This window comes from Bufo bufo, chromosome 5 (genome assembly GCF_905171765.1).
Source record: "Bufo bufo chromosome 5, aBufBuf1.1, whole genome shotgun sequence".
NCBI classification, from domain to species: Eukaryota; Metazoa; Chordata; class Amphibia; order Anura; family Bufonidae; genus Bufo; species Bufo bufo.
The window spans coordinates 500795523-500867611 of NC_053393.1; the positions used below are offsets into that span (position 1 = coordinate 500795523).

A 72089-nucleotide genomic window follows, 5' to 3' on the forward strand; every position below is an offset into this window, starting at 1 on the left:
GCTGAAGAGGATAAAGGTATGCAAATGAGCTCTTAGCAAACTCTGCCATTGATGCCACCAGACGTTATCTCTTACATCTGGTGGCATCAAAGGCAGAGTTTGCTAAGAGCTCATTTGCATAACTCCTTCCCAGAATTGCAGAGGAGCATGAATGGCCTATAAGACTCCTCACATCAATTAAGGTGCTCACCTTAAGAAGATATAGTACTCTCCGCTAATCCTGAAGAGGATACACCTCCAGTTCAGCCAGGTTGTGACATCTAATTTTACTTGCAGTGCAGAATGGATCACTATGTGTCATTCTTCTAGTCAGACAATCTGTTCATACAGAGCTTCCCCTCTATGCACCCCTTGCTGTCATTCTAGTCTGTTGTTGTTCTCCCAACCACTGGGACATGCAAAGTTGAACAGTGCTGACATTTCGGCCTGGTGTATAGGGATCCGCTGGAGTAATAAACCAAAGTCTCTCAGTTCAAGGATTCCGCCCCTTATAGTTTGAAGCAAGTCAACAAGCAGGAGCACTGCACAATCTTCCCACATTACTTGATCTGATTTTTGAGGTTTCCTGTGGCTAAAAAAAGCTTTCTTTCAATCTGGCTTTTATGTCCTTCCCACATGCCACATATTGGAGCTAGGTGCTAGAAAATGTGATCATTTCCAGAACTTAGCGACACCTGCGACTTCTTTAATTTGCATAACCTTACAGCTTGTCCTTCTTGGTATTGCAATTTCAGCGTATATATCTATCTTAAAATATCTTGTTTTCATGTTGAAAAGATATACAAAATAGTACAGGTAAGAAACAGAAAGAAAAAAAACGGAATTTATACTTTATATCTAGATATAATCTACAGTTGCAGCAAACATTAACCATGTTTTCAATGGCTCTTGCTGTGATATTGTTGAGCAAAGTGCATTTCGAATCCAAGAGCCGAAGTTGCTTCGTTCAAAACATTATTTGAATGCTGTACGCAGACCTGTCTTTGTACAGCATTGAAATGTATGGGCTGTGCCAAATCAGCAGGGATAAATCAGGAGCCAACACAAAGTCTGTGCACAGAGGATATCTAATCAAGAGTGGGGTATGAGCACAAAGCACTGTAGGGCAAAAAGGAGCCAGGACACATATGAAATCACAGGCACTGACCAAGAATAAGTGCCTGATTTAAATACCCCACCTAGCCATATGACTGTACACTGAATCAGAGGCCTAAATGGCTTTGGTCTTGTCTCCCTGACAGGCCAACCAGTCAAGGCTTGGCTGGTGGGCATGGCAATCTTCAAAGTGACTGGTGCACTCGCCGCTCCTGTTTTCCTGCAGTATGGACTAGAGCAACGGTTGCTGGATAGAGGGAGAGATGCTACCGGATCATGGCCAGGTAAGTACATTCTCCAAATGGCAAAGGTTGAGGGGAAAAGGAAACTGGCATGTGGGCTTTCAGCATACCTAACCTGATTTTTTGTTCTCAAGGGAGTGATAACATACCACTTAAAGGGTCTAGCCAAAGCTTATTCTGCTATACACATTGAAATAAACATTCATGCCTATGTTTCAACCAAACACTATCTCATGAGAACAGACTGCTTCACATAGTGGCCCACCACTCTGTCTCATAGAGTGGGGGGCAACCTCTGTGAAGTCCATTTGACCTCACATATGACCTAAAATGTTACGAGACATCATTAAAGTGGTTATTCCATGACATACAGTACAGACCAAAAGTTTGGACACACCTTCTCATTCAAAGAGTTTTCTTTATTTTCATGACTATGAAAATTGTAGATTCACACTGAAGGCATCAAAACTATGAATTACCACATGTGGAATTATATACATAACAAACAAGTGTGAAACAACTGAAAATATGTCATGTTCTAGGTTCTTCAAAGTAGCCACCTTTTGCTTTGATTACTGCTTTGCACACTCTTGGCATTCTCTTGATGAGCTTCAAGAGGTAGTCCCCTGAAATGGTTTTCACTTCACAGGTGTGTCCTGTCAGGTTTAATAAGTGGGATTTCTTGCCTTATAAATGGGGTTGGGACCATCAGTTGCGTTGAGGAGAAGTCAGGTGGATACACAGCTGATAGTCCTACTGAATAGACTGTTAGAATTTGTATTATGGCAAGAAAAAAGCAGCTAAGTAAAGAAAAACGAGTGGCCATCATTACTTTAAGAAATGAAGGTCAATCAGTCAGCCGAAAAATTGGGAAAACTTTGAAAGTAAGGGCTATTTGACCATGAAGGAGAGTGATGGGGTGCTGCGCCAGATGACCTGGCCTCCACAGTCACCGGACCTGAACCCAATCGAGATGGTTTGGGGTGAGCTGGATCGCAGAGTGAAGGCAAAAGGGCCAACAAGTGCTAAGCATCTCTGGAAACTCCTTCAAGACTGTTGGAAGACCATTTCAGGGGACTACCTCTTGAAGCTCATTAAAAGAATGCCAAGAGTGTGCAAAGCAGTAATCAAAGCAAAAGGTGGCTACTTTGAAGAACCTAGAATATGACATATTTTCAGTTGTTTCACACTTGTTTGTTATGTATATAATTCCACATGTGTTAATTCATAGTTTTCATGGTCATGAAAATAAAGAAAACTCTTTGAATGAGAAGGTGTGTCCAAACTTTTGGTCTGTACTGTATATTTATCACCTATCCATGGAGGGTATTAGGGTTGCATGATGGGTACCGCTAACTGGAGCGGTAATGCACATTGATCCAATCACTCCATTACTTTCTATAGGGGTGATGTAAATAGTTCTCAGCTCAATAAAAGGAAATGGAGGGGACATCCTCTGCGTCTGGAGGAAAGAAGGTTTGTACACAAACATAGAAAAGGATTCTTTACGGTAAGAGCAGTGAGACTATGGAACTCTCTGCCTGAGGAGGTGGTGATGGTGAGTACAATAAAGGAATTCAAGAGGGGCCTGGATGTATTTCTGGAGTGTAATAATATTACAGGCTATAGCTACTAGAGAGGGGTCGTTGATCCAGGGAGTTATTCTGATTGCCTGATTGGAGTCGGGAAGGAATTTTTTATTCCCCTAAAGTGAGGAAAATTGGCTTCTACCTCACAGGGTTTTTTTGCCTTCCTCTGGATCAACTTGCAGGATAACAGGCCGAACTGGATGGACAAATGTCTTTTTTCGGACTTATGTACTCATGTACTATGTTACTATGAGAGGTGGACCACCATGTGCACCACCACTTCATTCAGTGTCAGTGGATAACTAATGGTGAGCTTACACTTTGAATACCAGCCACAGTTAAAAATATTTCAAAACCTTAAAGGGAACCTGTCACCGGGATTTTGTGTATAGAGCTGAGGACATGGGTTGCTAGATGGCTGCTAGCACATCCGCAATATCCAGTCCCCATAGCTCTGTGTGCTTTTATTGTGTAAAAAAAAAAGATTTGATACATATGCAAATTAACCTGAGATGAGTCCAGTATGTGCGATGAGTCAGGGACAGGACTCATCTTAGGTTAATTTGCATATGTATCAAATAGTTGTTTTTTTTACACAATAAAAGCACACAGAGCTATGGGGACTGGGTATTGCGGATGTGCTAGCGGCCATCTAGCAACCCATGTTCTCAGCACTATACACAAAATCCCGGGGACAGGTTCCCTTTAAATAATTTAAGTATAGCAATTTTTCAGTTTCATTTCCTGTTTTCCATTATAGAGCCGTTTGCATACAAATAGTATTTTCCTTGACATTCTATCTGTCATATATTATAAGAAAATCCAATATATTGCCACACAAGTGTGAATAAAACAAATCACGCCAACATTACAAGTACCTTACCTTCTGAGCGCAGTGAACACATTTCCTGATCTTTATGTTATCAGATGAAAATGGAATTTTTTTGGACATTCGGTAAATTTACTTTCCTGGCGAAAACAGTCATTCAGTTGTATTGGATTAATCTCCTACCAGCAAGGTCCCCATTTGCATTAAATTGTTCTCTAAGCTACACAGGCAGTTTTTAATCTCTTTGGAGGTGATCATCTCCTTCGCTCAGTGGTGTACATTAACAGCATAGCGTGAACTTTAAGCTATTTATTGCTTCTATTAGATATAATGGTGGTGCGAATAATCACTTGAAGATAGCAGATTGTATTCTTCATGTGATATGTTTTTTCCCTATTTGGTAGAGATTATTGATTTATTACAAAAGCAACATTATTTAATTGCGATAGCATATAGCCCACTTCTCTCTTGGATGAATCTCTTGAAATGAAAGCATATTATGGGCTATTTTCTGATATATAATATAATATTGTTATAAACAGAAAGGCAACTCATGGGGAAGTCAGTTTTTCTATGCAAACCTTGTATGATGAGCCCTTTATTCCTACATGTAGACTCAGTACGGCCTTTAAGAATGGCCAAAGAATCTTGCAAAGTGGTTGTCCAAGCCTCTGACATAATAGAGGGGGTCACCTGTTCAGGAACCTCAATTGTTAACCTGAAGAAAGAAAAAAGCCACTACAAAGAAAATCTCTTGCTCTGAAGGACTCAGCATTTTGATGAATGACATGGACCACTGATTGCAATTGTAGCGGTGTAATGATTCTTTGTTCCTGTGGGGGCGCTGCAGAGGAATTTGGTGCCAGTTACTCCCACAGAATACAGCTCATTGCTGAGGATCAGTTTGGATCAACATAGACCTGCATATCATCAGGGGCACTCCTAACATAAAGGGATTTTCCAGAGCAGATATTAATCAGAGTTAGATCATAATCATTAGACCAATATCTGCCAAAAGCGCTGATTTCGGAAAGACCAGATGGCCATTTAAAGGGTTTTCCAGTTACACAAAAACTCTGAATAAATCTAGCATTCAACCTTACTGCATTATGTAAATGTTGTTCTGGTGTCCTATGTTCGCCGCTGCCCCACTCCTTCTTGCAGGCACGAGCACTGTGCTACTAACTTGGCCAGCCTCCCCGCTGTCACAACACTCTGGTCTCGCTTGTTCTCCTTCTCCAGCTGAAGTGGTTCCGGCCACCAGTATCCAGGGGCAGATTGGCCATCGACCTTGGAAAACACTGGCAGCATTATGCCAGTGTCATCTAATACAGGGAGTGCAGAATTATTAGGCAAATGAGTATTTTGACCACATCATCCTCTTTATGCATGTTGTCTTACTCCAAGCTGTATAGGCTCGAAAGCCTACTACCAATTAAGCATATTAGGTGATGTGCATCTCTGTAATGAGAAGGGGTGTGGTCTAATGACATCAACACCCTATATCAGGTGTGCATAATTATTAGGCAACTTCCTTTCCTTTGGCAAAATGGGTCAAAAGAAGGACTTGACAGGCTCAGAAAAGTCAAAAATAGTGAGATATCTTGCAGAGGGATGCAGCACTCTTAAAATTGCAAAGCTTCTGAAGCGTGATCATCGAACAATCAAGCGTTTCATTCAAAATAGTCAACAGGGTCGCAAGAAGCGTGTGGAAAAACCAAGGCGCAAAATAACTGCCCATGAACTGAGAAAAGTCAAGCGTGCAGCTGCCAAGATGCCACTTGCCACCAGTTTGGCCATATTTCAGAGCTGCAACATCACTGGAGTGCCCAAAAGCACAAGGTGTGCAATACTCAGAGACATGGCCAAGGTAAGAAAGGCTGAAAGACGACCACCACTGAACAAGACACACAAGCTGAAACATCAAGACTGGGCCAAGAAATATCTCAAGACTGATTTTTCTAAGGTTTTATGGACTGATGAAATGAGAGTGAGTCTTGATGGGCCAGATGGATGGGCCCGTGGCTGGATTGGTAAAGGGCAGAGAGCTCCAGTCCGACTCAGACGCTAGCAAGGTGGAGGTGGAGTACTGGTTTGGGCTGGTATCATCAAAGATGAGCTTGTGGGGCCTTTTCGGGTTGAGGATGGAGTCAAGCTCAACTCCCAGTCCTACTGCCAGTTTCTGGAAGACACCTTCTTCAAGCAGTGGTACAGGAAGAAGTCTGCATCCTTCAAGAAAAACATGATTTTCATGCAGGACAATGCTCCATCACACGCGTCCAAGTACTCCACAGCGTGGCTGGCAAGAAAGGGTATAAAAGAAGAAAATCTAATGACATGGCCTCCTTGTTCACCTGATCTGAACCCCATTGAGAACCTGTGGTCCATCATCAAATGTGAGATTTACAAGGAGGGAAAACAGTACACCTCTCTGAACAGTGTCTGGGAGGCTGTGGTTGCTGCTGCACGCAATGTTGATGGTGAACAGATCAAAACACTGACAGAATCCATGGATGGCAGGCTTTTGAGTGTCCTTGCAAAGAAAGGTGGCTATATTGGTCACTGATTTGTTTTTGTTTTGTTTTTGAATGTCAGAAATGTATATTTGTGAATGTTGAGATGCTATATTGGTTTCACTGGTAAAAATAAATAATTGAAATGGGTATATATTTGTTTTTTGTTAAGTTGCCTAATAATTATGCACAGTAATAGTCACCTGCACACACAGATATCCCCCTAAAATAGCTAAAACTAAAAACAATCTAAAAACTACTTCCAAAAATATTCAGCTTTGATATTAATGAGTTTTTTGGGTTCATTGAGAACATGGTTGTTGTTCAATAATAAAATTAATCCTCAAAAATACAACTTGCCTAATAATTCTGCACTCCCTGTACATTCCAGAACTGTAAGGGTTACATAGCATCATAAATCAATATAATGCTATGTGACCCCTGTCAGGGCTAGGCGGTCAGGCCGGGAGCTACGCTAACAAACAAACAAACGCTCGTCTGCAAGGGGCCTTAGGGATAGTCCAAAGCCAAACCAGTTAGTTGGTACAGTGGATCCACACCCACTGTCCATTAAAATAAGTCAGATGAAGTTCTGAGTGCATTTTGACTCCATCAGCATAAATGCGATCTGTTACCTGCACCATGCATTTACATCTCAGCGCAAGACTCACAGGGAGTGTCTGTAGTATAAGACCTCTCCTTCACCTCCCAGCTCAAACATCACAGATGGAAGCCTGCTTGAAGCCCTACTGGCAAAACCCCTCCCTAAGACACGGCATCATTGCTGACATCATGTCTACAGGTCAGGGTCCAGGAGAATGAGCAGAACACTGCCCTCAGAGGCAAGGTCATTGATGAGGTTGTGTCGACAGGACAGAGCCTTACAAGCCATGCCTCAGATGTAGACATGATGTCATCAGGATAGGGAACTAACACAGTGAGAAATGTCACATAACCACTAAGGAGTGCAGGAATATTGGGAATTACTGAAAAACAATCACTATAAATGAGTTATAACATGTGTTGTTTCCTGTGAATCGATGCAGAAAATCGCAAAACCGCTATATCCCTTTAATGTGTACAGGGACCCTTCTGTCTCTCCTCCAATGTCAGGGGAGACAAGAATCGGGAAATTGGATTTCGGGTGCCCATCCTTCTGTTATTGAAGGGATAAGCAACAGATGTCACAGATGTCTGATAGTGGCTAACTCCCCTATGCCCACAGTCGAGCAAGAATGTGCATGTGTCACGGCCTATGGTGTGCGATATGACACTGTTGCTACACTTGCGGTTGCCCGCGGCAACGTGTTGCTGTGTGAGCATGCGGTGGCAGTGTCTCCGCCTTCTGGGTGATTGCCGTGTCATGGATGCCACGCATGTTGTTGCCTGCGGCAACGTGTAGCTTTTTATGCTTGTGTGTGCACTTCCCCTTTAAGTGGCTTTCTTCCCTTGTCTGGTGTTGGAAGGGTTAACTCCCTTCCTAGTGTTTTAACACTGGGTTTATGTGTGTGTGGGTGTGGCTGCTTGGGCTTTGTAGCCTCTGCTGGATGCCTGAAGCTGAGGGGTACTCCAGCCATGGTGTATGCTGGAGCTATCCTCCTGGTCTTCATATTCCATCTGTCCAGTGAGGGCCACCCTTGTGGTCATAGTTGTTTTTATGGTGTCTCACATTTATTGCAGCTATGGATGTCCTGGGTTCCTGTGTGGTTGTGGTGTGTGCTGTGTCCTTTTAATGTTGGTGTGGACACCAGCACTTGTGCACGGGTTCCAGTCAGTGTGTCTGTGGCAGGTAAGTGTGTTACTGGTTTCGCTTACCTGCCATCTCTATAGCTGTATGTGTTCTCCTCTCCTTGCAGCCTGGCCTCAGATAGAGACTCCTGTTCCTCCATTACTGGGATGAACAGGTCGTCTCTTCCCTGCTCCTTGGTGAGGGATTACCAGGGCGACTTAGGGTCTTTAGGTATCCTAAGTATGAGTCGTCCTACCATCGGGGTCCGCTCATACGGTGAGGAGTCAGGGAGAGGATTAGGGATGTTGTAGAAGGTGACCTGCTCCCTTATTACTCCTTTTGGCCAGGCTGATCCCCTTTACCCTTTGACACTGCACGGTGGGGGGTTTCCCCCACTCCCCGCCGTGACAGCATGAGACAAATCAGGAGAGAGCTGTTGGCCAAATGAGCATTCAGCCAACAGGTCTTTAATTTGTAAGGCTAGGTTTAGATTGTTGAGGGATCTTGCCGAAATACTCCATTAATTATTTACTGCACTGCCAGCTTAAGAGTATATTCTGCAGATGAGACCATATTTATTTTCATGCAATTATCACAATACCATAGGTTGCTAATTATCTTACTGATTAGGGTTGAACTAACTGCTAATGAACACGGGTCCTCAAATATCCTGCATTATACAACCCCAAAGAATACAATCAAATTAATCATGTAAATGCACATTTTTTAGATAGAGGGTGGGAGCTTAGAATCAATGATGATATGGATAACTACTCTAGACAATTGTCAGTAAAGAAAGGTCAAAGTCCTGCTTGAGCACTACCGGTGTGAAATAGTTTAATATTCACATGATATAGAATAAATGTCAGAATACGGGTCCTCCAACTCCATCGCACGTGGATTCAGTGGAACTACAGAAACAGATGAGCACACTGTGCTACACATTTTTCCAAAATGCCCATTCTCTTGTATGAATCTTAAAGGGGTTGTCTCACTTCACACATTGGTGGTATACCACCAATGTCAGACAGGTGAGGGTCCCATCTATGTGACCTGCTCCTATCTCCAGAACGGGACCACCAAAGTGAACAGAGGAAATCGCACACGCATGTCCACCATCTATTCAATTTTATGGGAATTCCAAAAAAATAGCCAGTGCTGGCTCAGCTAGTCCCATAGAGGTCAATGGTGCAGTGGCCACAATAGCCCTGTTCACTCTTCATTCATTTCTATGGGACTTCCAAAAATAGCCATACACTCAATTTTTTACTTATAGCGACTATTTTCTGTAAGGCAACAGTTTTTTCACAAATTTTAGAGGTATCTGAAATTGCAAAACACAAACTAATTATTCTCCAGGTCCAGGTATAATTTTCATTAATATTGTTTTACATTTTTTCAATTACAATTTTTGAGATTTTTTAGCTTTATTATTGGCTCGAGTCTTATCTTTCATTAAGTCTCAGATAGGCTTTAAAACCTGTTTCTATTTCTCCAGGATAATTAATTTGTGAGTCTTGTAAAGCCTTCAGAAACTTGATACAGTGTCTTCATGCATTGCAGAACATGGCTTGGAGCTAATTAGAGTTACCCTGGAACAGCCAGTGTGACATGCTTTTCAGCATTTAGAGCATGATGTCATGCATAAGGAGAGTCCCTATATTTCCTATAGACAAACGCTCCTGTCTGTGAAAAAAAGTCTCACAGTTGGAAATGAGAAGCTTTCTCCAGCACCAAATATTTACTCCAACCGCAGCGCAGACTGATGGATTGCCAAGGGCCTTTTGTGAATTCAGTTTATGCAGCAGCATTTTAAGGATGAGATATTCATATTTCCTTTTTCCATCCATTAAGTGGAAATTTATTCAACGGACCACATAAGGAAAACCCTACCCCGCACAGTTATCCACATGTTCCATTCGGAAAAAAATTCAAGTAGTAATTAATTTGTTCTGCAAGATAACAACTCAGGGGTTACCTTCTCTATTTTTATATTTAGGGTGTTGGTTCAATTCCCAGAATTTGAGGGTGTTGGCCTGTGAAAGTATTGGCCCTAGTCCTAGAATCTTGTATATTCATGTGAAAGAAATATTTCCAAAATGTTCATTTTGTTTTATGTATGAAGTCTTAGATGTGTAGATCTCACCTACACATGATGACCTAGGTAGAATACAGGAAAATTCACTAACTAGCTGAGAAACATTACAACATATCAGTAGCTGCTTAAATTTGCACAGATTAAAAGGGGTTCTCTGGGAATGTTGTAAAAATTGCTTCCAGCAACCCGTGACAGCAAATCTCAGCATTGTAAAGTGAAGCCAGGGGCTGGTAGGTGCCAGAGTGCATTGTAACAAGGCCCTCACTAGTGATGGACGAACATCGCCCGAGACGTTTCACGAATGTGAACGCGCGTTCGCGATCAAATGCTCGCGAACCGCGCGTTCGCGGCAGACCCCACTGACTTTAATGGCAAGCGAAACTGAAAAACCTTCAGGTCATATTTGCAGCCGCCAAATACTTACTAGAAGTGCGCAAATAGTCCCACAACATGGACAGTGACATACCAAAGGGGTATCATTGGCAAAAATTCCCACAAAAGATATGCATTTTAATCAGGGGCCATTTTATGTGTCTTAAAGGTAAACTCTCAAAAATGTGCCCTGCTGGAGCCTAGAAATTTTTTATTTTAGGCCACGGGAGTACAGGCCCCAAAAATTAGGCATTCACCTGACAGAAAAGAACTTGTGATGATGTGGCTGGAGGTACATTAGGCGGTCACTGGAATTTTTTTTTGCTGTAGACCACTGGAGTACAGGCCCCAAAAATTAGGCATTCACCTGACAGAAAAGAACTTGTGATGATGTGGCTGGAGGTACATTAGGCGGTCACTGGATAGAAATTTTACTGTAGGCCAGTACAGGCCCCAAAAATTAGGCATTCACTTGACAGAAAAGAACTTGTGATGATGTGGCTGGAGGTACATTAGGCAGTCACTGGAAAAAGTTTTACAGGCGGCCAGTACAGGCCCCAAAAATTAGGCATTCACCTGAAAGAAAAGGACTTGTGATGATGTGGCTGGAGGTACATTAGGCAGTCACTGGATACAAATTTTACTGTTGGCCAGTACAGGCCCCAAAAATTAGGCATTTACCTGACAGAAAAGGTATTTTATGCTGCTGTATATACATAAGACAAGGACCATTCTTTGTTCTGGGTGGTGGCGGATTTGTGTGGGCTGGCATGAGGAAATTAAATTACACGTGATCGTCACAGGTGTTGAATTCCTCCGAGATCCATGCCTCATTCATTTTTAGAAATGTGAGGTAGTCCACACTGTCGTGAGCTAGATGAGTGCGCTTATCGGTCACGATACCCCCTGCTGCGCTGTCCGGACAGGACACTGGACGAAGGGACAAGCCAAGAGTTCCATAGGAAATTGTGCCAGCTCTGGCCACAGGTCAAGCCTGCACACCCAGTAGTCCAGGGGTTCCTCGCTTCTCAGAGCGTCCACATCAACCGTTAACCCGATGTAGTTGGACACCTGTCGGTTTAGGCGTTCCCTGAGGCTGAATCCAGAGGGAGGCTGTCGATGGGTTGGGTGAAAGAATGATCTCAAATCCGAAGTGACCAACACATCTTCAAACCGCCCTCTTCTTGCAGGCGCGGTAGGATTGGTAGACACACCTGTTTCGCTGTGGGTGGAAATTCCTCTGCCAGCGCCCGCAACAGAAGAATGCAGCATCTCTCGCAGCAAGGCCTGGAAATGCTGCATTCTGACAGCCCTCTGTGATGCTGGTAAAATGTCTGCCATTTTGTGTTTGTACTGGAGGTCTAAGTACGTTGCCACCCAGTACTGGTCCTTGCCCTTTATGCTTTTTATACGGGGGTCCCTCTTCAAACACTGGAGCATGAAGGCCCCCATTTGTACTAAATTGGAAGCTGTAGAGCGTCCTTGCTCCTGCTCATCACCCAGGAGAATGTCATCCTCGTTCTCTTCCCCCAGCCACGGACAACACCAGGGATCCCCCAAAAGTTTAAAGTCCCCCTCAACGCCTGCTCTTATTGCTCCTCATCCTCCCCCCAGCCACCATCCTACTCTGACTCCTCTTCATATTCCTGCTGACTTGTCTCAGATGGAGTAGCCCGCCGCTGGGAATTCATTCAGCATTGCAACTTCCTCATCTTCCAGCTCCTGCTCCTCGACGGCTTGATCAATGACACGATGCAATGCACGCTCCAGAAGTAAGGTGTAAGGTGCGATGTCACTGATGGTGCCCTGGCTGCGACTGACCAGTTTGGTGATCTCATCAAATGGCCGCAGAAGTCTGCATGCGTCGCGCATGAGCAGCCACAGGCGCGGTGAAAAGAAACCAAGCTCCCAAGAACCTGTCCTGCTGCAGAGTTCAAACAGGTAGTAGTTAATGGCACATTGCTGCTGGAGCAGCCTATCAAGCATATACAAGGTGGAGTTCCAGCTTGTCGGGCTGTCACAAGTCAGACGGGCAGGTGGTGTCGCCGCTGAACGTCAGCAAGGCGAGCCATGGCCATGTAAGTTCTTCTAAAATGGCCAGAGATTTTCCTGGCCTGCCACAAGATGTCCTGGACCCCGGGGTATTTGGCAACTAATCACTGCACGACTAAGTTCAGGACATGTGCCATGCAAGGCATGTTTGTCATTTTGCTTTGTTTCAGCGCGGTCAGCAGATTGGCACCATTGTCGCACACCACTTTACCAACTGTCAAATTGAGCGGGGTTAGCCACTGATCGACCTGTGACCACAGAGCTGAAAGCAGTGCTGGAGCAGCTCTTGGCTTCCAGGCACAACAGCCGCAGCACAGCATGGCAACGTCTCACCTGGAACATCGAATAGGTTCTGGGGAGCTTGGGGGGTGCAGCAGAAGAGGCAGTAGCAGTGGAAAAGGAGGAGTCAGCCGAGGAGGAGACGGAGGATGGAGTAGGAGGAGGAGAAGAAGAGGCAGGCCTGCATGCAATCCGTGGCGGTAACACCAAATCCACAAGGGTGCCACGGGTTACGTGCTTGACGGCCATTAGAAGGTTCACCCAATGGGCAGTAAAAGTTATGTACCTTCCCTTTGCCGTGTTTGCTAGACCACGTGCTTGTGGTCAGATGTATCTTGGCAACAACACTGTGCGCCAGAGAAATATTAAATTACCGCTGAACGTGGCCATATAGCTCTGGGAAGCCCTTCTGGGAGAAATATTTCCTTCCGGGGACTTTCCATTGCGGTGTGCCAATGGCCACAAATTTTCTAAAGGCCTCCGAGTCCACCAGTTTATATGGCAGTAGCTGGCGGGCTAGCAGTTCCGACAAGCCAGCGGTCAGCCATTGGGAAAGAGGGTTATCTGGCGTCATAAACTTTTTACGCTCAAACATTTGGGCCACGGAAGCCTGCCTTCTTAAAAATGAAAGTGAGGATGGCACGGTGGATGGTGGAGTGGAGGACAAATGGGAGGAGAGAGGAGAAGAGGCAGGACGTGGAGCGCCGGAAGTGTGGCTTTGTGGGTTCTGACGGCGTTGCTCCCACTGGGCTCGGTGATGGGAGGCCAGGTGCCTTCTTAAGGCGGTCGTTCCTAGGTGAGTGTTGGGCTTACCGCGACTTATGCGTTGACAGCACAGGCTGCAGATGGCAACACTATTTTCAGCAGCTGACAAGTTAAAAAAAAGCCCACACTGCGGAGCCATGTGCCGGCGTCCTGGGAGCTCAAGATGTGACCGTGCATGGTGGATGGCTCACTCCAGATGCATTTGCAGTCTGATTTTTGTCTCCTGTGCAATGCAAGTTCTGCCTGCTTCTCCTCCTTCTGCTCCCTATCTGCTGCTCCATCTCTCCCTCTGAACTCCCTTCCTCTTCCTCTCTTGTGGGCACCAATCGACACGTCATCATCGTCACCTTCACCACCACTGACATTAGAGATCTCAGAGTAGGCAGAAACAGCGGGGACCACCCTCCTTGGGCTGATCTGGGTACTGTCTTCAGAACGCTGAGTGGCGGCCGTTGCTACCTCCTCTTTCTCATCCGATGCCAAGAATGGCTGCGCATCGGTAAGGTCTGGGAATGGATGGGAAAATAATTCCTCTGACTCGAGTGGAGGGGCTATGGTGGTGGTGGTGTCTTTGGGAGTGCACACACTAGAGAGTGAGGAGGGTGCAGATACCGAGGATGAGGAGAGTGCAGAAGCAGAAGGCTGAGTGAGCCACTCAACCAACTCTGGTGCGTCCTTTGACGTAATCTCACGCACCTTCTCAAAATTCCCACTTAGACTACCGCCTGGTGCACCTGCCCGACCCCTACCACCCCTGCGGAACGGCCTGCCTCTTCCTCTGCCTGTCATTTTCAAAATGACCCTGTGCCAAAGTCCCTAGAGAAGAGCAGTATTTGTGGAAGCAGGTATATCGAACATCTTAATCAGTATTTTGTGGAAGCAGGTATCTCGCAGGCCTCAATCAATATTTTGTGGATGCAGGTATAGCAATCCCCTTAATCAGAATTTTGTGGAAGCAGGTATATCGCAGACCTCAATTAGTATTTTGTTGAAGCAGGTATATCTATCCCCTTAATCAGTATATTGTGGAAGCAAATATATCGCAGGCCTCAATCAATATTTTGTTGAAGCAGGTATATCAAACCACTTAATCAGTATTTTGTGGAAGCAGGTATATCGCAGCCCTCAATTAGTATTTTGTTGAAGCAGGTATATCTATCCCCTTAATCAGTATATTGTGGAAGCAAATATATCGCAGGCCTCAATCAATATTTTGTTGAAGCAGGTATATCAAACCACTTAATCAGTATTTTGTGGAAGCAGGTATATCGCAGCCCTCAATTAGTATTTTGTTGAAGCAGGTATATCTATCCCCTTAATCAGTATATTGTGGAAGCAAATATATCGCAGGCCTCAATCAATATTTTGTTGAAGCAGGTATATCAAACCACTTAATCAGTATTTTGTGGAAGCAGGTATATTGCAGGCCTCAATCAATATTTGGTGGGAACAGGTATATAAATCCCCTTAAATCAATATTTCGTGGAAGCAGGAATATCGCAGCCCTCAATCAGTATTTTGTGGAAGCAGGTATCTCGCAGGCCTCGATCAGTATTTGGTGGGAACAGGTATATAAATCCCCTTAATCAGTATTTTGTGGAAGCAGGTATATTGCAGCCCTTAATTAGTATTTTGTGGAAGCAGGTATCTCGCAGGCCTTAATCAATATTTGGTGGAAGCAGGTATATCAATCCCCTTAATCAGTATTTTGTGGAAGCAGGTATATCGCGGCCCTCAATCAGTATTTTGTGGAAGAAGGTATATCAATCCCCTTAATCAGTATTTTGTGGAAGCAGGTATATCGCAGGCCTCAATCAATATTTGGTGGAAGCAGGTATATCGAACTCCTTAATCAGTATTTTGTGGAAGCCGGTATATCGCAGCCCTCAATCAGTATTTTGTGGAAGCAGGTTTATCAATCCCCTTAATCAGTATTTTCTTGAAACAGGTATATCACAGGCCTCAATTAATATTTGGTGGAAGCAGGTATATCAAACCCCTTAATCAGTATTTTGTGGAAGCAGGTATATCAAACCCTGTAATCAGTATTTTGTGGAAACAGGTATATTACAACCGCAATTTTTTTTTTTGCCACAACATTTATATCACACCACCCTGTTTATTTGGGGCAACTGGTATATCACACCCATTGCAAATAGCTGTTCCAATACCGCTTGTCCCTCTATATAGCTGCAGTATCGTTGCAGAACCACACACAACTGCTGCACAATACAAATGCACTGTATACTTTTTATGTTAGAAAGTATATTATAGGTATATCACACCCCTCAATCAGTTTTTTTGGGTGCAACAGGTATATCACACCTGTTGCAATTAGTTGTTCCACTAGTGTTTGTCCCTCTGTATAGCTGCGGTATCGCAGCAGAACTGCACACAAGTGCTGCACAATACAAATGCACTATAATATACTTTCTATGTTAGAAAGTTTATTATAAGTATATCACACCCCTCAGTATTTCACACCTATCGATAGCACACCTTAAAAGGACTTTTGTGGCCCTATTAGCTAGCGTTTGGTGTCGCTAACAGCCTGTCCCTTCTCCACAAAGCAACCTCTCCCTACACTGGCAAAACACAGAATGTAAAATGGCTGCCAGATGGGGTTCTTTTATAGGGTGGGGGTGTGTCCATGTGCTGAAACGTCTCAATTGGCTGTCCTGTCCCACCTGATGGATTTGTCATGGGTAAAAGTTTGGCGCAATGCAAAATATGGCACTGGCGGACATCGCCATATGTTCGGCGAATCGCGAACGCGCAAAGTTCGCTGTTAAACGACCGCCGGGCGAACCACAAGGCCATCTCTAGCCCTCACCCTCCTAAGCATGTCTACAAGTGGGAGCAATCTATATAGCCACATTCTAGGATGGGTTGCTGGAGGCCATTTTTATATCATTTGTAAAGAACCCCTTTAAATAAAACTAGACACGGCAGGCAGAAGATGTGCCAATTTTATCATCGTAGCACACGCTTGGTGATTTGATGCATCTCGATCCTATTTTTACACCACCTCTTGGTTGGCTTACTTTACATTAATATCTTGCACCAAAATTGTATCAAAATCTGATGTATTTTAAGCCATGCCCCATTTTATAGACATTTGAGATTAGCAAATTTCATTTCGGGATCAATTCAGTTGAATTGACTCTCAAATTTTAATTAAAATAAATTCAACCCAAATTGAAAGTGCCCTAATTGCCCTAAAAAATCCCGTATAAAACCCTGAGGTCCTCTAGGACTGTTGCCAACTCCTCTAAAGTTCTTTAACACCGAGACAACAATTGTAATGTCAAAGTGGCAGGAACATATACAGTACAGACCAAAAGTTTGGACACACCTTCTCATTCAAAGAGTTTTCTTTATTTTCATGACTATGAAGGCATCAAAACTATGAATTAACACATGTGGAATTATATACATAACAAACAAGTGTGAAACAACTGAAAATATGTCATATTCTAGGTTCTTCAAAGTAGCCACCTTCTGCTTTGATTACTGCTTTGCACACTCTTGGCATTCTCTTGATGAGCTTCAAGAGGTAGTCCCTTGAAATGGTCTTCCAACAGTCTTGAAGGAGTTCCCAGAGATGCTTAGCACTTGTTGGCCCTTTTGCCTTCACTCTGCGGTCCAGCTCACCCCAAACCATCTCGATTGGGTACAGGTCCGGTGACTGTGGAGGCCAGGTCATCTGGCGCAGTACCCCATCACTCTCCTTCATGGTCAAATAGCCCTTACTTTCAAAGTTTTCCCAATTTTTCGGCTGACTGACTGACCTTCATTTCTTAAAGTAATGACGGCCACTAGTTTTTCTTTACTTAGCTGCTTTTTTCTTGCCATAATTTTCTTGCTTTCTATTGTGTCAGATTGTGTCAGAGTGTTGCTCCGCATTCCAGGACGGAAAGCAAACCGCAGCTCTCCGTTATGAGAATGGAATGCATTTTGGAGAATTCCATTCTGTTCAGTTACGTTTTGTCCCCATTGACAATGAATGGGGACAAAACGGAAGTGTTTTTTTCCGGTATTGAGACTCTATGATCTCAATACCGGAAAATATTAACGCTAGTGTGAAAGTAGCCTTATCTAGACAGTGTACTGTGTAACTGAACACTGCCACTGTCTACAAAATCTCAGATAAAAGAATGAATTTCAATAAAATATTTAACATTATATCTTGTATAATTTTATACAGCTGAATATAGCAAGAAGTAGTGAGACGTACAATCTACATTTGTGCATTAACAGATATGGAGAGCTCAAAGAAAGACTGATATACTTATTGCAGGAATGTACTAAACAATTATTTTTCTACATAACATGATTAGCTGGTTGAGCTTATAATGAGAAGCACAGACCGGCTGTGGCCCATGCTGTTGGCTGCTCTTATGCAGTAGGAGACAGCTTTCTTTTCTGCCTCTTAGGCTCCAGGACAGTCCGGAAAAATGGAATATGTCCATGATTTTTTGAAGCTGGCAGTACTTGAGCAGGCCATTGTGGTTGCAATTAGAAGAAGTTTTGGAAAATTTGATTTGGCTGCTTCGCCGAATCTTACAAAATAATTTGCATCGTGACAAATTACTTAGTCACAAAGCAAATTTTTTTGTAGGTAGCGGGTGCAATGCACACAGCACATAGCCTTCATGATGCCTGCGGCCAAAAATTTAAACAGCAGACCACCCCCCAACCCCACCATGCCAAATTCTTGACCTAGCCCCTTCCCTCCAGGCAGAGCTATAACTTGACCAGCATGCACTTTCTATAATACTGGTGTTTTTCTATAATACCGGTGTCTTCTTATGTGGCACAAGGGTCTTTGGGCCCCCTCAGGCTCCTGGGTCCGGTAGCGACTGCTACCTCTGCACCCCCTATAGCTACGCCCTTGTTGTACACCTCAGATGCATATATGATCGCAGCATCTGAGAGTAATAATACAGTTTAAAATCAACAGAAAAAAAAATTAAATCATACACTTACCGTCTCCATTGGCTTGCGACAGGCCGGCCGCCGCCATCTTGCTTTAAAGGGAACCTGTCACCAGCTTTATGGTGTCCTAACTAGGGGCAACATAAATAAGTGACTGATTCTCTTAGCAAAATGCTGGGTCACTTTCTTTAATTGACCCAGTCAATCTGCCAACATCTTGTATTGAAAAGCTCCAGCTGATAATGATGAGTCATGAATATTTATGAGCTTCTGACTCTCCCCGCCTACCTGCTGCTGATTGACAGTTTTTTTCCGTATGAATCAGCAGCAGGTGGGCAGGGGAGTGGTTATAGCTCTGAATTAAATAAACGCTGGACTCACTGACATCACGCTGGACTCAAATCAGCTCATTAGCATGCGGCATATGGCATCTTTGTGTGTATATTATGAGGTAACCATCTGTCACACCAGTAAGTGACATCTAAGGTACTTTTTAATAGTTAATGATTGTATATAATTAGTTAGATTATAATCAAATATCCACATGACAGGTTCCCTTTAAGATCTTGTGCAAAATCAATATTCAATCAAGATGGCAGTGGCTGGCCCATCGCAAGCAAATGGAGGAGGTAAGTATAATATTTTTTTTGTTTTTTACACAATTTCAGGTTAAATCGATTCGCTACCACGAAGCACGATGAAATTTGGCTTAGCGGCGATTTAAATTTCTCCTCATCTCTAGTTGTAATCACCGCTATTTTAAGGCACACAAAAAAGCAGGTAACAAGTTTTATCATTCATATTAGTATATTGAATCATAGACATGCATTACTTTTAGTATAGAAGCAGAGTTTTTAGCCTTTGACCAATCCAAACCTCTTTGGGAAAATATGCATGCTGTCGTGACTCCCTTCTCCTGGTCATCTGGGTCCACTCCTCAGGCTTTTTCAGATCCAGATAGAGCAAAGGACAGGGTTTTTTTTTATTCTCTCTCCGACCTGGCTTTCCTGGATCCAGAGGGAACATAGAACGGGAGTGTGGAGACCCTCTCCAGTAGGATGAATCTGAGAGCCTCACTATATTGTGTGGTAGACTCCATGCTATGAGGTAAACATATTGGTAGACCCCAGACTAAAGGCCTCTTTACACTGCTCGATATTCGTACGAACACTCATTAGTGATAATTGGTATAAAAGGTGTCGCCGATTACCCGATGAACAAGCTTAACGCTTGTGTAAAGAGGCCTTTAGTCTGGTGGTGTATAGAGCCAAAAATTTTAGAATTGTGTCGATGTCCCAATATTTATGGACCTGACTGTACATCTAGCAACCATCAGTGAAAAACGCTTTGCATCTGGATGCCTTCTGTTTTTCACGCAAGCCTCATTACCTTCTATGGAGCCAGAACTGCATGAAAAATGCACAGTATAGAACATACTGCGATTTTACCTGAACGCATACATGATGCATAAAAAAAGAATGGGTCAGATTATAGGGGGGTGATCAATGACAGGGGGGTGATCACCCCATATAGACTCCCTGATCACCCCCCTGTCATTGATCACCCCCCTGTAAGGCTGCATTCAGACGCTTCAGGGCCCCTAGAATGCCAGGGCAGTATAAATACCTCACATGTGACCCCATTTCTGAAAGAAGACACCCCAAGGTATTCCGTGAGGGGCATATGATCCATGAGAATGGTCGTGCCATGAGAATGGCTGGACCGCTGCCCCCTGTCCCCCTACCTTATTTATATTTGTATGGCACATGAGTGAAGGGTGTTCCTTCTTGGTGCCGTTATACATGTATGCCACGTTCACTCTGATATGCAAACCTGTATAATAGTCACCATGTTGGAGTATATATGCTCCTTTTTATGTTTTTTTGTAATTTTAGGATTGCTATGCACGCTGTTTTCTCTCCTGTCTCCTGTCATCTTGCTGCGCTTGCCCATTCATTCCGTTATGGGCGTGTCGCTGCCGGTGTTGTTTGGCTGGCAGTTGCTGGGGCAACGACGTCGATAATGCCGGCGTCGTTGCCGTGGCGACGCTCGCCTTATACCGCCTGCGTGACGCGGCCCGTCACCTCCCGCGGGTGAGCCACGTGATGGCCTGGTAGGTCATGTGTTTGCTCACGTGACCTCTGACGTCGCTGGGCTGCGTCTGTGTGGGCTGACGGTGCTAGGATTCTGGGCATGCGCAGTTCGATTATGAGGACGCGGACGGCTGGCGCCTAGGTCCTTGCACTGCCGCGTGAGTTGTTTTTAAACTTTATTGATTACGATTAGGGATGAGCGAACCCGAACTGTATAGTTCGGGTTCGTACCGAATTTTGGGGTGTCCGTGACACGGACCCGAACCCGAACATTTTCGTAAAAGTCCGGGTTCGGGTTCGGTGTTCGGCGCTTTCTTGGCGCTTTTTGAAAGGCTGCAAAGCAGCCAATCAACAAGCGTCATACTACTTGGCCCAAGAGGCCATCACAGCCATGCCTACTATTGGCATGGCTGTGATTGGCCAGTGCACCATGTGACCCAGCCTCTATTTAAGCTGGAGTCACGTAGCGCCGCACGTCACTCTGCTATGATCAGTATAGGGAGAGGTTGCAGCTGCGACGTTAGGGCGAGATTAGGCAGATTAACTCCTCCAAAAGACTTCATTCTGTGATCGATCTGCAGCTGTGGATCATTGAAGTGCTATTATTGACTTGCTCACTTTTTTGAGGCTGCCCAGAGCGTTTTTAGATCACTTTTTTTCTGGGGTGATCGGCGGCCATTTTGTGACTTGTGGTGCGCCAGCACGAGCTATCACCAAGTGTATTTAACCATCGATAGTGTGGTTATTTTGTGCTATATCCTACATCAGCTGCAGGCTGAGCCTGTGTCACCGAAGTGCATTTAACCATCAACAGTCTGGTTATTTTTTGGCCATATACTACATCAGCTGCAGGCTGAGCCTGTTTCACCCAAGTGCATTTAACCATCAACAGTCTGATTATTTTTTGGCCATATACTACATCAGCTGCAGGCTGAGCCTGTGTCACCGAAGTGCATTTAACCATCAACAGTCTGGTTATTTTTTGGCCATATATTACATCAGGGGCAAGTTGAGCCTGTCACCCAGCGCCTAAAAAATAGACCTGACATTTCTATTCAACCAAATCTGCACAGTTTTAGCTGGTCAAGTTATTTGTAGTGACCGTCAAAGCAGACTTTTTGTTCTGGGTTGAAAAAGCATTCCCAAATTTGCCATTCTGAAAATAACTAGTTTGTGGTATTTCAGGCCTACTTGAAATCTATCCCAAAAAGAAAATCTTACATTGAAGTTATTGATAGTATCATTCAGAAAAACCTAAGACACACGCTAGCGTGCTGATAGAAGAGTCATTCTGTGATTAAACCTATAACTGTCACACAGCGCAAAAAAAAACAGGTCTCACATCTCTATTCAACCAAATCTGCACAGTTTTAGCTGGTCAAGTTATTTGTAGTGACCGTCAAAGCAGACTTTTTGTTCTGGGCTGAAAAAGCATTCCCAAATTTGCCATTCTGAAAATAACTAGTTTGTGGTATTTCAGGCCTACTTGAAATCTATCCCAAAAAGAAAATCTTACATTGAAGTTATTGATAGTATCATTCAGAAAAACCTAAGACACACGCTAGCGTGCTGATAGAAGTGTCATTCTGTGATTAAACCTATAACTGTCACACAGCGCAAAAAAAAACAGGTCTCACATCTCTATTCAACCAAATCTGCACAGTTTTAGCTGGTCAAGTTATTTGTAGTGACCGTCAAAGCAGACTTTTTGTTCTGGGTTGAAAAAGCATTCCCAAATTTGCCATTCTGAAAATAACTAGTTTGTGGTATTTCAGGCCTACTTGAAATCTATCCCAAAAAGAAAATCTTACATTGAAGTTATTGATAGTATCATTCAGAAAAACCTAAGACACACGCTAGCGTGCTGATAGAAGAGTCATTCTGTGATTAAACCTATAACTGTCACACAGCGCAAAAAAAAAACAGGTCTCACATCTCTATTCAACCAAATCTGCACAGTTTTAGCTGGTCAAGTTATTTGTAGTGACCGTAAAAGCAGACTTTTTGTTCTGGGTTGAAAAAGCATTCCCAAATTTGCCATTCTCAAAATTGTGGTGAACGGGAACAATGAGGAAAACATCTAATAAGGGACGCGGACGTGGACATGGTCGTGGTGGTGTTAGTGGACCCTCTGGTGCTGGGAGAGGACGTGGCCGTTCTGCCACAGCCACACGTCCTAGTGAACCAACTACCTCAGGTCCCAGTAGCCAGTAGAATTTACAGCGATATTTGGTGGGGCCCAATGCCGTTCTAAGGATGGTAAGGCCTGAGCAGGTACAGGCATTAGTCAATTGGGTGGCCGACAGTGGATCCAGCACGTTCACATTATCTCCCACCCAGTCTTCTGCAGAAAGCGCACAGATGGCGCATGAAAACCAAGCCCATCGGTCTGTCACATCACCCCCATGCATATCAGGGAAACTGTCTGAGCCTCAAGTTATGCAGCAGTCTCTTATGCTGTTTGAAGACTCTGCTGTTAGGGTTTCCCAAGGGCATCCACCTAGCCCTTCCCCAGGGGTGGAAGAGATAGAATGCACTAACGCACAACCACTTATTTTTCCTGATGATGAGGACATGGGAATACCACCTCAGCACGTCTCTGATGATGACGAAACACAGGTGCCAACTGCTGCGTCTTTCTGCAGTGTGCAGACTGAACAGGAGGTCAGGGATCAAGACTGGGTGGAAGACGATGCAGGGGACGATGAGGTCCTAGACCCCACATGGAATGAAGGTCGTGCCACTGACTTTCACAGTTCGGAGGAAGAGGCAGTGGTGAGACCGAGCCAACAGCGTAGCAAAAGAGGGAGCAGTGGGAAAAATCAGAACACCCGCCGCCAAGAGACTCCGCCTGCTACTGACCGCCGCCATCTGGGACCGAGCACCCCAAAGGCAGCTTCAAGGAGTTCCCTGGCATGGCACTTCTTCAAACAATGTGCTGACGACAAGACCCGAGTGGTTTGCACGCTGTGCCATCAGAGCCTGAAGCGAGGCATTAACGTTCTGAACCTTAGCACAACCTGCATGACCAGGCACCTGCATGCAAAGCATGAACTGCAGTGGAGTAAACCCCTTAAAAACAAGGAAGTCACTCAGGCTCCCCCTGCTACATCTTCTGCTGCTGCCGCCTCGGCCTCTTCTGCTGCTGCTTCCGCCGCCTCGGCCTCTTCCTCCGCCTCTGGAGGAACGTTGGCACCTGCCGCCCAGCAAACATGGGATGTACCACCAACACCACCACCTGCGTCACCAAGCATCTCAACCATGTCACACGGCAGCGTTCAGCTCTCAATCTCACAAACATTTGAGAGAAAGCGTAAATTCTCACCTAGCCACCCTCGATCCCTGGCCCTGAATGCCAGCATTTCTAAACTACTGGCCTATGAAATGCTGTCATTTAGGCTGGTGGACACACACAGCTTCAAACAGCTCATGTCACTTGCTGTCCCACAGTATGTTGTTCCCAGCCGCCACTACTTCTCTAAGAGAGCCGTGCCTTCCCTGCACAAACAAGTGTCCGATAAAATCAAGTGTGCACTGCGCAACGCCATCTGTGGCAAGGTCCATCTAACCACAGATACGTGGACCAGTAAGCACGGCCAGGAACGCTTTATCTCCCTAACTGCACACTGGGTAAATGTAGTGGCGGCTGGGCCCCAGGCGGAGAGCTATTTGGCGCACGTCCTTCCGCCGCCAAGGATCGCAGGGCAACATTCTTTGCCTCCTGTCTCCTCCTCCTCCTACTCAGCTTATTCCTCCTCTTCTTCCACCTGCTCATCCAGTCAGCCACACACCTTCACCACCAACTTCAGCACAGCACGGGGTAAACGTCAGCAGGCCATTCTGAAACTCATATGTTTGGGGGACAGGCCCCACACCGCACAGGAGTTGTGGCGGGGTATAGAACAACAGACCGACGAGTGGTTGCTGCCGGTGAGCCTCAAGCCTGGCCTGGTGGTGTGCGATAATGGGCGAAATCTCGTTGCAGCTCTGGGACTAGCCGGTTTGACGCACATCCCTTGCCTGGCGCATGTGCTGAATTTGGTGGTGCAGAAGTTCATTCGCAACTACCCCGACATGTCAGAGCTGCTGCATAAAGTGCGGGCCGTCTGTTCGCGCTTCCGGCGTTCACACCCTGCCGCTGCTCGCCTGTCTGCGCTACAGCGTAACTTCGGCCTTCCCGCTCACCGCCTCATATGCGACGTGCCCACCAGGTGGAACTCCACCTTGCATATGCTGGACAGACTGTGCGAGCAGCAGCAGGCCATAGTGGAGTTTCAGCTGCAGCACGCACGGGTCAGTCGCACTGCGGATCAGACCCACAACACCACCAATGACTGGGCCTCCATGCGAGACCTGTGTGCCCTGTTGCGCTGTTTCGAGTACTCCACCAACATGGCCAGTGGCTATGACGCCGTTATCAGCGTTACAATACCACTTCTATGTCTCCTTGAGAAAACACTTAGGGCGATGATGGAAGAGGAGGTGGCCCAGGAGGAAGAGGAGGAAGAGGGGTCATTTTTAGCACTTTCAGGCCAGTCTCTTCAAAGTGACTCAGAGGGAGGTTTTTTGCAACACCAGAGGCCAGGTACAAATGTGGCCAGACAGGGCCCACTACTGGAGGACGAGGAGGACGAGGATGAGGAGGAGGTGGAGGAGGATGAGGATGAAGCATGTTCACAGCGGGGTGGCACCCAAAGCAGCTCGGGCCCATCACTGGTGCGTGGCTGGGGGGAAACACAGGACGATGACGATACGCCTCCCACAGAGGACAGCTTGTCCTTACCTCTGGGCAGCCTGGCACACATGAGCGACTACATGCTGCAGTGCCTGCGCAACGACAGCAGAGTTGCCCACATTTTAACGTGTGCAGACTACTGGGTTGCCACTCTGCTGGATCCCCGGTACAAAGACAATGTGCCCACCTTACTTCCTACACTGGAGCGTGATAGGAAGATGCGCGAGTACAAGCGCACGTTGGTAGACGTGCTACTGAGAGCATTCCCAAATGTCACAGGGGAACCAGTGGAAGCCCAAGGCGAAGGCAGAGGAGGAGCAAGAGGTCGCCAACGCAGCTGTGTCACGGCCAGCTCCTCTGAGGGCAGGGTTAGCATGGCAGAGATGTGGAAAAGTTTTGTCACCACGCCACAGCTAACTGCACCACCTCCTGATACGGAACGTGTTAGCAGGAGGCAACATTTCACTAACATGGTGGAACAGTACCTGTGCACACCCCTCCACGTACTGACTGATGGTTCGGCCCCATTCAACTTCTGGGTCCCCAAATTGTCCACGTGGCCAGAGCTAGCCTTTTATGCCTTGGAGGTGCTGGCCTGCCCGGCGGCCAGCGTTTTGTCTGAACGTGTATTCAGCACGGCAGGGGGCGTCATTACAGACAAACGCAGCCGCCTGTCTACAGCCAATGTGGACAAGCTGACGTTCATAAAAATGAACCAGGCATGGATCCCACAGGACCTGTCCATCCCTTGTGCAGATTAGATATTAAATACCTCCCCTTAACAATATATTATTCTACTCCAGGGCACTTCCTCATTCAATACTATTTTTAATTTCATTTTACCATTATATTGTGGGGCAACCCAAAGTTGAATGAACCTCTCCTCTGTCTGGGTGCCAGGGCCTAAATGTGCGACAGTGGCCTGTTCCAGTGGTGGGTGACGTGAAGCCTGATTCTCTGCTATGACATGAATACAGATTCTGCGCTGACATAAGGCCAGATTCTCTGTTACGGGACCTCTCTCCTCTGCCTGGGTGCCTGGGCCTAAATGTGTGACAGTGGCCTGTTCCAGTGGTGGCTGACGTGAAGCCTGATTCTCTGCTATGACATGAAGACAGATTCTGCGCTGACATAAGGCCAGATTCTCTGTTACGGGACCGCTCTCCTCTGTCTGGGTGCCGGGGCCTAAATGTGTGACAGTGGCCTGTTCCAGTGGTGGGTGACGTGAAGCCTGATTCTCTGCTATGACATGAATACAGATTCTGCGCTGACATAAGGCCAGATTCTCTGTTACGGGACCTCTCTCCTCTGCCTGGGTGCCTGGGCCTAAATGTGTGACAGTGGCCTGTTCCAGTGGTGGCTGACGTGAAGCCTGATTCTCTGCTATGACATGAAGACAGATTCTGCGCTGACATAAGGCCAGATTCTCTGTTACGGGACCGCTCTCCTCTGTCTGGGTGCCGGGGCCTAAATGTGTGACAGTGGCCTGTTCCAGTGGTGGGTGACGTGATGCCTGATTCTCTGCTATGACATGAAGACAGATTCTGTGCTGACATAAGGCCAGATTCTCTGTTACAGGACCTCTCTCCTCTGTCTGGGTGCCGGGGCCTAAATGTGTGACAGTGGCCTGTTCCAGTGGTGGGTGACGTGAAGCTTGATTCTCTGCTATGACATGAAGACAGATTCTGTGCTGACATAAGGCCAGATTCTCTGTTACAGGACCTCTCTCCTCTGTCTGGGTGCCGGGGCCTAAATGTGTGACAGTGGCCTGTTCCAGTGGTGGGTGACGTGAAGCTTGATTCTCTGCTATGACATGAAGACTGATTCTGCGCTGACATGAAGCCAGATTCTCTGCTATGGCATGAAGAGACTGATTCTCTGCTGACATGAAGCCAGATTCTTTGCTATGGCATGAAGAGACTGATTCTCTGCTGACGTGAAGCCAGATTCTCTGCTATGGGACCTCTGTCCAATTGATATTGGTTCATTTTTATTTTTTTTATTTTAATTTTAATTCATTTTCCTATCCACATTTGTTTGCAGGGGATTTACCTACATGTTGCTGCCTTTTGCAGCCCTCTTTCCTGGGCTGTTTTACAGCCTTTTTAGTGCCCAAAAGTTCGGGTCCCCATTGACTTCAATGGGGTTCGGGTTCGGGACGAAGTTCGGGTCGGGTTCGGATCCCGAACCCGAACATTTCCGGGAAGTTCGGCCGAACTTCTCGAACCCGAACATCCAGGTGTTCGCTCAACTCTAATTACGATCACTTTTTATACTCATACACAGGTGATATCACATTATGGTAATGTGACTTATTATCACTAATTGATGCACTGTTTTGTCTACAGTATGGCTATTGATTTTTCATATGTTGTATCGGTATATACGACTCACCATGATTATGATACTTACGATTTTGACATTTTTATTGTATTCCACGTATGTGTTTTTCTTTGTAATTGGATTATTACCACTTTGTTTTATGCTATGCATTATGGGTATATATACCCTGGTATGACACTGTATTGTATGCTTGAGAAAGACCGCATCGAGCGGTTGAAACGTTGCAAGGGGAATAAAGATCCACCATTTCTTTCACTGTATTTGGAGTGCTGCCTCATCCTTTGATGCTATACTTACGATAACCGTGTGAGCCTGCGGCTGTGAGGATATCTGCACCCACTTGCACTGGTCTTGTGCTGCTGTGGCCCTTTTTTTGAATTATATATATATATATATATATATATATATATATTATTGTATTCTTTTTTAAAATTATTTTTAACATTCATTTTTGTTTTTTAATTTGTCCATAAAAAGTGGTTCAGGCCTTTTTTACACAAGCGAGTTTTCCGTTAGGGTGTGATGAATGTAGCAAACACATAGCATCCGGACTGAATTCTGACCCATTCATTTTTTATGCATCATGTATGCGTTCAGGTAAAATCGCAGTATGTTCTATACTGTGCATTTTTCATGCAGTTCTGGCTCCATAGAAGGTAATGGGGCTTGCGTGAAAAACAGAAGGCATCCAGATGCAAAGCGTTTTTCACTGATGGTTGCTAGATGTACAGTCAGGTCCATAAATATTGGGACATCGACACAATTCTAAAATTTTTGGCTCTATACACCACCACAATGGATTTGAAATGAAACAAACAAGATGTGCTTTAACTGCAGACTGTCAGCTTTAATTTGATGGTATTTACATCCAAATCAGGTGAACGGTGTAGGAATTACAACAGTTTGCATATGTGCCTCCCACTTGTTAAGGGACCAAAAGTAATGGGACAAATGGCTTCTCAGCTGTTCCAGGGCCAGGTGTGTGTGTTATTCCCTCATTATCCCAATTACAATGAGCAGATAAAAGGTCCAGAGTTCATTTCAAGTGTGCTATTTGCATTTGGAATCTGTTGCTGTCAACTCTCAAGATGAGATCCAAAGAGCTGTCACTATCAGTGAAGCAAGCCATTATTAGGCTAAAAAAAAAAAAAAAAAGAAAAAACACATCAGAGAGATAGCAAAAACATTAGGCGTGGCCAAAACAACAGTTTAGAACATTCTTTAAAAAAAGGAACGCACTGGTGAGCTCGGCAACACCAAAAGACCCGGAAGACCACGGAAAACAACTGTGGTGGGTGACCGAAGAATTCTTTCCCTGATGAAGAAAACACCCACAGTTGGCCAGATCAAGTACACTCTCCAGGAGGTAGGTGTATGTGTGTCAAAGTCAACAATCAAGAGAAGACTACAGGGAGTGCAGAATTATTAGGCAAGTTGTATTTTTGAGGATTAATTTTATTATTGAACAACAACCATGTTCTCAATGAACCCAAAAAACTCATTAATATCAAAGCTGAATATTTTTGGAAGTAGTTTTTAGTTTGTTTTTAGTTTTAGCTATTTTAGGGGGATATCTGTGTGTGCAGGTGACTATTACTGTGCATAATTATTAGGCAACTTAACAAAAAACAAATATATACCCATTTCAATTATTTATATTTACCAGTGAAACCAATATAACATCTCAACATTCACAAATATACATTTCTGACATTCAAAAACAAAACAAAAACAAATCAGTGACCAATATAGCCACCTTTCTTTGCAAGGACACTCAAAAGCCTGCCATCCATGGATTCTGTCAGTGTTTTGATCTGTTCACCATCAACATTGCGTGCAGCAGCAACCACAGCCTCCCAGACACTGTTCAGAGAGGTGTACTGTTTTCCCTCCTTGTAAATCTCACATTTGATGATGGACCACAGGTTCTCAATGGGGTTCAGATCAGGTGAACAAGGAGGCCATGTCATTAGATTTTCTTCTTTTATACCCTTTCTTGCCAGCCACGCTGTGGAGTACTTGGACGCGTGTGATGGAGCATTGTCCTGCATGAAAATCATGTTTTTCTTGAAGGATGCAGACTTCTTCCTGTACCACTGCTTGAAGAAGGTGTCTTCCAGAAACTGGCAGTAGGACTGGGAGTTGAGCTTGACTCCATCCTCAACCCGAAAAGGCCCCACAAGCTCATCTTTGATGATACCAGCCCAAACCAGTACTCCACCTCCACCTTGCTGGCGTCTGAGTCGGACTGGAGCTCTCTGCCCTTTACCAATCCAGCCACTGGCTCATCCATATGGCCCATCAAGACTCACTCTCATTTCATCAGTCCATAAAACCTTAGAAAAATCAGTCTTGAGATATTTCTTGGCCCAGTCTTGACGTTTCAGCTTGTGTGTCTTGTTCAGTGGTGGTCGTCTTTCAGCCTTTCTTACCTTGGCCATGTCTCTGAGTATTGCACACCTTGTGCTTTTGGGCACTCCAGTGATGTTGCAGCTCTGAAATATGGCCAAACTGGTGGCAAGTGGCATCTTGGCAGCTGCACGCTTGACTTTTCTCAGTTCATGGGCAGTTATTTTGCGCCTTGGTTTTTCCACACGCTTCTTGCGACCCTGTTGACTATTTTGAATGAAACGCTTGATTGTTCGATGATCACGCTTCAGAAGCTTTGCAATTTTAAGAGTGCTGCATCCCTCTGCAAGATATCTCACTATTTTTGACCCAATGGGTCCTTCTTTTGACCCATTTTGCCAAAGGAAAGGAGTGCCTAATAATTATGCACACCTGATATAGGGTGTTGATGTCATTAGACCACACCCCTTCTCATTACAGAGATGCACATCACCTAATATGCTTAATTGGTAGTAGGCTTTCGAGCCTATACAGCTTGGAGTAAGACAACATGCATAAAGAGGATGATGTGGTCAAAATACTAATTTGCCTAATAATTCTGCACTCCCTGTAAAGCAGAGTGAATACAGAGGGTTCACCACAATATGTAAACCATTGGTGAGCCTCAAAAACAGGAAGGTCAGATTAGAGTTTGCCAAACAACATCTAAAAAGCCTTCACAGTTCTGGTGTAACGGTCGCGTACACACACACACACAGGGGGAAGGGAAGTGACCACTGCGCTCCACCCTTACTCCTGGCCCTGCCTACTTGCCTCGCGAGTCCTAATGACAGGGGACAACTGGACGGCAATCCCTAACTTGGAATAAGTGCAGGGATGACAGACAGACAAACAACAGGACGTGAACGGACCGAGTCAATACCAGGAAAGCTACAAAGTACAAAGGGAGCAAGCAGAGAATTGTCAGGAGAAGCCGGGGTCATAAATACCAGGAGAGCAGCAAAGTACACAAGGAGCAGGCAGAGGATCGTCAGGAATTCAGCAGGAGGTAAGTACGCCAGGAAAGACCAAATCACAGGTGGAACCTAAATTAACAGGCAACCTGTGGCCAGCAGGCTGCCTGTATTTATAGTGGGGAGTGAGGGTCATGTGACGTGGCCAGACCAACCAGTCGAGCACCGAGTGATCAGCTCGGCGCTCAAGGCAGACTTAGGAGCAGGGAGCCACCCAGCTAGTAACGCCGCCCTGGGAATGAGGTCAAACACAGATCCTCATTCCCAAAGCTAAGCAACAGGTCTGCGGGTAATGGGGGACCGAGTGCACCTTCGGAACCCCGTTACATCTGGAACAACATCCTATGGACAGATAAGACCAAGATAAACTTTTACCAGAGTGATGGGAAGAGAAGAGTATGGAGAGGGAAAGGAACTGCTCATGATCCTAAGCATACCACCTCATCAGTAAAGCATGGTGGTGGAAGTGTCATGGCGTCGGCATGTATGGCTGCCAATGGAACTGGTTCTCTTGTATTTATTGATGATGTGACTGCTGACAAAAGCAGCAGGATGAATTCTGAAGTGTTTCGGGCAATATTATCTGCTCATATTCAGCCAAATGCTTCAGAACGGCGCTTCACAGTGCAGATGGACAATAACCCAAAGCATACTGCAAAAGCAACCAAACAGTTTTTTAAGGGAAAGAAGTGGAATGTTATGCAATGGACAAGTCAATCACCTGACCTGAATCCGATTGAGCATGCATTTCACTTGCTGAAGACAAAACTGAAGGGGAAATGCCCCAAGAACAAGCAGGAACTGAAGACAGTTGCAGTAGAGGCCTGGCAGAGCTTCACCAGGGATGAAACCCAGCGTCTGGTGATGTCTATGCGTTCCAGACTTCAGGTTGTAATTGACTACAAAGGATTTGCAACCAAGTATTAAAAAGTGAAAGTTTGATTTATGATTATTATTATGTCCCATCACTTTTGGTCCCTTAACAAGTGGGAGGCACATATGCAAACTGTTGTAATTCCTACACCGTTCACCTGATTTGGATGTAAATACCCTCAAATGAAAGCTGACAGTCTGCAGGTAAAGCACATCTTGTTAGTTTCATTTCAAATCCATTGTGGTGGTGTATAGAGCCAAAAATGTTAGAATTGTGTCGATGTCCCAATATTTATGGACCTGGCTGTAGGTTATTATTGTTCAGTCTTTCTTCACATGCATGAATAACGCATGCAATCCGGATGGAAAAAACACATGATGAACGCAATCTCAGAAATAACTGATTAAACTTGCATGCAAAATCAGCAGTTTTTCCCTGAAGAGATCCTGACACAATCCTTATCGCTTGTGTAAAAAAGTCCTTACCCAGCTTGTGTGATTTTTCCTATTTCCCTTCAAACTGATTTGTGTGTGCTTCCCTCCCTCAGTACTGTGATCTGCTAATTACAAAAAACTTACTTTCTCCCCTCCCCACTCTCTGATCAACTTTCTTCCACTCCCTGCTGCTATCTCTTAACATTGAGAAAAGGCATAGCAAGGGCAGAGAGTCGAGTGTAGAGTAGAGAGTAGACACAGCTAGGAGCAGGATGCTCACTGATCTATGTCAGATTCATCAGGAGAGTCAGCTAAATGAAAGACACACCCTCTGCAGCAGAAAGATGGTAGGACATTTTATAAAATGAGGGTTATTTTGAAAGTTGCTTCATTTTGCAATTAGTAATCAAAAAACAATATAATAAAATTCAGTGCAAAGTTTCACATTTACATAATGCAATTCATTAACCACAAACAATGATTGTACTTGTTCGCATTATGATTTCACAGACTTTGATCGAGTGTTTTTGCTCAGATCGCTCAATCGTTAGAAACATTTACATGCCACGATTCTCGTCCTTCTTCCATCGCTTGTGTTCAAGTTGTAATGATTATCCACTTGTCTAAATCCACCTTTAGAATACAATATATTTAACATACAATGGCCTTTTCTGGGCCATCGTAAGTTGAAACTAGACTCAACATACAATGCCTCAGACTCCAACCAATCAAGATGGCCATTTCTCTGGTAAAACACCAGTATTGGTTGTCTTGTTGCTCATCTGCGGTACTATATGTCCTGTACTGCCTCTTGTCTGTGCCAGGATGAGCTGCTTCTTAGGACACTGGGTGAGCTAGGGCGTCATTTTACCTTTGTGGTACATGTATATACTATGCAAGACCCTGAAGAAGCTCCTGCCCTCACCATAGAAAGTGATTTATAGCTTCCAGCATCTATTCCTGTCTGTTTTATGTAAGGACTTGTTTTATCCATAATTTTTCTTAAAACTTCGTTTTTCCTATCTTAGTATGACGTTTTGATGCTTTGGAACCAATTACTGGTTTTCCATAGAGTTATGAACTCAAGTTACAATGGTCTCGACATACAACGGTCGTCCCGGAAACAATTAATATTGTAACTTGAGAGACCACTGTATTATTGATTATAGGCAGATTACTACAAGAAACGCTATACATATTCAGTAGAAAAGATGCTATACTCTATAGCGTCACAAAATTACAACATTATGCCTAGATTTGGGATTTCTTACTAGCGAATTACAAGGAAGCCTCATAGGCTGCTACATGTTAGCCACATAACTTATACTTTCCACTTTCCAATTACAATGCGTTACCAGACCTGAGGCACAGGCAGTTTTAGGAATTAGACTGCACATCACCAAAGGCTAAACCAGTGTGTACATGCAGTAATGATATATAAATGTTATCTATGAAAGAAGTATCCTGGAGGCACCACTTAAACCAATACCAAAGCATTACATCCCCTGTTTCTCTATAGTTTAATAATAGGTGGTCATGGATAATAGTCACTGTGGGAAATAAACTTATAATGAGCACAGCGGAATTGTGAAATGGACTGGAGTAAGAGGATCTTTCACATGGCACTTAAAATCATCATTTATCAACAGCACATTGCCCTCTGTAAACAGGCTATATACTAATGACAATATACAAAGGCAATGGAGGACTAAAGATCGTAAAAATGATATTTTGTCCGCCTTTAATTTTTCATTGGGACATCTGAAAGACACTTTATACAAGCATTGATCTATGTGTATATTGTAGGTCGGTACTCCTTGATAGTGATGAGCGGCAGGGGTCATATTCGAATTCGCAATATTTCGCGAAAATATTTAGTAGAATATTTGCCGAACATTCGTTATATTCTAAGATTTTTTTTACTCCAAAAATCTACAAGGTAATAATCGCGTAATATGCAAATTTCCGTAATGCAAATTTCCGTAATGCCAATTTTTATCGCAAATTTTTCAATTGCCGAGCAAAAACATGATTCCTCCTTGCTTCTTGCTTATGGGCCAATGAGTCATAGCACTATATCGAATATATTAGTTTTTTCAAATATTCGTAATATTCTAAAACAAGAATATATAGCAATACAGCGAATATTCAAAAAAAACGAATGTAGAGCAATTTAGCTAATATAGTGCTATAATCTTGTTTGTCTAATAGCTGTAATTTTTTTCTTATCTGAAATACAGATTGGAAAAAAATTTCAACTATTGAAAAAAAAGATTATAGCACTATATTAGCTAAATTGCTCTACATTCGTTTTTTCGAATATTCGCTGTATTGCTTTATATTCTTTTTTTAGAATATTACGAATATTCGAAAAAACTAATATATTTGTTTTTTCAAATATTCGTAATATTCTAAAAGAAGAATATATAGCAATATAGCGAATATTTGAAAAAAAAACAAAACGAATATAGAGCAATTTAGCTAATATAGTGCTATAATCATTTTTTTCAATAGTTGAAATTTTTTTCCAATCTCAACTTCAGATGAGAAAAAAATTACAACTATTAGACAAAGAAGATTATAGCACTATATTAGCTATTTTGCTCTATATTCGTTTTTTTCGAATATTCACTATATTGCTATATAAAAAATCTTGAATATTCGAAATTACGAATATATATCACTATATTCTAAATATATCCACTGACCAAACCAAACATTTTTGCACCAGGAAGCCCAACACCCTGTCTGTTCTGACTCTCGTCCCCCACTATAGTGTTCATTTTAGGATGTCATCAGATGTCATAGTCAAATTTCAGATATCAAAGTCCGATGTCAGATATCAAAGTCAGGTATCAAAGTCACATGTCAGAGTCAGACATCAGGGTCAGAGGTCAGAGTCATGTATTAGGAAAAGTATTTTTTCTTAAGCTGACATTAATCTGATATTTGACACATGTTGATGTCCTAAATTAACAGTAGGTAGGGCCTATTCCTCTGACTTTTTTTTTTTTAATCTAAAGGAAGTAGAAGACAGGGGTTTGAAGACCCTCACCACAAGGTTATTCCTTGATCCAGATGGAGGGGAGGAGGGGAGTGTGGAGACCATTTCAGGGATCAGTAGACTGTCATGACTCCTGGTTAGCAGGGCCCAATCCTGGGGCTTTCCTAGATGAAGGGGACAAGGGTGTGCAGACCCTTTACAGAAGGTTGAACCTGAGAACCCTAGCAGTAAAGCAATGTGCTGCTACTATAGCATGCCGTAGGCCATATGGTATAGAATAAATGTACCGCAGACAGCACGTTATGGTTTCACCCATTCAGTGCGATGCATATTATTTTTATTTGAAGATAAATGCCTAGTTGACGACAGATCGTTAGGCAAGGGTCTAACCATTAGGACTCCTGTTGATCCCTAGAGCGGCAGAGATAGGAAAGCACTATGCCACTTGTATCCTGTTAATTTCACTCTTCAGAAAGCTGAAAGAAGCCAACAAGCGACAGAGTGGCACAAAGCTTGAATAGCTCTGCTTCCATTTCTTTTTAGTGATCACAGGGGATCATTGTGATAGTGTCACATTTTGCATCATCTAAGAATAGAAATCACAGTTGTAACTTTAGTAATTTACTATTCTAGTGCATGGACCTATATAAATTTAGAGTATGTTAAATCCTGCACCGGATTTTCACTAGAATGCTATACGGTAAAAATTTATCTGGGAACCAAAAATTTGTCCATGTGCCAAAAATTTGTCCTGGCATCAAAATTTGTGGTATTTTTGGCTCTAACTGAGGACAAAACAGGGAAGCAGATAATACTGTCTACAGGCCGCTTTACATGGACCGATGTAGCAAGCGATTGTCGGAAAGGAGGCGGTCCTTCCTGACAATTGCCTGCTTGTCAAATCAGCACTAATGATGCGCAACTTCACATTTTATCAGGTCTGAATAGATATTACTGATTGGTGCACTAAGTGTTGCTGTGACATCACAGCACTATGTCTGCAGCATGTATGTATGGACAGCAGAAAAACATCTCTCTCATGCACATTGAACATCTGTTTTCCTGCCACACACTATATACCACACACACACACTATCTGTATTATATATATGAGCTACCTAACTATCTAATGTAATTGAATAAGGATCCAGATGACTCAGCAAAGCACAGAGCACAGTAATAACACTGCTCTCTCTCTCAGAACTGCAAAAAACAGCAGAAAATGGCCGCTGGGGAGTTTCCTACATAGTAAGGGGTAGGCAACATTCCTTTTGGTTGCTAGGGATGTTGCTAAGCTCAGACAAAGATATTGCAGCCTTCTCATTGGCCCAAAAGCAAGAAGCAGTGAGGGTACTGATGCCATGCACTTTGGAAGACACCGACAGGCTCAAGGACTGGCCCACCTTCTGTTCTACATACGTGTGCAGGGCTGGTACTGCCTTTTTGGCAAAGAAATGAAGGCTTGGGACTTTCTCGACACAAGCCATCAGTTCTCTGAAAGGTGCAGAGTCAACCACTTGGATTGGGAGGGACTGCAGCACCAGCAACTTGGCCAGGAGCACGTTCAGCTTCTGGGCCTTTGGATGAGTGCACACATACTGTTGTCTCTTGGCAATCGCTTCAGTGATTGATTGCTGACAGAATGACTGACGAGTAGTAGGAGGAGGAACAGGAGCATCAGGACCAGCAGATAATGGGAAGGACAGACAGCTCCCTTCGGCTGAGGTGGTGGAGCCTTGACTGCCTGAAATCGGGTGCATGCCACTGGGTGATGCAGCGGTTGCTGCTGCAGGCTGGACCACTATATCGGAGCCACGGTTCACCCAGGCCACTTTAAGGTGATAAAAAAATCACTGCAAAAAATGCACCAAAATGATACTCAACTGACAATACTAGATAATTCTTCAGGCCGATGTTAAAAGCTGAGAACTTTGCCAATGTCTCCCAGTCAGGAACATATCGGAGCCCCTCATGCACCACGTCACGGTGTCTCAGCACGCATGGGGTCCTACCACTCAACTGCCCGTGGTGTGTAAACAGGGTCTGAACAGTGCTAAAAACCAACTCACAGCCAGACTCTCACATGCCTCCATAGTGGTATCACCAGTGCACTGTGAGGTAGAATAAAGCTGTGAGCCGCACCCACAACAGACCATGTGACACAGAAGCTACCAGGTGCAAAAAAACGTTACCACCACAATGAAGTGGAACATTCCATACACAAAAACTCACTGAAAAAAGTGGCCTAAACAGGTGAAAATGCTTCAAACCCAGACACTGTAGCGTGTATATAACCGGGTGAGCAATTCCTCCGCATGCGGTCCGCAGACAACGGCAATCCCCAGCAAAAAATGCGTACAATGGAGGATGCCGGGGTGGACCGCATGCACCACAAGAACATCTTACACAAAATGATACATTGTGCAGATGAAAAAATATACATACAAAAATCACTGCAAAAAATGCACCAAAATGATACGTAACTGACAATACTAGCTAATTCCTTAGGCCGATGTTAAAAGCTGAGAACTTTGCCAATATCTTCCAGTCAGGAACATATCGGAGCCCCTCATGCACCACGTCACTGTGTTTTAGAATGCATAGGGTCTTACCACTCAACTGCCCGTGGTGTGTGAACAGGGTCTGAGTCACATCCACATCTTGGCATTTTCACCCCTTTAGGCCACTTTTTTCAGTGAGTTTTTTGTCTTTATGTGTATGGAATGTGCCACTTTATTGCGGTGGTAACGTTCTTTTGCACCTGGTAGCTTCTGTGTCACATGGTCTGTTGTGGGTGCGGCTCACAGCTTTATCCTACCTCCCAGTGCACTGGTGATACCACTATGGAGGCATGTGAGAGCCTGGCTGTGAGTTGGTTTCTAGCACTGATTCATACCCTGTTCACACACCACGGGCAGTTGAGTGGTAGGACCCCATGCGTGCTGAGACACCGTGATGTGGTGCATGAGGGGCTCTGATATGTTCCTGACTGGAAGACATTGGCAAAGTTCTCAGCTTTTAACATCGGCCTGAGGAATTAGCTAGTATTGTCAGTTGCGTATCATTTTGGTGCATTTTTTGCAGTGATTTGTGTATGTATATTTTTTCATCTGCACAATGTATCATTTTGTGTAAGATGTTCTTGTGGTGCATGAGGTCCGCCCCGGCATTCTCCATTGTACGCATTTTTTGCTGGGATTGCCGTTGTCTGCGGACCGCATGCAGGGCCGGACTGGGGATAAAAACCAGCCCTGGAAAAAGTTGCATACCAGCCCCACAGCATTGCGTCATTATTTACTTGTTTATAAAAGGGGAAAGCATCCATTTTAAAACACGTGTGTAAACACGAAAATTAACTTTGCCCCACAATAGATCTTTGTAGAACCCCCATTGTTCATATTATCACCGTAGACCAGCTTTTCCCTACCAGGATGCCTCCAGCTGTCTTTTGGACAAATCATCCTACCACAATACTGTGCCACTGTGCTCCCCAATACAATACTACAGAAACAGATAAACCCCCTGATAATACTAGTACCACACAGAGCCCCCCCATATAAAATACCCCTTCTTTGTGGCCTCAGTAGATGCCCCCATAGTGCCCCCCAATAATGTGCCAGTAAAAAGGGACCCCCATAATGCCCCCCAATAATGTGCCAGTAAGTGTCCCCATAGATGCCCACCCATCATGTGCCAGTATCAAGTGCCTCTCTCCTCCCCCCCACATGTCCCAGCATCATAGTGCCATCTCGCCCCCCCCCAAGTGCCAGTATCATAGTGCCATCTCTCCCCCCAATGTGCCAGTATCATAGTGCCATCTCCCCCCTCCCATGTGCCAGTATCAAGTGCCTCTCTCCGATCCCCCCCATGTGCCAGTATCATAGCGCCAACCCCCCCCCATGTGCCAGTACCAAGTGCCTCTCTCCTCCCCATGTCCCAGTATCATAGTGCCATCTCCCCCCCCCCAAAAAAAGTGCCAGTATCAAGTGCCTCTCTCCCACCCATGTGCCAGTATCATAGTGCCATCTCCCCCCCCAATTTGCCAGTATCATAGTGCCATCTCCCCCCCCCAATTGCTCCGTCGCTGCCTCACGGGCAAGCTGCCACCCTCTTCTCCCGATGATGAGGAAGTCCCTAATTCACCCAGCTCCCAAGTGCGATCAGCTACATCATCATCATCGAGTACTGTCTGCACGTCACTGATGTCCTCCTCAACGGTCTCTGGGTCAGGAGCATGGCCGCTCTCAAAACACCAGCTCCCACGCCACTCTCCTCATCACTACTTGCCCGCCTACCAGAGGAACCGACAGATGTCTCCTCCACATCTTGGCTGGCCAGTAGCTGCTGACTCTCCTCTAGTAGCTCGTCCTCGCTGTATATATAATACTTCTCTGGCTGAGGGAACAGAAAAGGACTGAGGCAGGTTGAGGACAGGTGAGGGCACAGGGCCTGCTCCCGGGCCATGCCAACTAAGGGTTGTGTCTGATGAACCCACCGACTCTTGGCTGGGGGTGTCTGATGTCACTTGGGACAAAGTGGATGACCGAGTCAACCATTCCAAAACTGCTGGGTTGCTGGTCAAGACACGACCGCTAGATGACACCGGGAGTCAGGCCTCTCGCTGCGAATTCTGCTACCATGCCCCTTACTCTGCTGCAACCTGTGCCAAAAAACATTTAGTCCTCTGCCACTCCCCTGTGCAGGCCTGGCACTTCTCTGTCTGACGTACTGTTAGATCAAATAAATAAATAAAAAGGACCCCAAAAAAGTCTGTAATTTTTTCACTTCACCACACAACGGCTAATAAGCCTTTTTCTTTTTTCACTAATACACACCAAAGAAGGCTTTAGAACATATAACTGCACTGCTGAATGGCAAATATATATATTTTTGCCACTAATACATGCCAAAAAGGGCTTTAGAATATATAACTGCACCGCTGAACGGCAAATATAGATTTTTTTGCCACTAATACATGCCAAAAAGGGCTTTAGAATATATAACTGCACCGCTGAACGGCAAATATATATTTTTTGCCACTAATACATGCCAAAAAGGGCTTTAGAATATATAACTGCACCGCTGAACGGCAAATATATTTTTTTTGCCACTAATACACACCAAAAAGGTCTTTAGAACATATAACTGCACCACTGAACTGCAAATATATATTTTTTTGCCACTAATACATGCCAAAAAGAGCTTTAGAACATGTAACTGCACCGCTGAACGACAAATATATATTTTTTTGCAACTAATACACACCAAAAAGGGCTTTAGAACATATAACTGCACCGCTGAATGGCAAATAGGTCCTTACTTTTTTCCACTTATACACACCACAAAAGGCTTTAGAACATATAACTGCACCACTGAACTGCAAATATATATTTTTTTGCCACTAATACATGCCAAAAAGAGCTTTAGAACATATAACTGCATCGCTGAACGACAAATATATATTTTTTTGCAACTAATACACACCAAAAAGGGCTTTAGAACATATAACTGCACCGCTGAATGACAAATAGGCCCTTATTTTTTCCACTTATACACGCCAAAAAAGGCTCTAGAACATATAACTGCACCGCTGAACAGCAAATAATATAGATTTTTTGCCACTAATACATGCCAAAAAGGGCTTTAGGACATATAACTGCACTGCTGAACAGCAAATAATATATATTTTTTTGCCACTAATACACAACAAAAAGGGCTGTAATTTTCTCACTTCACCACACAACGGCTAATAAGCCCTTTTTTCCCACTAATACAAGCCAAAAAATGCTTTAGAACATATAACTTCACCGCACAAGGGCAAATAAGCACTTGCACCCCAATAACCAGAACGGTTTGCTGGAATTACAGAGCTGTATAATGGCAATTTGCAGTCAGTGCAGCAACGTGTAATAGAATTGTTTCTGTTACCCACGCTGTAAAGTCCCCTACTGAACCCTGTTCTGCTTCAATACTGTGGAATGATTCCTCCCTATCGTTTCCCTGAACTTCTATACAGCGAAATAAAAGTTTTAAAGTCTTTTTTACCACTGTCCCTAGCACCTGCTGATGTCTCTCCCTGCACTAAGTACACTGGAAAATGGCTGAATCCAAGATGGCTGAGGCCATTTATAGGGCTGTGACAGCACAGGGCTGGGTGGCTGCTGATTGGCTGCATGCATGACATTGTGGGTGATCCCTCGTTCCCAGAGTCCCTTGCTCCATGTCCTAACACGTGCAGCAGCCATTTTAGGGAAAAAAAAGTGATTAGTTAAAGCGTGGGGAAATTCGGATTCGGTGCGAATCAAATTTTTCCTGAAATTCGGATCAAATTCCACTTTGTCAACTTCGATTCGCTCATCTCTAGTAATAATATGGCTGTAACTACACAAGCAAATCAGCATGCATCTGGCAGTTTGCAAGGGAATTGGAAGGACTCTCTGCTCCACCTGCACTGCATACTGCCACTGTCTGTCGGAGTAATCTGCTGGTCTTCCTCATTGCCCTCCAGATACTCATGCTCCTCCTGCTCCTCTCCTGTCACGCGTGCAGATAAACCACCCATTTTTGTATGTATTGCTTGTGCATAAATGTCCTCCTCCTCCACCAGTTTAGCCCTTACAGGACTCAGGTGGCCGTGAGATGTAGCGTACATCATGTATGCACCAAGTCTCCTGTCCCCTGGCCAGCAAGATTTATCAGCAGAGGAGTACTCCTGTCAACCTGCATCATCAAGAAATCATTAGCAGCCTTCCTCTACTCATATAGTCGGTCCAACATGTGAAGTTCCAAAGGTTGCAGCTCAAGGTGTGTTTTGCAGTGTAAGAGTGGCTGAAGTGCATGCACAGTTTCCTGGCCATTTTCAAGATGTCTTGCAGTTGAGTGGAAGACTTCAGGAACCGGTTTACAACCATATTAAAGATGTGAGCCATGCAGGGAACATGGGTCAGCCCTGCTTCATGCAGCGCCGACACAATGTTTTTCCCGTTATCGGTGACCATGGTTCCGATCTTCAGTTGGCGAGGAGATAGCCAGCATTTGATTTCCTCTTAAAGGACATGGAGCAGTTCCTCACTGGAGTGATGCAATTCGCCCAGGCAAACCAGGTGCAGAACAGCGTTACACAGATGTGCTCTGCATAGGTGGTATGTTGGAGGAGCACTCCGAATTGTGCCTATAGTGGATGCTGAGGACAAGGTTGAGGCTGAGGAGGCAGAGGAGGACATTGGTGCAGAAATCACAGCTTGAGAATGTGGAGGCAGCATTGCCATCACCTGGCTAAATTGCTAGTATGCCTGGGCAGGAACCACATTTACCCAGTGGGCCATAAAGAACAGATATTGTCCTTCTTGACCCTAGTTACAGCTCAACAAGTTGGCGCTGCCGTGTACTGTACCAAACACCGACAGGCTCAAGGACTGACCCACCTTCTGTTGTACATGCAGAGCTGGTATAGCTTTTTTAGAGAAGCAGTGAGGGCTTGGGACTCTCCACCTTGGCTTGGCACAAGCCATCAGTTCTCTGAAAGGTGCAGAGTCAACCATATGGAAAGGGAGGGACCAGTAATTTGGCCAGGAGCACGTTCAGCTTCTGCGCCATTTGATGAGTGCACACATACTGTTGTAATTTTGCAATCGCCTTCCTGATCAATTGCTGGCAAAATGAGTGATGAGGAGGAGCATCAGTACCAGTAGATGATGGGAAGGAAACACAGCTCCCTTCTGCTGAGGTGGTGGAGCCTTGACTACTGGAAAACGGTTGCAGGCCACTAGGAGATGTCTCAGGCTGTACCACAACATTAGCACCACGGTTTTCCCAGAACACTTTATATTGACACTCCATGTGTTGACGCAGGGCTGTAGTGCCAACATTGGCACCCTGGCCACGCTTCACCTTCTGCCCACAGATTTTACACACGGCCAAGCTGACGACCTCTGTTGACTTGATTAAAAATTCCCACACCGACGAAAATGGCATTTTACTCGTACCACTGTGTGCTGACTGCCTCTATTCACAGCACCGCTACTTGTTTCCGGAGAGGAAGGCTCCTGAGTAGCAGACGGTCTTCCCTGGGCACATTTGGCTCCAGATCTCACATTGCTGCCACCCTGCTGACTGACAGACACACTTGCACCCTGCTGCTCAGCCACTGTCTCACACTCAAGCTGCCACCCTCACCCCCTGATGATGATGATGAAGATTTAGTCAAATATTCAAGGACAGCTGGGTTGCTGATCAAAACATGACTGTTGAATGACACTGACAGCTCTAGCCTGTTTCTGCGACTGCTACTACCCCCCCCCCCTATCTTCTGCTGCTACTACTTCTGCCAGCTCCAGAAACATTTTTGCCACTGCTCTTTCACTTGGAAGGCCCTGGCGCCTGTCTGTCGGACATACTACTGTACAGTAACAGTAACTGTAAGTGTAAAATAGCATTATTATTAGACCGCTTTTTCACTCCAATTAGAGAATCAAGGCCTAATGAAATTATTTATAAAACAATGTGAACGCAACAGAATTTGTAGTATTAGAACGCTATTTCACACCAATTACAGAAACAAAGCCTAATGGAATTTCTTATGTATAAAACAATGTGAACACCCCAAAATCAGTCGTATTAGTACACTATTTCACCCCAATTACAGAATCAAGGCCTAATGAAATTACTTATGTATCAAACAATGGGAACGCCCCAAAAGTAGTAGTATTAAAACGCTATTTCACTCCAATTACAGAATCAAGGCCTAATGGAATTACTTATGTTTAAAACAATATGAACACCCCAAAATCAGTAGTTTCTGAATGCTGTTTGAACCCAATTACAGAATCAAGGCCTAGTGGTATAACTTATGTATAAAACAATGTGAACACCCCAAAATCAGTGTTATTAGAAGGCTATCTCACCCCAATTACAAAATCAAGGCCTAATGGAATTACTTATGTATAAAACAATTTGAACACCCGAAAATCAGTAGTATTAGAACGCTATTTCAACCCAATTACAGAATCAAGGCCTAGTGGAATTACTTATGTAGAAAATAATGTGAACACCCCAAAAGCAGTAGTATTACGTTATTTCACCCCAATTACAGAATGAAGGCATTACAGAATTACCTATATATAAAACAATGTGGTCACCCAAATAGCAGTAGTATTAGACAGCTATTTCGCCCCAAATACAGAATCAAGACCTAATGGAATTACTTATATATAAAACAATGTGGACACCCCAAAAGCAGTAGTATTAGAACACTATTTCACCCCAGTTATGGAATCAAGTCTAATGGAATTACTTATCTATAACACAAGGTATAAAAACAAATAACTGATTAAATACAGCTCTTTCTCACCCCAATTACATAATCAAGGCGTTATAGAATTTCTTATCTACAAACCGGATTCCAAAAAAGTTGGGACACTAAACAAATTGCGAATAAAAACTCAATGCAATGATGTGGAGATGGCAAATGTCCATATTTTATTTGTAATAGAACGTAGATGACAGATCAAACGTTTAATCCGAGTAAATGTATCATTTTAAAGGAAAAATACGTTGATTCAAAATTTCACGGTGTGAACAAATTCCCAAAAAGTTGGGACAAGTAGCAATAAGAGGCTGGAAAAAGTAAATTTGAGCATAACGAAGAGCTGGAAGACCAATTTAACACTAATTAGGTCAATTGGCAACATGATTGGGTATAAAAAGAGCTTCTCAGAGTGGCAGTGTCTCTCAGAAGCCAAGATGGGTAGAGGATCACCAATTCCCACAATGTTGCGCAGAAAGATAGTGGAGCAATATCAGAAAGGTGTTACCCAGCGAAAAATTGCAAAGACTTTGCATCTATCATCATCAACTGTGCATAACATCATCCGAAGATTCAGAGAATCTGGAACAATCTCTGTGTGTAAGGGTCAAGGCCGTAAAACCATACTGGATGCCCGTGATCTCCGGGCCCTTAAACGACACTGCACCACAAACAGGAATGCTACTGTAAAGGAAATCACAGAATGGGCTCAGGAATACTTCCAGAAACCATTGTCAGTGAACACAATCCACCGTGCCATCCGCCATTGCCAGCTTAAACTCTACAGTGCAAAGAAGAAGCCATTTTTAAGCAAGATCCACAAGCTCAGGTGTTTTCACTGGGCCAGGGATCATTTAAAATGGAGTGTGGCAAAATGGAAGACTGTTCTGTGGTCAGACGAGTCACGATTCGAAGTTCTTTTTGGAATTCTGGGACGCCATGTCATCCGGACCAAAGAGGACAAGGACAACCCAAGTTGTTGTCAACGCTCAGTTCAGAAGCCTGCATCTCTGATGGTATGGGGTTGCATGAGTGCGTGTGGCATGGGCAGCTTGCATGTCTGGAAAGGCACCATCAATGCAGAAAATATATTCAGGTTCTAGAACAACATATGCTCCCATCCAGACATCATCTCTTTCAGGGAAGACCCTGCATTTTTTCAACAAGATAATGCCAGACCACATTCTGCATCAATCACAACATCATGGCTGCGTAGGAGAAGGATCCGGGTACTGAAATGGCCAGTCTCCAGTCCAGATCTTTCACCTATAGAGAACATTTGGCGCATCATAAAGAGGAAGGTGCAACAAAGAAGGCCCAAGACGATTGAACAGTTAGAGGCCTGTATTAGACAAGAATGGGAGAGCATTCCTATTTCTAAACTTGAGAACCTGGTCTCCTCGGTCCCCAGACGTCTGTTGAGTGTTGTAAGAAGAAGGGGAGATGCCACACAGTGGTGAAAATGGCCTTGTCCCAACTTTTTGGGGATTTGTTGACACCATGAAATTCTGATTCAACATATTTTTCGCTTAAAATGGTACATTTTCTCAGTTTAAACTTTTGTTCCGTGATTTATGTTCTATTCTGAATAAAATATTGGAAGTTGGCACCTCCACATCATTGCATTCAGTTTTTATTCACGATTTGTATAGTGTCCCAACTTTTTTGGAATCCGGTTTGTATAACACAATTTGGACACCCCTATAGCAGAAGTATTAGACCGCTTTTTAACCCCAATTAGAGAATCACAGTGTTATAGAATTACGTATATAAACAACAATGTGGATACCACAACAGCAGAAATATTAGACAGCTTTTTCACCCCAATTAGTGAATCAAGGTGTAATAGAATTGCTTATCTATTAACCAACGGGGACACTGTTCAATTAGTCCCTGCACTCTCCCCATGCTCTCCCTGTAGAATATATAAAGTTTTCCTATGAGCTCCCTATACTATCCCTGTGCTGTCCCTGAACTCTTCCTAACTAAAATTTTACAAATAAAGGCTTTCTTAATTACTGTCCCTAGCACCTGTCACATTACTCCCTGCATTAAATTCACAGAAAATATTGGAGACTGGGTAGGATGAGCCTTTTTATAGCGCTGTGACATCACAGGGGCTAGCTATCTGCTGACTGGCTAGCTGCATGACATTATGGGTGATCACTCATTCCCAGGCTTCTTACTTTCACTTTGTAACATGTGCAGCAGCCATTTTGCAAAAAATCTGATTCGTCAAAACGAATCGCCAAGAAATTCGGATTCCTGATTAATCGGATTTTTCATGAAACTGGGATCAAATTCTACCTGTCATGTCTACTTTTTGCTCAGCCACAGAATCACATGCAAAGCTGTATCTAGCCTTTTTAGTAAGTGATGCCAGATCAATATGATCTGTGTGCAACCCTGAAAAATGAATTTAAACTGCACAGAAATAGGAATTTAGCAAATAATAAAAGTATAATATGGCTTCTGAATTTTTGATGAACTACGTATGGGGCAAAATGTCAAACTACAGTTATAACGTAACAAGATCCAGCTAGCGGTGTCATTGCTTCAGAATGTCTTAAGATGGGTTGCAGAATGTCTTAAAAGTTGTAGTAATTTATTACAATAAAGAGGAAGTTTTAGATTTCAGTTCACACATTTCTATATGTTCTTGTTCCTTTTTCTTCCTCAGCAAAAAGTAATAAATAAAAGCAATGTACAAGTCTTTAGCGCAAAAAGAAAAAATCAATTTAAAGCTGTTTCTTGGGCTATGGATATTGATGGCCTATCCTCAGAATAGGTCATCAATATCAGATCAGCAGGAGTCCAACACCCAGTACCTCCATCAATCAGCTGTTCTGGGCTGCCGGAAATTAACAGTGTACTGACTGGAAGTAGAAGGTTCCATACACTGTATAGTGCCAGTGCCAGCATACTGAAACTCACCTCCCATGTACTTGAATGGGAGCTGGGCTGCAGTAACAAAGCATGGCCCGTACACAGTGTAAAAAGCTGTCAGATGCCTCCAGATGCATACACTGTATACCCATTGGTGCTGTGACAGCCTAAAAGAGCTGATCAGTGGAGATACCGGGTGTCAGACCCCCAGCAATCTGACATTGACAACCTATCCAAAGGATAGGTTATCAATATCTGAAGCCTGAAGAGCCCCTCTAATGTATTACCATAAGAATTGTAAACATTTTTGGTCAGATTAGTTTACCCAATTTTGGGCAACCCTGTTATGAACCTCCTCCCCAATTACTAATATTTTAACACAGCTAATTTTCACAGTACTCAAGGTAGGTGCCATAAAAGTAGGTCTAACTACTGCTAAAGTCCGAGGAAAGGCGAAGTCTAATTGCCTTTCCTTCAAGCCCTAATTCCCCCCAGTAAGAGGCAGGAACTGGCTTGAATAACGCTTACAATAGTTGTATGAAATTAGAGACTGCTTTTCCCAAAAACAGCACCACTCTGGCCCTTTGACTATAGAGTTTTAGAGCTTATGTACAGGGGCATACTATAACATAGTAACAAGTGAGGCCGGACGAAGCGGCACGCTTCAGGGGAGGCCGGCATGAGGGGTTTTGTGAGCAAGGGTCAGGGAAGGTAAGGGTTAAGTGGATGAGTGCAGGAAAAGGGGGGAGGAGCTAGAAAGGGGCGGGGAGCGGCAGGCTGAAGTAGTGGTGAGGCAGGTCAGCGCCCGCCATTTTAGGAGCAGAGAGCCAGCATCTGGCAGAGAGCCAGCATCTTCTGAACTGCAGCATCGGATTCAGCAATGGCAGAAGCAGTGGAGGTGATGCTGCGGCGCTTGAGGGAAGCGGCGGACACCAGGGGCAGCGACTGGCTGGAGCAGCAGGTGACCGCATTGCTAGGGGGGGCGGAGGTGGGTACGTCTAGCCCTACTCCAGCAGCTACACGGCCGCGGCGGGTACGGCCGCCGGCGCGCCTGAGCCCTGATTTACCCCCCCGGGTCCGGCGCCGTGTCAGGAGCCCCACAAGGGACCCTCCACGCCGGGAGCATTCTAAGGCTACTGCGACCTCCCGGCGTGGGAGGAATCCATATGTCCGGCGGGACCCTCCAGAGGCTGTGGGGCCTTCCCCTCAGCCCATCGCGGCAGCAACAGGGGAGTCAGGACCTGGTTCTGCAGGATCCCCTCCTGTCCCCAGGAGTCGGAGGCCTGCTCAGCGTGGGAGAGGTAGTGGCAGCAGAGGCAGCAGCGGGGCTGCGCGGTCGGCCAGGGCGGCCCGGCGCAGGCCCTTACAGGATGAGCCCCTTTCAGTGGCACACGAGGCTGCGCCTGTAGGTGCCAGGGACGGGCGCAGGCCTTGCCATGATGCGCTTCTTACAGAGGAGGAGGACGAGGCTGTTCTGGACGGCTCCCCGCCCCAGAGCAGGCCTCTTGGGCATGAAGACAGGCGTGCAGATGCTTATATGGAGGACAGGGAGTTGCGCAGGCCATTTCCTGAGGGCGGACAGTTTGCTACTGGTCCTGACACCGTGGAAGACAGAGTGCGTCCCAGAGCCATTCCTAACGCACCCAGCAGTGATCCGCCTGGGGTGCTGCCGTCGAACAGCGCAAGTACCCATCAAAGGAACGTCGTGGATCCAGGAGTCGTCCGTCAGGAATCAGGACCTGCGGCTGCCGGGTTCACAGCACCCGGGCAGTTAGGTGAGACATCACTGGGAACACTGTTATCTATATTTAATGTGGCGCCTGGGGCGGGGGGGAGCAATAGTGCTATTATCGGTGGTTTGGGGCGCTTGCTGTGTGGTTTAGCTGGGGTTAGTCAGGATAGGGGGGCAATGGGGGCTACCCCCTTAGCAGCGTGGGGGTTGGGGGCAGAAAATAGCAATGTACCGGCGACCGCTAACAATAGTAATGTAGCAGTGGCCAATAGCACAGGTGTAGCCGAATCAGTGTCAGTGCAGACGCAGGCGGGAGGTGAGGAGGATAGGCCCAGATTAGATGACGCCGCAAAAGGGGAGGTGTATGTTTGCTTTGAGGGTCCCCTGGGAGCGCATTTGAAAACGGAGGTGCGTGAGAAAATTTGGAAGGGAGAGTATATAGAAATTTTTTCGCTGCTTCCGTTGGAGCGGTTCAACCTTGATGTGGTAAAAAAGGACGGAGTAAGAAAGGAGGATGATGATAAGCGTCGCTATCGCCTTATCCCTAGGTCATTTAGTAATTGGCTACAGGCCTTTGCTATTTTGGCAAGTGTGATTGGGGAGAAGAGTCCGGAATGCTGTTCCCCTTTATTTTGCTATCTGGATGCTATTGGGGAAGCCTATAGAGTGTATGGGGGTTCCGGGTGGTTACGGTATGACGAGCAGTTTCGTCAGAGGAAAGCAGTCCGTCCTAATATGAGATGGGACCATAAGGACATTGCGTTATGGATGAGGGTGACAGCGCCAGGTAGGAGTGGTCAGTCCTTTCGGAGTGAGTCAGGGGTTGGGGTACAGCAAGGTACAGGGACGCCCCCAGTTGGAAGAGGATACTGCTTCCTTTTCAATGAGGGAAGTTGCAAATTCGGCCAAAAATGCAAATTTAGGCATGAATGTTCCGTGTGTGGCGGGGGCCATGGGGCTAGCAGATGTTTTAGAGGGGGTAGACAAAGGGGGGGGGATAGTTTTGCAAAAGGGGCAGACCCCAGTGCGAGTGGAAAGGATGGTGGGGCATCTAAATAGATATCCGAACCAGGAGTTAGCTGAATTTTTGTATTCAGGGTTTAAGTTCGGTTTTCATATACCTTCACACCCGTTACCAGTCTTAGAGAAGCGGAAGAATTTGCGCTCGGCATTGCAGTTCCCGGACATAGTGACAGGAAAGTTAGCTAAAGAGGTTTCCCTAGGGAGGATGGATGGTCCGTTTGTTACATCACCCATCAGTAACTTGCGAGTTTCCCCTTTGGGTTTGATCCCTAAGAAGGAGCCTAATAAATTTAGGCTCATCCACCATTTATCATTCCCTAAGGGTGCGTCGGTCAATGAGGGCATTGACCCGGAACTTTGTTCTGTGGTTTATGCTTCCTTTGATGCGGCTGTGGAATGGGTAAGGAAGCTGGGTCCGGGTACCCTGTTGGCAAAATGTGACATTGAAGCGGCATTTCGGTTGTTGCCAGTTCACCCGGATAGTTTGTATTTACTGGGTTGTTTTTGGAATGGCGCATATTTTGTGGATAGGTGTTTGCCAATGGGCTGTTCAATATCGTGTGCATATTTTGAGCGTTTTAGTTCTTTTCTGGAGTGGGTGGTGGTTCAGGAATCAGGTTGTCACTCTGTCATTCATTATTTGGATGATTTCCTGTGTTTGGGGCCGGGGGGATCTAGGGTTTGTTCGTTGTTGTTATCCACATTACAGTCTGTTTTTGAGTGTTTTGGAGTCCCGTTAGCGGTGGACAAAACGGTGGGGCCGGCTACTGAGCTAAGCTTTTTGGGTATTGTCATAGATACACAGCGGATGGAGTGTAGGCTACCAGTAGACAAAGTGTCAGATTTAAGAACAGAGGTGGCGGCGGCATTGACAGCAAAAAAGATTCGTCTGCGGGACCTGCAGTCTTTGTTGGGCAAATTAAATTTTGCATGCAGAATCCTACCTATGGGCCGCATTTTTAGTAGGAGGTTGGCTTCGGCGACAGGAGGGGTGGTGTCTCCCCACCATTTTATTAGACTAGGCAGTGAGTTGAAAGGGGATTTGAAAGTTTGGGATTCCTTTTTAAAACAGTTTAATGGCAGAGCATTAGTTATGGGGGGGGTGGTTGATGCGTTTGATTGCGAATTGTTTACGGATGCTGCGGGTGGAGCGGGTTTTGGGGCGTACTGTGAAGGGCAGTGGTGTGCGGGTCGGTGGCCTGAGTCCTGGGTACGAAAAGGGTGGGTAAAAAACGTGGCATTGTTGGAACTCTTCCCCATTGTGTTGGCAGTCACGCTCTGGGGGGAGAAGTTTCGGCACAAGAAGGTTCGTTTCCATTGTGACAACTTGGGAGTTGTGCAAGCCATCAACAGTGTAACGGCTTCTTCCCCCCCAGTTATTTGCCTATTGCAGCAGTTGGTTCTCCGGTGCTTGTCCCTTAATGCTTGGGTGTTTGCGGTGCATGTGCCTGGTTCCTCTAACTGTATAGCTGACGCACTTTCTCGTTTTCAGTGGGAGCGGTTTCGCCAGCTGGCCCCGGAGGCGAGTCAGGTCGGATTGGTGTGTCCAGAGTCGTTGTGGGAGATCCTGGAGGTACCGTAGCTTGTCTGTTGCAGGCATCATTGAGTGAAGGCACGTGGAGGATGTACGATAGGGCTTGGAGTAGGTGGCAGCAGTGGTGTAATGACCTAGGGGTCGAGGTACTGGACGGGGAAATTCCGTTGTTACTGTTCATTGGCCACGTGAAGGATCAAGGTTGGTCGGTTGCCAAGATCAATGGTTGCATGGCGGGCTTGGCTTTCGGATTCAAGTTGCGGAATTCCCCGGACATTACTAAGTCCTTTTTGGTCCGACAAATTTTGAAGGGTTATAGAAGGTTTCAGCGTGTCAAAGATTCCCGCCTACCGGTGTCCTTTTCGTTATTGTTACAGTTAGGGGAGCAGGTAGCTGGAGTGTGTCGCTCGGCTTGGGAGGTGAGCTTATTTAGACTAGCCTTTGCTCTGGCTTTTTTCGGAGCCTTTCGTTTAGGGGAGTTAGTGTGTGCAAGTGTGCAGCGGGAAGGGGGTCTGAGGAGTGAGGATGTAACGTTATATGACGACAGGGTGCTGATTTATCTGAGATTTTCAAAGACGGATCAGGAGGGGAGGGGTCATTTAGTCTCATTGTTTGAGGTGCCGGGATGTCTAGTGTGTCCAGTACGGTGTTTGCGTGATTTTCAAGGAAGGGCAGGGGTCGCGGCAGGCCCGATTCTCAGACATGAGGATGGCTCCTTTTTATCGCGATTTCAATTTATAGCGGTATTCAAGAAATGTTTGCGTAATCTAGGAATGGACTCTGGCAAGTTTACGGGTCATTCCTTCAGGATAGGTGCTGCCACGGAGGCTGCTCGCTTGGGGGTGCGAGATGAAGTGATTAAGCGTATTGGGAGGTGGGAGTCGGAGCGTTTTCGGCTGTATGTGCGTTTAGGGGCAGTTTAAGGCTGTGTCTAACCATGTTTGTCTCGTTCTTTTTTCAGGTGATGCCCCGTTATTAGTTTGGATCCTGGGCCATTCGTTCGTGTTCTGGGGGGCATTACGAGCGGATGTTCGGCAGAATGGGCGGCAGCTGGGGTTTGATCGGGGGACAGCCATAGTAAGATGGATCGGACGCAGAGGTATGGTGTGGGGTAGTGTTTTGCAGGAGGTTCATCGGCAAGCCAGGTTAGATAGAGTCCCAGATATCTTGGTGTTGCATGTTGGGGGAAATGACCTAGGGGTCCGACCTTGCAGAGAGTTGATCAGGGATATACGTTTTGATTTTTTGCGTTTGTGGTCCCTCTTCCCGTCAGTTGTCACTGTGTGGTCGGATATTGTCCCCAGGAAGGTCTGGAGGGAGGCGAGATCGGTTGAAAGGCTGAATAAGGCTAGGATTAAGCTGAACAGGGTGATTGGGCGGTTCTGTGCCAAACATGGGGCGGTGGTGGTGAGGCACCCCGAGTTGGAAGCAGGAACAGGAGGCTTTTGGAGATAGGATGGAGTCCACCTCAATGCGGTGGGCATTGATTTGTGGTCACTGGACTTGCAGGGAGGTATTGAAACAGCCCTCCGGGTGTGGCGGAACGCGCGAGCTTAAGGGCTGTCAAGCTGCGCGTTGTTGGCGGGGGGAGGTCATAGAAGCTGGGGCTACTGGATGGTAACGGTGAATGAGAGGGCCTCAATGGTGGGGCTGGACTCTCAGAGTTGGGGCACCTGGTTGGCTTGGTATGGCGTCCGTCAGTTGGTGTCCCCGAGCTTGTGGTACGCGGCTGGGGGCAAGATGGAATTGCCGTGGTGGTTTGTGGTCGTTTAAGGTGCAGTTAGGCGGCTTCTAGGACCTCCCTCGTCAGTTAGACATGTATATATTTATATATATATGTCATTGTTATATCAAGTGTTATGTTTATTCATGTTATTTATATTATTTAATAAAAGACGGCTGCTGTGGCCGATTTAATCCAAACAGTGGCTGGGTGTGGTTATTGGGAGAGGAAATGGGGAAGGTTAGTTAGCTAAATGATGGGGTAGTGGACCCGAGCGTAGCCAATAACCCTACTCAAGTGAGGCCGGACGAAGCGGCACGCTTCAGGGGAGGCCGGCATGAGGGGTTTTGTGAGCAAGGGTCAGGGAAGGTAAGGGTTAAGTGGATGAGTGCAGGAAAAGGGGGGAGGAGCTAGAAAGGGGCGGGGAGCGGCAGGCTGAAGTAGTGGTGAGGCAGGTCAGCGCCCGCCATTTTAGGAGCAGAGAGCCAGCATCTCCCTCCCTCCCTCCCGTAGTGTGTACTTGGATGTTTCAGGGCGGCAACGGTATATTATAGAGGGGATGCATATATAAAAAAAAAAAAAAAAAATGTGTATTTTATAAATAAATAAATGTATAAAAAAAAAAAAAAAAAAAATGGACAAGGGGTGGTGGACGGAGTGTGTCGTTAAGTGTTGCGTTTGTCGCAGCAGTCGTGGCGGGGGGAGGTCATAGAAGCTGGGGCTACTGGATGGTAACGGTGAATGAGAGGGCCTCAATGGTGGGGCTGGACTCTCAGAGTTGGGGCACCTGGTTGGCTTGGTATGGCGTCCGTCAGTTGGTGTCCCCGAGCTTGTGGTACGCGGCTGGGGGCAAGATGGAATTGCCGTGGTGGTTTGTGGTCGTTTAAGGTGCAGTTAGGCGGCTTCTAGGACCTCCCTCGTCAGTTAGACATGTATATATTTATATATATATGTCATTGTTATATCAAGTGTTATGTTTATTCATGTTATTTATATTATTTAATAAAAGACGGCTGCTGTGGCCGATTTAATCCAAACAGTGGCTGGGTGTGGTTATTGGGAGAGGAAATGGGGAAGGTTAGTTAGCTAAATGATGGGGTAGTGGACCCGAGCGTAGCCAATAACCCTACTCATGAGTTTAAAGAGACAGGGGGCACACCAAATACTAAAAGGAGTGCAAAGGGTGGAAAAGCTACATATGACAAGTCATCTGACCCAAAGAGAGAGTCAAAAAGGGCCACCCCATGAATGCACATCCAACCATAAAGGATATAGAAATATATATAAGTTTATTGGACACAACAACACACACGCATTAAAAAATTGTATACAACATAGAACAAAGTGCGGTATGCAATAGAATATATGAAACCGACACACACAGGTCCACTGAGCTATCGCATATGAATGTATGCGTTATCAACCAGCATATAAAACAATACAATAAGACACATATAGCAAATGTAAGGTAAGGTAAGACCACTAAAATTGAAGATACAGATAGACCAACATAAGGTCAAATATCAAGAGCCAAAACCTACATATCCAGCTGGTGCAGTGGACCTGGAAACATGAAAAGCGCCCAACGCGTGTCGCCGGAGCAATCCGGCTTCCTCAGGGGTAAAGGACTGTGTGTTAGGGCGTCAGTTAATATAGGATATTAGATGAGGTATAATTACGTTCACCTGTGCAGCAGGAACTGTGGCCAGTGTGTGTACATCTCAGGCTCCAGTCAGAGTAGGAAACCGGAAGTGTGGGTCACATGATCGGCTGGTGGAACGCATGGTGGAACGCATATGCGCTCCACCAGCCAAAAACACAGCCACATAACAGATGGGGACACAGTGGGCACAGACAATTAGATCATAGGACAAAACTAAGTAAAATGAGGCTGTTTATAGCCGCAAAGGCAATGCCAGACAGGCTGGTAAGTAAGCCGAGCGATATTGCCAAACCGGATGTGAGTGATCACATGACCGGAAGTGAGGTGCCGCTGTGGAACGCATGGTGGAACGCATAGTGCGCTCCACTGTGAATAGTGGAGCGCACGATGCGCCCAGCACACGCACAGAGGCACGGCAGTATACTGAGGGGGACCAGGAAGGATAGGGGTGGTCTGAAGATAATAATGGGAGGCAGAACGGAGCATTTTCTGCATACATCTGGGGCAGGCAGTGTTGTACCCAATCAAACAGAGGCATATACATGATATATCACAGTAGTAAAATAGGTGCATATATAACCACTAATACATGTATAGATGATAATCATGATGGATCCACTATAATAATGTGATAATACATACATGGCAATGAACACACTGATGGAGAATAGAGCATATACATTATATGCACGATTCATGCATACAATGTATAGAGAGGACATGGACATAAATTATATGTAGCACAATGAGTGCACATGGAGGCATATGTATGCAAATGTATCAGGAATATCTGACCAAACACCTCAATTCATGGTGCTGTCAATACTCACAATACACATCCCTTAATGAGCATGATCATTAATCAGAGTGAACAATAATATGCATGTGCATAATAATAGATGACCCTAGCATATAATCCAAGATCAAAAAAGACCTAAAAAATAGGAGAGAATTGTGATAAAGTGAGACCAAAGTAAAAAGACCACAAGTGTGGAAGTGAAAAGCATGGTGGATAAAGTGGTGCCCGAAGCGTGCGTGCGCAATAGTGATGAAGGTGAAGAAGTGAGAAAAACCTGTAAAGAATGACATAAAGGGATTAATACAAATCAGAGTTTAAATCATTAAACAGGATACCCATAATAATATTATAAAGCGTAAGCCTTGCATAATCTATGCCCTAACTGCAGCCCCCGTGTAGAGCCCCCGTAGAGGCAGTGAATATTTTGTGCCCCATTTGTATCATGATATATGGCCATTGCCCGTCTCAATGCAATAACTGGATAGCACACTATAGAATGAAATAACATGAATACCTCCACATAAAGCAAGGACCTCCCCTAAAAAAAAAACAAAAAAAAAAAACAATATATATACCCCCACTGTGAGTGCTCGAAAGGCATAGGGGATGTATGTGGCTATTCCTGTGTTCTTGCCATGGTTTGTAAGATACATCCCAACTGCCTAGATGGGGGAATAGTGGATGGCCCCCAACCATGAGGGTTTAGGATCCACCCTCCATGTCAAATATGGTAAAAACCAGTGAACGTAAGTTCCTCGTTTAATCCATGTGGAGCAACTGTGTCCAAATTGAAGATCCATTTGGATTCGAGACGCAGTAGTTGAGAGGCAGCCGATCCTCCCCTCAGATTCGTGCGTACCAGATCAAGTCCCGCAATCCTAAGTCTGGAGACTATACACTGGTGACAGTCCAGGAAATGTGCAGCGACTGAGGTTAATGGTTTCTTTGCCTGGGTCCTATCCCGTCGGGCCAAGGCGATGTTTGATAGATGTTGCTGAATACGTTTCCGTACTTCCTGGCCAGTCTGACCCACATATAACTTCCCACACTCACAAATAAGTGCGTATATTACATTTCTTGTACGACAGTTGATGTAATGATTCAATGATATCACCGCCGGAAGCCTGCAGGTAGAGAAGGAATCAGCACAAATCATGTATTGGCAGATATTACAATTTCCGCATGGGTATGTCCCGCGCAGTCTGACACCCCTCCCCAACCCCTGTGTAGGCCTCTGGAAATGGCTACGTACCAATTTATCCCGTAGATTTGGGGCTCTGCGTGCAATGATCTTCGGAGTTGGGTTTACATGGTCGCTCAGCTTGGGATCCGCCAATAAAAGATGCCAATGTGCATTTAGTATTGTGTACAAGTCACGCCATTGGTTATTGTATTTGGTGATAAGATGGACCTGGGTATTCCGGGGTTTAGGTTTGGATTTCAACAGTTCCAGACGGTCAGTTGTTTTCGCCCTTTCAAAGGCCCCTGATATGACTTTCTTCGGGTAGCCACGTGCTCTGAATCTGTTGGTCAAATCAATGGAGGCCTCACTGAAGTCAGGGGTGGTGGTACAGTTACGGCGCAGTCTTAGGAACTGGCCCTTTGGAATCCCTCTCCGCAGATGGACCGGGTGGAAACTGTTAAAATGTAACAGGCTGTTTGTTGCAGTTTCCTTACGGAAAAGTGATGTGCGAATGCCCTGTTCATCCAGTTTCAATCGCAAATCCAGAAAGTCAGCAATAGTGTCCGAGATCTTATAGGTGAGTGAGATGTTGAGTGAGTTGGTATTCAACAGACTGACAAACTCGGTACACTGTTCAACTGTGCCCTGCCAAAAAATCAAAAGATCATCAATATAGCGGAACCATGTAAGTACATGTTCACCGTACATGGCAGTGGGGTACACGTGTGTCTCCTCCCACCAACCCAGAAATAGGTTGGCATAGGAGGGAGCACATCGTGCCCCCATCGCAGTCCCCGATACTTGTCTATAAAACACCCTATCAAACACAAAATAGTTATGGTGGAGGACAAACTCAAGAAGGCTCACCAGAAATGTGTGGTGTGCCGGATCCCCAGAGGCTGATTTTTGGAGGAAGTACTGGATGGCTTGTAAACCATCACTGTGCGAGATGTTTGAGTAGAGGGACTCAACGTCACACGTGAGTATCAATGTCCCCGGTGGAAGCTGCATCTCCTGTAGATGTTGTACCAGCTGCATAGAGTCCCTGAGATACGATTGAAGACCCAAAACATAAGGCTGTAAATAAAAATCAAGATAAATACAGGCTTGTTCGCACAGACCCCCTATTCCCGCCACAATAGGGCGGCCCGGAGGCACAACCAAGTTCTTGTGTACCTTGGGGAGCATGTAGAAAGTGGGGGTTATAGGACTGTTGACTTCCAAGAATCCCCTCTCTTTTTTGGTGATGATGTTATATTGGCATGCAGAGGTAAGGAGTCTATCCAATTTCTTCATAAATGTTGCGGTGGGGTCTGTAGGTAATGGGGTGTAAAAATGACGGTTACTCAATTGTCTTCTTGCCTCTGCAGTATATAACCCCGTTTCCCATAGCACTACATTACCTCCTTTGTCCGCTTCCTTGATAACAAAAGCCGCATTGTTCTGTAAACTCCTGATCGCCAACAATTCTGCCTTAGACAGGTTTTTATCCTGGATTTTATTCGCTCCTAGTTTCTTAATTTCCGCTATCATGACCTGGAAAAACAACTGAATATTAGGAAAGAGGTTAAGTGTGGGAGTAATGATGGAAGGTTTGCGTGGTGTGAATTGTCGCCTTCCTGTCTCACCCTCACTTTCCTTCAATAGATCCATCAGATCCATGAAGACACCTCTTTCATCCTCAGGTAGCTGTTGTACAAGGGAAGGTTGAGCATATAGTGCTCTGAAGCACAACTGTCTGCAGAATAGATATATATCCTTAATAAATTCAAATTTATCTAGCGTGTTCATAGGGGAAAAAGAGAGACCTCTTACCAGCACTGATCTTTCCATTGGTGTGAGTGAGTATGTTGAAAGATTAATGATCCTTAAGGTGTCCTCCTCCATCAGGGTGTTTGGAATGGAGGGATCCGTTAGTACTGAGGTCGCCGTTTGCGGGTCGCATACTGATGATTGCTGCCCCTCTGCTGTGCAAATGACCTTTTTCTTGGATTTACGTAATCCTCGCCTAGTACGCCTTCGTCGCTTGTCTCGGATAAAAAAACATCACTAGAATTGCTGTTAATACCAATAGAACTAGATGCCATATTATCACTGCGGTTATTGGGGATGTTGTAATTCGCACGACCCCTGCTCATATTCCGTGGGTTGCCAGCATGTTTCCATTTGTACGCCTGTTTGCATTCAAAGTCAGATTTATCTCTCTGGAATTTATAAGAATTGTAAACATTTTTGGTCAGATTAGTTTACCCAATTTTGGGCAACCCTGTTATGAACCTCCTCCCCAATTACTAATATTTTAACACAGCTAATTTTCACAGTACTCAAGGTAGGTGCCATAAAAGTAGGTCTAACTACTGCTAAAGTCCGAGGAAAGGCGAAGTCTAATTGCCTTTCCTTCAAGCCCTAATTCCCCCCAGTAAGAGGCAGGAACTGGCTTGAATAACGCTTACAATAGTTGTATGAAATTAGAGACTGCTTTTCCCAAAAACAGCACCACTCTGGCCCTTTGACTATAGAGTTTTAGAGCTTATGTACAGGGGCATACTATAACATAGTAACATAGTACAGAAGGCCGAAAAAAGACATCTGTCCATCCAGTTCGGCCTGTTATCCTGCAAGTTGATCCAGAGGAAGACACAAAAAAAAACTGTGAGGTAGAAGACAATTTTTCCCACTTAAGGGAAAAACAATTCCTTCCCGACTCCAATCAGGCAATCAGAACAACTCCCTGGATCAACGACCCCTCTCTAGTAGCTATAGCCTGTAATATTATTACGCTCCAGAAATACATCCAGGCCCCTCTTGGACTCTTTTAGTGATCTCACCATCACCACCTCCTCAGGCAGAGAGTTCCATAGTCTCACTGCTCTTACCATAAAGAATCCTCTTCTATGTCTGTGTACAAACCTTCTTTCCTCCAGACGCAGAGGATGACCCCTTGTCACAGTCACAGTCCTGGGGATAAATAGATGATGGGATAGATCTCTGTACTGACCCCTGATATATTTATACATAGTTATTAGATCTCCCCTCAGTTGTATTTTTTCCAAACTGAATAACCCTAATGTTGATAATCTTTCAGAGTACTGTAGTCCCCCCATTCCAGTTATTACTTTAGTTGCCCTCCTCTGAACCCTCTCCAGCTCTGCTATGTCTGCCTTGTTTACAGGAGCCCAGAACTGTACACAGTACTCCATGTGTGGTCTGACTAGCGATTTGTAAAGTGGTAGGACTATGTTCTCATCACGGGCATCTATGCCCCTTTTGATGCAACCCATTATCTTATTGGCCTTGCCAGCAGCTGCCTGACACTGGTTTTTGCTGCTTAGTTTGCTGTTCACTAAAATTCCTAGGTCCTTTTCCATGTCAGTGTAACCCAGTGTTTTACCATTTAGTATGTACCGGTGACTTGCATTATTCCTTCCCATGTGCATAACCTTACATTTGTCAGTGTTAAACCTCATCTGCCACTTATCTGCCCAAGCCTCCAATCTATCCAGATCCCTCTGTAGGAGAATACTTTGTACAATCCTGCTTTATATATTACGGACCTGTATGACCAGTCTGTTCGGTCACACTGCACTTCCATATGACTTCATGATATCAAACAGAGACACAGGGAGTCTCATGAATGCCACACAAATAAAATATGATATACTTTATCAGACATTGTATTCAGTAGGCATACTCCTCTAGAAGCATTGCCGTTAAACAGGTTGTCCAAGGTATATGTTTGGACATATTAAAAAAAATTATATACTTACCTTACTGAACCCCCTCCTTTCTAGCTCTGCCGAATTCAAGGCTATGGGTGCCATTGGGTTCAGAAGTATTCGGACGGAGACAATTTGCATAATTTAGTCTCTGTACTTCGCCACAATATATCTGAAACAAAGCTATCAATTTATGAGAGTGAAGACTTTAACATTGCAGTAGTTGCTTAAAGATTACAGCAGTTTTTTACATAGTCCCTCCATTTTCACAAGCTCAAAGTAATTGGACAAAGTAACGTCATTATACATACAAGGATTATTTGTAATACCAGTCTGAAATCTGGAACACATGGACAACACTGAATGCTGATTTCCGTGCCTTGATATGTTTTGCTAGTCGTTAACTGCAGCTGCCTTCAGTTGAGTTCAGTTTTAGTTGTGTCTATGTGCCTTTAGTTTTGTCTTCCGTAAGTAAAAACCACACCAAATCAGCTGACTGACTCATTTAATGGGCTTCAAAAATGTGACAGAAAATGTTCTGAAAAATTAAGGAGTAGGGCCTCTACAGATCCACCATACCTGCCAAAGCTGCACCGATCTCTGCTGCACACCACTTCCTGTCTCGGGATTCAACATGTTAGAAATGCCCGAAAATGGCCCCTTTAGGAATATTACTTTGCCTGAAGAAGCTCTTGGGTTGGCTTTGCAGTATGTTTAGGTCAGTATCAGTCAGTACTGTAAACTACTGTTTTAGCACTTGACAGAATCTGAACAGAATGCAAGAATAAGGTAAAAACAGCTCACTAGCAATACCTCTACTTATCTCTCCAAATGCATTGCTTTTTTTAAATAGGTGGAGGGTATTGTGTAACTAATGCTGTAATCAAAAAGGGTAAATTATTCAAAATATTCCCACTATATTACATTGTGACAGACTTCTAATGTTTGCATAAATAAAGGTTGATTTTTAACCTTGATCCCAACACTGGATCAGTGGAACAATTTGGCAGAATGTATAGCTCCGTGTGCTAAAGAATTTATACTGCTACTGCTATCTGCTCCTGCAATCAGTAAATAGTAGTGAGCCAGTTCCATTGACAGCCATACATGTCCCTGCTTTAACACTACTCAGCCATGTTTGACAGATGATCATGAACACTTACATACAATTCTTTTCCCTTCATTCTGGTAAATGTTAAAAGGGTTGTCCGAGTTATGAAAAAAAATATATATAGCACTGTCAATCTGATGAGCAGCAATATATAACTAAGCTAAGCAAGTTTTCGGCAAATAAATATATATTTCCTAATTTCCCTGGTTCTCTTCTGGCCCTTTGTTTACCTGCAATAACAACAATCTCTGCCCCTCCCCCTGCTTTGCAAAGGCAGTGAATACAAGTGCTGCCCTGAGTGACATGTCTGCCTGCTGCGATACTCAGCAGCATGTAGAATGTGTAGGACTATAAGTCCCAGCTGTATAATGACACTGCTGATACACACAGGATCTTCCCCTACCTGTTCTTGTGCAATGCTCTGCAGAACTCCTCTGTCAGCTCCTGTGCCCAGCATTTGTCTCCTCACTGCCTGCAGCTACTCGTAAGAGCCTTCAGCCCTGAGTCTGTGCTGCTGAAGGGGTTAAAAATCCAGGGAGAGAGCAATAAGCAGCAGACGGCAGTGAAGGGGGACGTGGCCAGCACAGTGACGTCTCTTGTACAGACTCATCTGCTCTCTCAGGCTTGTGCACGAAACATCATCAGAGCAGGGAGAGAAGCTGACATCACAGGTCATGTGACCCTCAATGAAATCTGAGAAAGGAGCAACTACAGATGCAGTAAGTGCATGGTAGAGCTGTTGCATTTGCCTAGTTAGAAACATACAAAGAACAAAAAAATAACTCAGACAACCCTTTAATCTTGGTTTCATCTGCTCAATAATCTTGTTACAGATTTTGGCAGCTTTTTTAGATATTTTCCAACAAAGTCTCATCTGACCTTTCTGTTCTTGAGGGTTACCAGTTGCTTCATGGAGACACGTCTCAACTGCAGAAGTTTAAAATGATATGCCTACCCCAGTTCACTCAGCGAGGTGGCTTTTTGCAATAGAATTGTGACAACCATCACTGATAAATGTTTGCTGATTCCCATTTCCAGGTCAAGTCAAGAGTGTTCTTGACTTGACCTGATGTTATGAATGAGTTTTTCCTTACCAAGTAAAACATTCTGCGGTCATCCACCTTAGTTGTCTTCTGTGCTCTTCCAGACCTCTTAGTGTTGCTAAGTTTGTCAGCGCATTCCTTATTTTTTAGAATGTACCACATTGATGATATGGACACTCCTAAAGGTTCTGCTATCTCATGGACAGGTATTTTCTTTCAGCATAATGAAAAACTTTGTAGACCTCTACAAAAACTTTGTAGACCTCTTACAGTTGCCCAAATGTACACTCACCTAAAGAATTATTAGGAACACCATACTAATACGGTGTTGGACCCCGTTTTGCCTTCAGAACTGCCTTAATTCTACGTGGCATTGATTCAACAAGGTGCTAATAGCATTCTTTAGAAATGTTGGCCCATATTGATAGGATAGCATCTTGCAGTTGATGGAGATTTGAGGGATGCACATCCAGGGCACGAAGCTCCCGTTCCACCACATCCCAAAGATGCTCTATTGGGTTGAGATCTGGTGACTGTGGGGGCCATTTTAGTACAGTGAACTCATTGTCATGTTCAAGAAACCAATTTGAAATGATTCGAGCTTTGTGACATGGTGCATTATCCTGCTGGAAGTAGCCATCAGAGGATGGGTACATGGTGGTCATGAAGGGATGGACATGGTCAGAAACAATGCTCAGGTAGCCCGTGGCATTTTAACGATGCCCAATTGGCACTAAGGGGCCTAAAGTGTGCCCAGAAAACATCCCCCACACCATTACACCACCACCACCAGCCTGCACAGTGGTAACAAGGCATGATGGATACATGTTCTCATTCTGTTTACGCCAAATTCGGATTCTACCATTTGAATGTCTCAACAGAAATCGAGACTCATCAGACCAGGCAACATTTTTCCAGTCTTCAACCGTCCAATTTTGGTGAGCTCGTGCAAATTGTAGCCTCTTTTTCCTATTTGTAGTGGAGATAAGTGGTATCCGGTGGGGTCTTCTGCTGTTGTAGCCCATCCCCCTCAAGGTTGTGCGTGTTGTGGCTTCACAAATGCTTTGCTGCATACCTCGGTTGTAACGAGTGGTTATTTCAGTCAACGTTGCTCTTCTATCAGCTTGAATCAGTCGGCCCATTCTCCTCTGACCTCTAGCATCCACTAGGCATTTTTGCCCACAGGACTGCCGCATACTGGATGTTTTTCCCTTTTCACACCATTCTTTGTAAACCCTAGAAATGGTTGTGCGTGAAAATACCAGTAACTGAGCAGATTGTGAAATACTCAGACCGGCCCGTCTGGCACCAACAACCATGCCACGCTCAAAATTGCTTAAATCACCTTTCTTTCCCATTCTGACATTCAGTTTGGCGTTCAGGAGATTGTCTTATGCCTAAATGCATTGAAGCAACTGCCATGTGATTGGTTGACTAGATAATTGCATTAATGAGAAATAGAACAGGTGTTCCTAATAATTCTTTAGGTGAGTGTATGTGCAAATGAAAGGAGTACGTAAAATGTCTATAACTCCTAAATGGTTAATGCATTATATTAAATTGAAGATAAAAGTCTTCTCTTCAATCACATACTGATGCTTTGTTTTAAATCCATTGTTCTGGTGTCTGGAGAAAAAATCCTGAACATTCTATTACCGTCCAAATACTTCTGCACCCAACTGTATACAAGTGAAACTCCTTCGTCTCTATGTGCACCATACTTATTAGAACACAAGTCACGAAATAAGATTTCAGAGCATGTCATTCTAAATAAATGAAGACGGGCCACAGAGGCCAAATTTGAACATGAGCTAATGGTGGCTTGAATGAAACCTGTCAAGGGAGTTAGGCAGCACATAATAAATTTAAGCATAGATGTCTCAGTGGTGTAAGCTACATCTCGAAAACCTTTTAACTAACTCATATTTCCACAGCTATGATTTAACACCACTTTAAAGTGACCCTGCTCCATTCATTCCATTACCATTTATTTTAAAACTACTGAACTAAATAGAAGACCGTAAATTATACTGCTAACATTGGAACCAATATGTTGCAACTTCTAAGTTGTATTTATTTCATTACTATCTAACTTTCTCTGTGCTGTGATTTGTCATCATGGGCAATGTACCTGCAAAGTGTAAAACAAGCACAATTTATCTTCCAGAGCCACTTCCATTTACAGAAGCTACGACACACTGATAATATAAATGGTGTGTATGACAACTAATACACTGTACATGAGATGAGCAAATCGCTTTTCCTGACGTCCGGATAGATTGCAAACTTTGTGCATTGCATAAGCAGTGGCCATACTGTTCTATTTTTTTTTAAAGGAAAATCACCCTGAAGATCACATTAAACGTCTATGGCAAAAATATAGAAAATGAAATGTATTAGCAAGTGTCACCAGTACGTGCTAAATACAGGGAATTCATATTTTAAAATAAGATGTTTGAAATAAGCAGAGATTAACAAAGTTTTGAAAAATTCAATTCGGCAGCTACGACGAAGTTTGACAAGAAATTTGATTCATTCCGAATTAATTCCTCACGAATCTCTATGTTAAAACCATATTCAGCCTATCAATCAATGGCACCATTTTTAACAGCCACTTAGACATAAGTGCACCCATCTAACGGACGTTAAAAACAATAATAAACCAGTACAATATGGCTTTTTGGGTTTAAAAAAAAATCAGAGAGGTAGTCTGCTCCTCTCTTGATTGAAAAAGACCTGCTAAAGGACCTCCGCTGAACGTGACACCGTATGCTTCCAGCGTGATCATGTGGTGATAAGTGTTAGACGCGAATATTCGAATAGCGAATATTAATAGTGAATATCGGAATATTCAGAATATAGTGATATATATTCGTAATTTCGAATATTCAATTTTTTTTTTATATCAGTAACCTCCCTTCTTGCTTCTAGGCTAATGAGAAGGCTGCAATGTCTTTGTCTGAGCTTAGCAACATCCCTAGCAACCAATAGGAAAGTTGCCTACCCCTTACTATATAAGAACCTCCCCAGCAGCCCTTGTATGCAGTATTTTGCAGATCTGAGAGAGAGAGCAGTGCTATTGCTGTGCTCTCTGCTCTCCTGTGTCATTACATTTGTTAGTTAGTTAGTTAGTTGGTTAGTTAGCTTATATAATACAGATAGTTAGTGGGAGATTGTCAGTGTCGGTTAGAGAGTTATATAGTGTAGCTGATAGGTTCTGCTGTCCATACATACATGCTACATACATAGTGCTGTATGCATGTTTGTATGTACACTGAACAAAAATATAAACGCAACACTTTCGGTTTTGCTCCCATTTTGCATGAGCTAAACTCAAAGATCTGAAACATTTTCTACATACACAAAAAGACTCTCAAATATTGTTCACAAATCTGTCTAAATCTGTGTTAGTGAGCACTTCTCCTTTGCCGAGATAATCCATCCCACCTCACAGGTGTGGCATATCAAGGTGCTGATTAGACAGCATGAATATTTAACAGGTGTGCTTTAGACTGCCCACAATAAAAGACCACTCTGAAATGTGCAGTTTGATCACACAGCACAATGCCACAGATGTTGCAACGTTTGAGGGAGCGTGCAATTGTCATGCTGACTGCATGAATGTCTACCAGAGTAGAATGTTCATTTTGTGCAATGAATGTTAATTTCTCCACCATAAGCCATCTCCTAAGGCATTTCAGAGAATTTGGCAGATGTTCACCCCCCCCAGTAAGGCAAAACTGTGCACATTTCAGAGTAGGCTTTTATTGTGGGCAGTCTAAGGCACACCTGTGCAATATTCATGCTGTCTAATCAGCACCTTGATATGCCACACCTGTGAGGTGAGATGGATTATCTCGGCAAAGGAGAAGTGCTCACTAACACAGATTTAGACAGATTTGTGAACAATATTTGAGAGTAATGGGTCTTTTGTGTATGTAGAAAATGTTTCAGATCTTTGAGTACAGCTCATGCAAAATGGGAGCAAAACCGAAAGTGTTGCGTTTATATTTTTGTTCAGTGTACATACATAGTGCTGTGATGTCACATGTTCACAACAATACTTAGTGCACCAATCACTAATAAGTAGTCAGACCTGTTAAAATGTGAAGTTGCACATATTACGCCAAAATATTCGCATCATTAGTGCCGATTTCGCAATTGCAAATATATTGGCGCACTCTATCTGCATATAAAGCTATTGTAATGTTCTGCCATGCCAACCATTTTCTCCTGTCTCAGGAAATATCTAGCAGCTTGAAAAATTTAGCTTCAGTGACCCACGCTTGTATTTCGCGCGCATTACACTAATATTACATTGTCACTTTTTCGCGATCAAGAAAATAATCTCGAATTCGCGAATATATGACAAATATTCTACCAAATATTCTCAAAATATCGCAAATTTGAATACTGCCCCTGCCGCTCATCACTAGTGGTGATGATGACATCACCAAGTAATCACGCTGGTAGAGTGCGGTGACATCATCACGCTCAGTGCAGGTCCTTCGGCAGGTCTTTTTCAATCAAGAGAGGAGCGGACGTCCTATGCACATCTAATGTGAAATAAGAAATGTAAGGCAGGAAAAATGTAGCCAAATGGAATCTTAAAGGGACACTGACAGGCCCAATAAGCATAATTAGCTATATATATGCATGCACAGGTATTCTAATGTGCATTAAAAAAATATAAGTATAACCCCTGTCCACCTTATAAATACAGCAAACTGATGTTTTATAACCTGAAGTAATCGCTTTTCTTTCTGCCCAAGGGCGGCGTTTCAGCTTGACTTCTGCCCAGCCAGCCTCCCCCAACCGCTGTTTTGAAGCGCCGCCCAGCTCATCAATATTCACTTCGCTGGGCAGCTTCTGCTGTCCCCGACGTTCCGAGATCCGGCGCATGCCCAACAATAGACAATCACAGTCTGCTTAAACTAATAACACACAAAGAATTAAATGTTACCATGTTTTTATTGAACACACCATGTAAACATTCACAGTGCAGGTGGAAAAAGTATGTGAACCCTTGGATTTAATAACTGGTTGAACCTTTTTTGGCAGCAATAACTTCAACCAAACGTTTCCTGTAGTTGCAGATCAGACGTGCACAACGGTCAGGAGTAATTCTTGACCATTCCTCTTTACAGAACTGTTTCAGTTCAGCAATATTCTTGGGATGTCTGGTGTGAATCGCTTTCTTGAGGTCATGCCACAGCATCTCAATCAGGTTGAGGTCAGGACTCTGACTGGGCCACTCCAGAAGGCTCATTTTCTTCTGTTTAAGCCATTCTGTTGTTGATTTAATTCTATGCTTTGGGTCGTTGTCCTGTTGCAACACCCATCTTCTGTTGAGCTTCAGCTGGTGGACAGATGACCTTAAGTTCTCCTGCAAAATGTCTTGATAAACTTTGGAATTATTTGGATTTCTGCACAATTGGTCATAAAATGTGATCTAATCTTCATCTAAGTCACAACAATAGACAATCACAGTCTGACTAAACAATCACAGTCTGGAGAATTTTTCCACCTTATGTGAAGGCACCATTAGCTTTCCTTTCCTTTTCGAAGGAAAGCTAATTTGCATATATTTTCCCCAGAAACCCAAAGGAGCGTTGCCTAGCCTCTTCACGACTACTAGGCTTTCTCCATATGAAGAAATAATAAACCCTGGATTCTGTCAAAAGTCTCTCAACTGGCTAGGCCAGTTCTTTCTGCTTTCCACTGATGAGAGAAGGTTCTCCCAAAATAGCTGTCTTCAAATGGTATCCAAATCATGCCTCAAAGCCTGTTTAAAAGATTGAACATTGACTTTATCTTTTGGAAGTAAAATTAATTTGCATATCTTTCTCCGAGAGGAGCATTGCCTGCCATATAAGACTCCTCACACCTACAATGCATTCACCATAAAGAGACAATCTCTCTCTCTCTCTCTCTCTCTCTCTCTCTCATAAACTTAAAAAATAAATATTCACATTGTGATCCCCCACTGCTCCTGTGCCACTGCTTCCCAGGTCCCCCACCAGTCAATGCATCCTGACCTCCAATGATGACATTTCAACACAGACATGTTACTGGCTTCAGCAGACACTACTAAGGGCACTGCTGCAGCCTTTGACTGACTGTGGCAGTATCATGCTATTATTAGAGGCAGGATACAGCTGAAAAGCAGCAGCATGGGATATGTGGGGGATCATTAAAGGAGTTGTCTCACTTCAGCAAATAGTATTTATGACACTGACTGACCTGTTACATGTGCGCTTGGCAGCTGAAGACATCTCTGTTGGCCCCATGTCCATATGTGCCCGCATTGCTGAGAAAAATGATGTTTTAATTAATGCAAATGAGCCTCTAGGAGCAACGGGGGCGTTGCCGTTACACCTAGAGGCTCCGCTCTCTCTGCAACTGCACCGTCCTCTCCACTTTGAATGATGAGGCCAGACAGTGTAAACGCTTGGCCGTGTCAATCAAAGTGCAGAGGGCGTGGCAGTTGCAGAGAGAGCAGAGCCTCTAGGTGTAATGGTAACGCCCCCGTTGCTCTGAGAGGCTCGTTTTTCTATATTAAAACATCATTTTTATCAGTAATGTGGGCACATATAAACATGGGCCCAACACAGATGCCTTCAGCTGCCAAGCGCACATGTAACAGGTCAGCCGGTTTCACAGGTACAAATCTGCTGACAGATGCCCTTTAAATACGCGTACATGTTATTCACAGCTCATTTTATAAACTGCACTTTTAAAAGTCTGCACTTCAGATTTAGTGCCTATTTAAGTGTGCCTAATCTAGTTGAACTCTATATTATTCCAATGGACCAGCATGTGTTCTGCCTAGACTTTTTCTTCTATTTAATAGGATCGCATATTGAATATTTCAACCCTGGCCATTAAAAGCCATAAAAATGATACCCCACGGCTACAACTACTGCCGCACTAACAGTTTGAACCGATTCCAAAGCACATAGGAAAAACACACACACAGGTCCTCGGCAGTCTGCTTTTACAAGTTTTTGGTCCATACATTATCCCTTAAAATAACAGACACAGTATAGAGCATTATTACCTTTCCAATCCAATGATGATCTAGAAGCTTACTATGTCCAGAGCAGCAATTACACATGATCATAATGGTTTTTCTTAAAAGCAGATTCCAGGCGATTAAACTAATACCCTCTGAACGCTAAGTCCTGACTAAAGATATACCACGCAGATGTCATTACAATTACGTGTATTATGCGCTGTTACACTCTTTCACTGTATGGAGGATATTTGACACTAATGTTCACTTAGAGAAAGTTTTCACACCCTGGAGAAAGTTTCTTCCCTTCTGACTGTTCTGTTCTCGTCTCTGCATTCCGACCTTAGAACAAATTGTATAAGGCACAAAAAGGAAAGCGGAGAAAAAATGAATCACAGGTTCCTGTGCATTTGTCATACAACATATTTGTCCTCTGACTGCTAAACTCTGAACGGATTTACTCCAAGTGAAATAAGGTGTTGTGGATTTCCAGTGACATCAATCTTCCCCTCCCTGTTTATGAGAACATTCCATGGACTATAATTAGTGGATCCTGAAATCAAGAGTTTTAGCTGCTGAATTGTTAGCTCCGAGTGCAGGAAAAGGAAGGACATTGATTTATCTACAAAGGTTCTGCCCCGTGACAGCATTCGCTGAAGATTTTCTATCCTCTGTGAGAAATGTTTTTTGCCAAATAATAGAAAGAATGAGGAGTGTTTTCAGCAATATTGATTGCAGAAAAAAATTAAAATGACTCTCAAACCACTGGCTGCTGACAGGCTTAATATATAAGCAAACAATACTGGCGCCGCTCTTAGTAAGAGAAAAAGCAATATATTTACCTGCAAAGCATTCTTACATTTCTTCAAGATTGATAATATCTATCTATCTATCTATCTATCTAAAAACAAAAAAAGAAGAACTCCACGGCACTTCCGAAAATAATGTGCGTATTTTAATTCCACCAGATGCGACGTTTCGGTCCTCTCAATGGAACCTTTTTTCAAGCTATCTATCTATCTATCTATCTATCTATCTATCTATCTATCTATCTATCTATCTATCTATCGCCTATCTATTTATCTATTATCTATCTATCTATTATCTATCTATCTATCTATCTATCCCATATCTATCTATCTATCTATCTATTATCTATCTATCTATCTATCTCATATATATCTATCTATCCTTCTATCTACCTCATATCTATAGCTATCTATCTATCTAGATATCTTCTACGCATCCATCTATCATATATGCCTCTATCTATTTAATTATATATCTATTGCTCTACAAAAATAGAGAAAGGCTCTAATATTGATCTTCAATATTGCTACTATTTTGGAGTGAATAAAATAACTTTGTATTTTGGAGAGTGTTCCCCATTTTTCTATTTTTGTAAGTGTTTTTTGATTCTTGTCTCTTTTCATGTCTCTTTTCAACATATTCATGAGCTGCTACTTTTTTTATGTAGCTATTTATCATCTACTGTATCTATCTAGAGCAGCGGTTCTCAACCTAGGGGTCGCGACCCCTTTGGGGGTCGATCGGCCCTTTCCGGGGGTCGCCTGAGGCTTCCTATTGTGGGTCGCCCGCACAACGGCAGCGGCCCCTTATCCTCGCGCACAGGAAGTGATGTCCTATCACTGCCTGTGCTTGAAGGAGCCTGACGTCTGGACGGGTAAGTCGGGCCGCCTGTCTGCTGAGGTCCGAGTTTTTTCGTTAATGACACCGCCGCTGAGCACCACTGCCACCAATGATTTAATTGAGCCTGGCTGAGCCTGGCTAATTTTATTTTAATTATTTGGCTGAGCAAGGCTTAATTTATTTGGGGGGACATGAAGCGCTGCTGATTTATTTATTTGGGGGACCCTGAGCACTTCTGATTTATTTATTTGGGGGACCCTGAGCACCATTGATTTATTTATTTGGGGGGGACCTGAAGCACCGCTGATTTATTTATTTGGGGGAAACCTGATGCACCACTGATTTATTTATTTGGGGGAGA

The 72089-nt window shown here is 44.3% G+C and overlaps 1 protein-coding gene across 1 annotated transcript; it reads left to right on the forward strand.

Moving 5' to 3' along the window:
* Positions 1–49307: 49307 nt before the first annotated feature.
* On the forward strand, positions 49308–53512 carry LOC121002785. The gene is made up of 2 exons (XM_040434327.1): positions 49308–51864; positions 52787–53512. Exons 1-2 carry the CDS (start codon positions 50152–50154, stop codon positions 52802–52804), a joined length of 1731 nt encoding a protein of 576 aa, XP_040290261.1. The 5' UTR covers positions 49308–50151; the 3' UTR covers positions 52805–53512.
* The last annotated feature ends 18577 nt before the right edge of the window (positions 53513–72089 follow it).

Coding starts and splice junctions, on each gene's coding strand:
- LOC121002785 (XM_040434327.1), top strand. CDS start 50,152: ATGAGGGAAGTTGCAAATTCGGCCAAAAATGCAAATTTAGGCATGAAT.